At 43.9% G+C, this 69,988-nt stretch overlaps 6 protein-coding genes across 7 annotated transcripts in view; 5 read left to right on the plus strand and 1 right to left on the minus strand.

Annotated features, from left to right (window-relative positions):
- LOC113569677 (homeobox protein TGIF2) overlaps positions 1-6,753 on the plus strand; it is an 8,598-nt gene extending 1,845 nt beyond the window's left edge. Inside the window, exons 2-3 of the mRNA XM_026997642.2 lie at positions 1,548-1,810; positions 2,538-6,753. Of these exons, the coding sequence (XP_026853443.2) occupies positions 1,548-1,810; positions 2,538-3,455 (1,181 nt within the window). The 3' untranslated portion in view covers positions 3,456-6,753. The remainder of the gene's footprint in view (positions 1-1,547; positions 1,811-2,537) is intronic.
- Positions 6,754-6,837: 84 nt separating this feature from the next.
- On the minus strand, positions 6,838-11,742 carry myl9b (myosin, light chain 9b, regulatory). Its single transcript, XM_026997621.2, has 4 exons — positions 11,636-11,742; positions 8,503-8,704; positions 8,094-8,255; positions 6,838-7,845 (listed from the first exon to the last, which is right to left on the minus strand). The coding sequence occupies exons 2-4, from the start codon at positions 8,684-8,686 to the stop codon at positions 7,670-7,672; spliced, it is 522 nt and encodes a 173-aa protein (XP_026853422.1). The 5' UTR covers positions 8,687-8,704; positions 11,636-11,742; the 3' UTR covers positions 6,838-7,669.
- A 2,063-nt stretch (positions 11,743-13,805) lies between these two features.
- zgc:123305 (uncharacterized protein LOC641489 homolog) lies at positions 13,806-27,153 on the plus strand. 2 transcript variants are annotated; one of them, XM_026997615.2, is made up of 22 exons: positions 13,806-13,892; positions 14,404-14,454; positions 18,813-19,013; positions 19,148-19,243; positions 19,344-19,585; positions 19,876-19,983; positions 20,173-20,281; positions 20,373-21,180; positions 21,317-21,410; positions 21,644-21,855; positions 21,978-22,071; positions 22,209-22,278; positions 22,447-22,539; positions 22,779-22,852; positions 23,218-23,356; positions 23,522-23,670; positions 23,754-23,840; positions 24,068-24,220; positions 24,342-24,456; positions 24,599-24,702; positions 24,825-26,421; positions 26,968-27,153. In XM_026997615.2, exons 3-21 carry the CDS (start codon positions 18,822-18,824, stop codon positions 24,964-24,966), a joined length of 3,081 nt encoding a protein of 1,026 aa, XP_026853416.2. In that variant the 5' UTR covers positions 13,806-13,892; positions 14,404-14,454; positions 18,813-18,821; the 3' UTR covers positions 24,967-26,421; positions 26,968-27,153. The 2 variants fall into 2 exon arrangements, with proteins under 2 accessions (XP_026853416.2, XP_026853417.2); XM_026997616.2 differs by having other exon boundaries at positions 19,389-19,585.
- Positions 26,389-28,506, plus strand: trim107 (tripartite motif containing 107). The gene is given in 3 exon segments (XM_035524094.1): positions 26,389-26,421; positions 27,073-27,127; positions 27,130-28,506. Coding segments are annotated over 3 exon segments (1,305 nt in total). The 3' UTR covers positions 28,347-28,506.
- A 268-nt stretch (positions 28,507-28,774) lies between these two features.
- On the plus strand, positions 28,775-35,830 carry tpra1 (transmembrane protein, adipocyte asscociated 1). The gene is made up of 11 exons (XM_026997602.2): positions 28,775-29,006; positions 30,282-30,462; positions 30,887-31,019; positions 31,194-31,280; positions 32,215-32,287; positions 32,498-32,577; positions 32,709-32,819; positions 32,931-32,991; positions 33,108-33,210; positions 33,456-33,536; positions 33,835-35,830. Exons 2-11 carry the CDS (start codon positions 30,296-30,298, stop codon positions 34,070-34,072), a joined length of 1,134 nt encoding a protein of 377 aa, XP_026853403.2. The 5' UTR covers positions 28,775-29,006; positions 30,282-30,295; the 3' UTR covers positions 34,073-35,830.
- Positions 35,831-36,113: 283 nt separating this feature from the next.
- Positions 36,114-57,653, plus strand: chchd6b (coiled-coil-helix-coiled-coil-helix domain containing 6b). The gene is made up of 8 exons (XM_026997280.2): positions 36,114-36,315; positions 37,581-37,674; positions 37,912-37,960; positions 39,691-39,838; positions 43,908-43,991; positions 49,696-49,766; positions 51,632-51,767; positions 57,437-57,653. Exons 1-8 carry the CDS (start codon positions 36,232-36,234, stop codon positions 57,461-57,463), a joined length of 693 nt encoding a protein of 230 aa, XP_026853081.2. The 5' UTR covers positions 36,114-36,231; the 3' UTR covers positions 57,464-57,653.
- Positions 57,654-69,988: the final 12,335 nt, after the last annotated feature.

Consider the following 69,988-nt stretch of genomic DNA (forward strand, 5'->3'; position numbering starts at 1 on the left):
TTAAAACTTAAACGTCAAATGTGTGTGGTTTTGTTTTTGTTTTTTAAACTAGTGTTTGGTTGGTTGGTTTGTGTGTTGTTGTTGTTTTTTCTACGCAAGTGCCAAGTGTGACACAGCGCTCGATGTTTGGTAACACACGTAAACATGTAGGTAGGTTGGGTAGAAATCTAGTGTTTATTTTTCTTCTCTAATGGTGAGAATGTTGACTTTAGCCTGGGGTCCTTCCAGCTCATCTGTGCCTCTACTGTGTTCACGACAGACGACCCCCCCCCCCCCCCCCCCCCAAAGCTCATCTAAGCATCTATGCCCTCGTTACTCTTGTCACATTACTGGTGACACCCCCCCCCCCCCCAACACACACACGGTTCTCCTTTACCCTGCTCATAGTACTGGTGTACCCCCCCCCCCCCCCCAGCTTAAGCCTTTTCTATGGTTATGAGAATTGTTCCTAGAACTAAAATGCAAATGAACTTTTCTTGAGTCACAGAGCATTGGGTAGATGCAGGTGGTTTAACTTGGTTATGTTTCTTAACTTCATGCGTTGTTGTTGTGGTTGTTGTTGAATAGAGTTGTGGATTGTTTTCTTTTAGACTAGTCCTAAAGTGAAACAGTTGCTGGTTTTCACCCAAGGTTGATGTGGGGGGAGCCTTGCATAGTCTGATAGTTTTTCAGATTGGTTGAGGGGATTCAAAGATTAAGCCTAGGACATGATGGGGAGGAAATGAAAGGGTGGCTAGATGAACTCCCACCCACCTCTGAAGAGAGTTTGCCTTGACTAAGGTAATCATTATCCCAGCGCTTAAGATGCCTTCTTTGAGCCTTTGTGAGAATACTCCTTCCACCCAGTCATATTCAGTGCCAAATGTTATTTCTACTTCTAGACATTCTTACAGAATTGTTTCATCACTAATACCCCTTTTAACAGTTCTTACTCGTGGGTTTTATGGATCATAGTTGAAACTCCTCTGAAATATCCTGACCCGAAGCTGCTTTTTTTTTTCCTGAAGTTAGGGTGTTTCCATATCTGATCTGGTATTCCCTTGGACTATAATTGAAAGGGGATGACTTTGGTCTCCCAATCATTGTCATGGGCAGCTTGAAGCTATGTCTTAAGATAAAAAAAAAAATTTGATCAAGGACACAATGTCTGCCAGTATTCATTGAGCACACTCTTGTGTTGTGGAGTTTGTTAAAAGCCTTGAATACCATGATGTACTAAACTTACCATCTTTGTTGTTTTCATTGCATGACTAGATTATGGTATTTATGACTCATCCCTTAGTTGGAATATTGCCATATTCTCTGTGTAATAGAATTACTACCATCTATGGAGTCATAGCAAATATCTACCCAAAGGGAACTCGGACCATGCAAGCAGGTGTGTTTAAAATGGATGCATCCATGTTGGCATTACCCAAGATAATGGAGGAAAAGCAAATCCGCTCCCTTGTTTCCTCCAGCCAGCTTAAAGCACATGCTTCCCCCGTCCTGTCCCATGTGGTTTAATTTGAAGCTAATGAAATCCCCTGTTGCCTTGGTTCCCGCAGCCTTTGAAGAGGAGCACGGCGGTGAGCCAGAGCTATCCGCCATGTCGGACAGTGACCCGTGCGAGGACGACGGTTACCCGCTCAGCTTTTCCAACAGTGCAGCAGGAGCATGTGGCTCCGCAAAACGTCGTCGCCGCGGAAACCTGCCCAAGGAATCCGTTCAAATTCTGAGGAGTTGGCTATACGAACATCGCCTCAACGCCTACCCCTCTGAGCAGGAGAAGCTCAGCCTGTCGGGGCAGACCAACCTCTCCATTTCACAGGTGAGCATTAAAATGCCGTTATATCGGTCATCTCATCACAGAACACCCGTTGTTTGGTCACGCCTCCTCTCTCTGTGACTCGCACTGATTAGAGTTGCATCATGTTCTGTCCTTGACTGAGTATCAGGAGCTGTGTGCTGCTGTCAGTGTGTGGGAATGTAGGCAGTGAGGCCTTCACCCTGTGGCTTTCCATATTTTCCTCTATTAGAGCCAGCTGTTTGTAAGCCTGCAGTTTGCTGTGCCACCACTAGAGGGCTCTGCAGCAAGACATCATCACAAGTTCTTATTACTCCGTGATATAGCCACTTGAGTGCAGTTGTGGCTCAGAAAATAGCTGGGTAGAGGCTAGTTGCATCAATGAGTTATCATGGCATATCTGAGGCTCTGTCATGGGGGATCTTCCTGTTGCACACATCACTGCTTTTCACTCACTGCAGTGAAGGTGACTGCTAAGCCGAGCCTTCCTAAGGAAGGGATATAGTTTATAAACCCAAGAAGCACCAATATCATTGAGAATGAAAAAACATTTCACCTTGAGCACATTAATTATAATGGTCAAATTATATAAGTCCTCAGTTAATCTTATAATTGTCTCATAAAAAAAAAGCTCAATTTTATTCTTGTTCCTCGGTGATGGCATATTTCTGAGGTGCTGATCAGTCAGTATGCTGCCCACAGTTGTACTAAACAGTTTTCTGGTATGTGATTGTTGTGTTCCTCCCATCAGATCTGTAACTGGTTCATCAATGCTCGGAGACGACTGCTTCCCGACCTCCTCAGGAAGGACGGCAGAGACCCCACTCAGTTCACCATCTCCCGCCGCGCCGCCAAGTCAGACAGCCGCTCGGTTGGGTCTGCCTCCCCGGACCACACCTCCCCTCCCTCTGTCTCTACATCCCGGCCTGCCGTTATCCTGCCTGCCCCTGCTCTGGACCTAAGCCTGTTGGGAAACACGGCAACTGCCATCTTGGCCGGAGCCGGCTGTCTGATGGGACCCAGCGTGCAGGGCCATGACGGGGGCGTCCAGGCCCTCATGCAAATGGACACCCAGTGCTTCCTTAAAAGGGGAGGCCTGGCTGGCTCCCCTGACCCCAGCCTAACCGCCATCGTCGCCCCTTCCTCCGGCAGCCCGAGCCTGGGAGGGGTGAGCCCTACCGGGGTGCTGTTCAACACACCGCCGCCTACCCCCCCAGAGCTCTGCCCCCACGATTTCAGCGACCTGAAGCTACTGGTGGAGGCAGCTCTGCAGAGGGCTGCCGAGCAGGAGAGCCAGAGGCAGAAGGAGCAGGCGTCCCCAGCCACGGCACCTTCTGCTAGCTCAGGGCAGGAAGCACAGCAGGATCACCTGCAGGCGGATGGCAGAAGCACCAGCCCCGGGGTGGCTTCCCAAAGCCCAGCCTCTGGCCCGAACCTGGAGGGGAAGGCTGTTCTCCCTGTGTCCGTGCCGGTGCTGAGCACCCCGGCTCCAGTTGGAGAACCCAGCGTGAACCTGCCCGTGGTGCCGCAGAGGCTCGCGGGAGCTGTGACCTTCCAGCCCAGCGGCGTGTGGAGCGTGGTCAGAGCAGCCAGCCCGTCTCCGAGCAGTGTCTCGCACTCCTGGAGCTCACAGCATGTGCTTCATACAGTCAGGGAAACGGTGAACTGAAAGGAGACCCACTACAGGATGTGTGCGTGTGTTCATGTGTCCATTCGCAAACGTTTGCAAGAGACAAAAAGCAGCAGCTAAAAAAACGGCTTTCCCTTTTAACCATGTAATGAATGCAGCTGCTCTGCTGTGGACTGTTTAAGGTTGTCCAGATAATTTTAGATGAGGACCATCTGTTCTTTTGACAGTGATGTTGCGGTTGACTTCTTTTGCTACAGTCTATGCGCTCTACAGGTTGTTGAGCGCTCGCGGTTTCCCAGTTGGCAACTAAACTTTCTTCCCATTGTTGATGGGACACAAACACCATATAGAGCAAAGGATTAGGGTTTGTTTTGTGACCTTTTTAAAAAAAAAATAATTTTATAATTTCACTACATTAAATGTGTTTGGGGTCCTTTTATATCAGTATAACATTTGGGTCTGAAAGGGGAAGGAACCGTTGAAGACCTCGTACCAAGGCAACTTTCTCCTTGAAGGAAAACACTAGATGGGCATTTTTAGGTGGGGGAGGGTGTATGGTTGTGGGGTTTGGGTTTTTTTTGGTTTTGTTTTTTTCTTGTTCGTTTTAACCACCAGCGGTTTATCACCAATGTCCACAGATACCAGCAGAGCTAATGTAGTTTAAAACTGTGGATGCACACCTCCAGTGTTACGTAGAACTCTGTGCTCTTTGACTGGTCGGCACGATGCTTCGATCAGTATGGTTCATGTTTTGCTTTCAGGACTTGCATTGGGAGTTTATGCCAGTGGCCTTGCTCAGTATTTGCCTTAGAAATTGCTCAAAGTTCTTCTTGTACTCAAGAACCGTGCTTAGCCTGCCTTTGCCTGTCCACACCACTGTTCTGTCTTAGGTAATTAGACTATTATGTAGCATGGCTAACTAATTTTGTGAGATTCTTGAATGCTCATCAAGGACCAGCATGCTTAGTGTTGGGTCACCGGTGCATTTGTACGTCTGTGCCGAATAGAAACTCCAGGCTGGTCTCGGATTTGAATCTGCTCAGCCTAAGGCTAGGCTTAGCCTGGCTCCTGAAACCCCTCACACGGTGTAGCCTCGTACATTTAATTTTAATACCTCATTCCAGTTGCCTGAATGCACTGCAGATGAGATCACCGCTTCCAAACATTAGTTTTAATAAAACGGCATCTTCTCTTGTGTTTTGCGGATCACGTTGGACATTCTGCACTTTATTTCTTTTGTAGGTCTCATGTTGGCAGTGCTTCAAAACCTAAACACCAGCCCGCTGACCCTGCTCACTCAGCACACAGTCCTAGAGAGTTCCTTCTTCTAAATCCCTGTTGTTAATGTGTGTGTGATGCCCATATGCTGTGTGTTTGGATGCAAAAGCTGGGTGAGGGGCTACAGATAGGCCCACAGCACACGCCGCTCCTCCAGCTGCAGGCGGGGCTGCACTGGCCCCACTACCACGGAGCAGGGCGCTTGAGGGAGCGCCAGGGTTCCCTTCCCGTTGCCGCCATGCTTTTCCGGTTCATGGTTTTCCAGGGCACCAGAGTGGTAGTTTTCATGCAGGCTCCCGTGAAGTGTGCACGTGTGTGAGTGACAGAGGGAGAGGGATGGCATAAGGGAGAAGAGTGAGGTGTTTGTTACAGTGATCAATATGTGGACGGCTGAAGACGCGCCCTCATGGGTTGCTGTGAACAGGTTTTGTGTTTCAGCAGTAATCGGCTTGTACGTCCATTTAGACTCTGCTGTTGTCCTAGAGCTTGCCTTTTAAACCTGTAGTCATAGGGTGGGGGAATGCATCTGTTTTGCAAAGCACCCTTGAATGGTGCTCATTGTTTAAAAGGGGTGTTCTGCGCAAAGCCGCAATATGGCCGCTAAAGTGGACGTGATGCCGTAGCCTGCAGTCCTGAAGGACTGGGTGGAGGTGGTACTTTCAGGGCACGCCTGCACGCACGCGCAAATGTGAAAGGCTGAACTTGACAGATGAACTGCAGTCTGTGCTAGTTGGCATATTCTTGAAGTATTCCTCTGGGGATGGATGGATGGATTGATGGATGGTTGGATCGGAGTAAGGGACATGAGCACAGTTGCAGCAGTGTTTCTCCTTACAGTCCTGCTTCACAGCCTTGCTGGGTGGTGGTGGTTCTCTTCACCCCAGCTTTTTGCTGGTGCCATTTCTTTCTTTGGTCATAGTTTCCATGAAACTGTTATGTATTGTTGCAGATGTCACATTTTGGCCCTGACTTTTAAAAAAAATAAAAATAAATTTGCGTGTGGCTTTTTTTTTTTTTTTTTTTTTTTTTAAATCTTTATCATGTGCGATTGCACCAGTGCAGGCATTAGGCATATGTGTTCAATACATATTACCTATTGTGGTGCCCTTTTCTTGTAACTTTTTTTTTATGGTTTTCCAATCTAAGCTAACTTAGTGCTGAAGTCATGTAATGCTTACCTGTAATGAACTACTACTAGTTTTTTTGTTAGTTTGCTTGTTTTTTTGGGGGGTGGGGGGGTTTCCACCTCTGGCTGTCTGATTTATGGTATTGTTTCAGGAAGCAGGTCTTTTAAATCAGTACTGTTTTTTGATGTCTGTTCATATTCTGCAGTACTGAACCATTTCAGTCTGTCATCATGTTCTTGTTTGTCTCTCAGGTTGGGGTGGCGTTTTTGTTTTTGTTTTTGTTTTCCTGTCGTCTGGTGGTCCGGTTCTGAGCCGGTGGGCTGGATACTGAGAGGAGTAGGGTTGAGCTCAGTAATGTGCTAGGACGCAGCTTCCGGCCCAGTATCCCACATAAAACGGCTTTGATCTCCATTTAACTAAACGATAAAACCGGTATTTAAAACCACTACTTCTAAAAACCACTGTGAGCATTCCGTCATTTTCTGCATTACTGGAACAGTGATGAGGCTGGATGTGTATGTATATTTTTTAAAGATGCTATATTTTTCCACTTCTGTAGAACGACTGATGTTAATATTCTAGACACTGTGTCTATTTAGTTGAGAATGGATCTTGTAGATGCCGATGTAAAATGCATGTAAATATCTACTGGGTCAGGTTTGTCTTTACTTCTAGTTTTTACTAAATATATCAAATGTGTAGCGCGCTCTCTCTATATGACCAAATGCATTAAGATGGATGTAAATATCTTTTTGTTTCCTACATTTCATGTATGAGTATCAAGTAAATGAGTATGGACAATGAGCTTGGCCTTTGTGCCTTACCTGAGAACAAGGGACTCTTCCCAGCATTTTCTAGAAGACTTTGGACTAGTCTGTGCAATATCTGCCTTATGATGTGTGGTTGCCTGCACCCCACCCCCCCCCCCTTTTTTTTTTTTTCTTCTTTTTTTTTTTTTTTTTTTTACCAAACATTTCAGAGTAATAAAAGTAAATTCATACAAAATTGGACATATATGGTATCCGTTCCTTTTAAACAGGGTTATTAATTTTAATAGAAGTGAGTTTTCACAGCCAGGTCTGTAACAACGAGATATGTGCCAAATGAAATACAATGAGGCATTCATTTCCCTTCAGTTTTAAAATATGAAAAGTAACTTTTGATATCTTCCATTCAAGCATTTTGAAGTTTCACACAGGTCGACATACATGCTTATGTATTCGCAGCCTGAAGGCATCAAAGGTTTCTTATGGACTCCAAATTTATGTTTCAAAACTTTTGCTGATTTGGTAGTCTTCATTTCATGACACAGTTCTTTGCATGCGCACACTTGCCTCAGGCCACTGGAATCCTTTTAAAAAATGATTCATTCAGGCTGCAGTCACCAGGGGAGGACGGAGCTGACCTCACTGGTTTTGGTCATCACACCCAACTACAGTTTCTTCTCAACATAAAAATGAGGTTACATTTTCCTCTGAGCTGCAAAAGTACCCCAGTCAATCTCATATTTCTTATAAATGAATTCTCACTGGACAGTGTTAAATGTAACAAGGGTTTTGTATTTTGCTGACATTACTTCTTTATGATATATAAATTCTTTAATTATTTTGCAAATAACTCCATAGAAATGTAGTGTCCATACAGAAAAACAAGCCTATGGATTACAGAATTCTTTTAACAGACAAGAATATTTAGACACACACATGCCCTTGTAACAACTGAATCTAAATTAATGTCTTATTTGTACTTATTTTATCATTATCAGGGTGGATGATGACAATAATTCTTCATTTGTCCCCTTCCTGCTTATATACACACTATTCTGCAGCCAACCCTGAGACTAAGGGCTTAGATATCATCCTTGTCCTTGGCCCCGTGTTTGAGGATACGAGTGAACTCGGCGTAGTTGAAGTTCCCTTTCTTGTCGATAGGAGCCTCCCTGAAGAGCTCATCCACCTCTTCGTCAGTAAAGCGATCCCCCATAGTGGTCAGCAGCTCCCGCAGGTGATCCTCATGAATGACGCCTGCGTGGGAGGAGGGAGAGCTTTAGCCAGGCTGGGGAAGGTGCCCTGTGCACCTTCCTTCTCATCCTTCCTGTGGAAAGCACTCAGCATAATGACCCTGCTCTCTTAAATGGCAGCATGAGTAAACCCTTCTAAATAAAGGTTATGTTGGACAACACCTCTCCAAACCAGAGGCCAGATTGCCATCGTCCGTCACATCCGTGGAGGTGACGCTTTGTGCCTGAAGCTGATCGTCAGGTTTAGCTCACCGGAACCCTCCTCGTCGAAGCAGGCGAAGGCGTTCCTGATCACGTCCTCAGGGTCGGTTCCGTTCAGCCGCTCGCCGAACATGGTGAGGAACATGGTGAAGTTGATGGGACCAGGGGCCTCGCTCATCATACCCTCTAAGTAATCATCTGATGGGTTTTTACCTGCACACAGGTGAGGGCAAACACATGAGATCAAAACAGGGGTCATAAATCATTAATCGGGCAGAAACGTATGGACACGGCTTCTGGTAGCAGCTGTCCGGCTAGTCCTTTATGAGAGCAACTATCAATACAGTCAGTCTGTTAGAAGCAAGCTTGAAATGAGAGATGAGGTCAGAAAATCCCACAGGCTCTTCCATACCACATGCATCCATGTAGTACAATTCCAGGCACGACGTTACCGACTTACCCAAGGAGGCCAACATGTCATGCAGATCCTCCTTGTCAATGAATCCATCCCTATTCTGGTCGATCATGTTGAAAGCCTCCTTGAATTCCTGGATCTGTGACTGGTCGAACATGGCAAACACGTTTGAGGTGGCTCTCTGGGGCCTCTTCTTGGTGGTTTTCCCCTTGGCTCGCTTGCTGGACATGGTGACGCCTGGCTGGACCTGGGAGAGAGAAACAGGAATGCTGTAGCAGCCAACCACGTAAGGTCCAATCCCAGCGCTCCAACTGACTTTAATAAATTTGATTCCACACGTAGATACCAGCGCTTAAAAGCAAGTACAGCTTTTTGTTAGGTAACCTACTGTTGTCCACGGCACGGGCTTCAGCCTGTGACTGGTGGGATGGTGAAAGAGGAAACGGACTATGGGGCATGCCGTGGAATGCTGTCTCTGTTCCAAACCACAACACCAATCCTTCTGGGAATTTTTAGGTGATATCACCGCTACTCATGTAGCCATGACCTGAAGCCAGTGCAGTCATGTGCAGATTACAGTGGCATCAGTAAAATGCCTGTTACTGCCTCAACCATGCAGCTAGACAGCACCTGCTGTGGAAGACTGTGTGTGTGTGTGTGTGTGTGTGTGTGTGTGTGTGTGTGTGTATGTGTGTGTGTATGTGCGCGCATACAGGTAAGCAGAGAGGCACTTTGTCTCTCTTGTTTGTAAAGAAATAACATTTTTTAAAACCCTAGCTTTTTGTATGATAGATTGCAGTGGACTGTTTTGTTATTTGAAAAAAAAAAAGTATTGCCATTGGCTCTGTGTGTGTGTGTGTCCCGCTCCATTTGGGCGTTAGCTTACATATGCCCATACAGGAAGGATGCATGGTCAATAATGTGTCTGTTCACAGTTCAACACAGCCCACACCAAATGTACATTATGTACATAATGACTCATTAAGTACCCCATATCCACAGATAAACCGCTATTCTATGAACAACATTCCTTTGCATTCATTCTCTCTTTTATATTCCAGGACTTTGTTTCCTGTGTGAATTCCTGCCCAGGAGTCATGTTTCAGTCCAGTCCCAGTTCAGTTCAGTCCAGTCCCTGCCTAAAATAATCCTTTACAATGTCAATACAACAACAAAAACAAAAAAACATGCCCTGTCTGCCCACAGCTACTGTGACAATATCCACAGACAACAAGCAAGTGTCTGCAAACATGGGGATGCAACCCACTCCAAGCTTTCACTATAATACGGTTTCTCCGCTTCTCTCACACATGTGCCTATTTCAATAAAGGGAGAGAGATCCGTGCCTGACAGTGGAAACCAGCTATGACTCATAATGTATGAGAAGGCCATGTGCTGTGGATGGGAATGGGTAATGCATAATGCAGGGACTAACACACTAGCAAAGAGAAAGTGAGGTCATGTCCATCAAATGTGATGAGTGCATGTAACAACAGCTATTTGTGTCACATATTGTAACTTCAAAGGCATTTAAGGACGTCCTGTTAGCGAGCAGTATGCTTTTTATGAACCGAGACACCGGTGAAGGAGGGAGCGACGCTGACCACAAACACAAGGAACATTCATGTCCAATCTTACGCGAGCTTTTGGTACGGCCACTTCAGCAGTCAGGCAGCAATCATTCATTTTCTTTTCCAAACATCCACTAAAGACTTAATAAAGGCTTCTTATCTCAGTATCACCTGCTATATAAAATAAGCAAATGCTTAGAAAGGCCAGGTCTCCACGAACCTTATTCAGCATGAACATTTTTTTCCTTTGGTTGACTGACGTGCGCCTCTTCCAGTGGGGTAAATAAAGCAGCTACAATGATTTTCAGACCACCACTTCAGAAGGGCTGCGGTTGAAATCTTGCTCTCTGCTCTGTTAAAGATAGACTTACTCCCCACTGGGTTAGTGCCCTGCTTCACTTTCTTTGGATTATTTTCTGTCATTAATTTTGCTTGCACTGGCAACTCATTCCAGTTCACGGCATAGCACAAGGCTAAATTGCCAGCTCTCCTACAAACTCAGGTAGCTACAAACAAGGGTCTGTCTGGCTCGGTTACTATCTGGTTTAAAAGCAGACACAAACATTCAAAATAAAAATCCCTCAGCATTGCACATTCTTTTTCCAATACCGTTTCCCAGGGTTCTAATGCTACAGGAATCATGTTGGTGGGAGAAATTAATCTTACCAAGAGCTTCCACAATTGCCTTTTACTTCAGAGAACTGAACATTGCATTTGGCTCTCATGTAAAAAGGTAATAGTAATCACCTTGATTGAGGAAGCAAAGAAATAACGTAGAGGTACAGGGGGAAAGTTCTATATAGACAAAGATGATAACTTGGTTAGTCATAATTTAGTATTGTCTGTTATGATTATTTCCCTAATGACTTTTGATTTTGAGATGCGTTTCTTTTCATTAAACTATTTTTTAATAAATCAATGTTTTTGAGAAATGACTCCCATCTTCACTTCAGGCCTTTTGAACTTTGAACCCAGCTAATTCTGGGGACAACAAACATTAGGCTACACACTGGCTGAAGTCAATAACAGAAGAAAAAAACACACACTTTTCCAGAAGGAAAAAGGAATCTGTCAGATTTGTTAAAAGTCTCCTTCAGAGCAGCTTTTTGGGCCCTGCAGTTCACAGAAGTGAAAGCGCTTCTCACTTTATGCGTCATCCAGGTGAGGAGAACTGCTGCAAGCAGCGGTGAGAGACCACGAGCAAATGATGGAACATGCCCGGCCTCCACTGGCCCCACAATGCCACACACACAGGCTGGTATCGCAACTAATCCGTTATATGGACAGCATGTACTGAGGGCAGTCAGAACAGGTCAGAGAGCTGGAGAAATTCTTGCCTGTAATCTGCTCTAAGGGAGCCAAAACCATAACTGTCCATCTCTCCCACACACCCAAGTTCAGCTGTGCTCACCCTCTGCTCCGAACTCTTCTAAATGGAACTGACCATGAACTAGATTTCTCTGGAACTACATAACTGAACACACGTCAGCAAGCTTTATCCATCACAGCCAATGGCAACGACAGTGGAGTGCTTTGCATACTACAGACCATCTCTGCTAAATAACACACATGTAAATGCCATAACAAGGTAGGAAAGCACTACTCACCTTGTCTTCAGGTGATTTTCCCACTAGGCTTTGAGAGATGTCTGTGGTGCAGAGGGAGGGAAGCAGGCACGCACTCTCTACAAAAGTTTGTTTAAACCATCAGTTTAGTATTGCACCCCTCCCATTTGCCTTCGACCAATCAGGGGCCCCGGTTTTCCCAAATGGGGCTGGCCTAACATAGGGATTTAGCCATATAAGGGAAAAGAATGCGCAGGCTGTGGCTTGCGCCTCTATCTGTACACCACAGAATGGGATAAGCAGGAATGGGGCCTTATTGACAGAAACATAGATAAGGCTGGCCTTATTTAGAAAAAAAAGTCAGGCTTTTGTGTGTGTGTGTCTCTCTCTTTCTTCTATGTGTGTGGTGTGGGAGGGTGGGGACATGGGAGATGCTAAGAAGATACTAATAGTTATTAGTTAATATTACTGAAGCACACTGCTGTCCCCAAAAGTGGTTAAACACTCCTTAAATAGGCAGCAAGACAATGACCAAGTATTCTGAATGTGAATTCTCCCAATCATGATTTTACTGAACCATGTTTCAGTTATTGATCCAGTCCTCTGTTCTCTGTCCTCTGCTCCTACTTGAATACCTTGCTTGTCTTCTGAATGCACTTGTTTCACAATTGTTCCATGTTACGTTTTTTCAACTTTGTAGCTTTTACTGTAGCCAATACATTTGATACTGTGTGTGCTTATTAGGATTGTATTCAGTGAGAATATAGGAATAAGCAGAAAGAGGAGAGAGAGAGAGAGAGAGAGAGAGAGAGAGAGAGAGAGAGAGAGAGAGAGAGAGAGAGAGAGAGAGAGAGAAAGAAAGAAAGAAAGGTTTTTCTGTGACAATTTACCTGATGTTTGAATGGGTCACATTTTCTAGTTAGAGGTTTACACACATTAAATAATGTTAGGCCTATCAGATATCACTGAAAAGAGTTTGCTGTAGCCTGTTTAAAGTATTAGAAGAAGAGTGTTTACACAGCGTTTAAACAGTGGCCATGCCAGTAATAGGAAGGTCTGCTATTCCACAATAAGCACAGGACTGGGTGCTCAGCATAGCAGAACGGTATCCTACTCAGTCCCTCATTACATCAAAGAGATCAAAGATGGAGATACCAAAAAAGCCCAGTCTACATCTACAACCTGTAGCCAAATTTGTAAAAATGTTTTTTTAATGATAATAATATAAATATTGTAAAACATTTTTTAGTGAAATTGAACAGTAATTCCACAGGATATGTTGTATATTGCACAAAGGTAGCTATTGTAGAAATAATTATTGCACAGTATCTGTGTTCACTATAAGGATAAGGTGCTTTAGTACAGATCTTAGTACAGTGTGTAGAGTTCAGTGTGTAGAGTTCAGTTCTTTATGGAGTTCAGTTGTTTTTAAAATTTGGTTCTTTCAGTGCCAAGGTCAGTGTGGTGATAGCCTTTGGGTAGAAACTGTTCACTATTCGTGTAGTGCATGCTTTGATGGATCTGTAGTGCTTTCCTGAGGCCAGAGGGGCAAACAGGTGATAGGAAGGGTGAGAAGAGTCTTTTTTGATGCGAGATGCTTTTCACAGGCATTGGGTGCTGTAAAGATCATCCTGATTACTCCACCTTTGTGAAATATGACAGTGACATCTACATCTATTCCATATTTGTGGTTATGTCTCTATCGTTTTGCCAAATGATAAGAAAATGAATATCAGCCAAAAGGTGAGCTATAATTTTCTGGGTTCTGCTCCCTGCATAAGATCCTCTGTTTTTGAATAAAGTATGAGAATTCAGTTAAAACTAATGCAACAGGGCTTGGATTTAGTTAAATGAGCCTGGTGTTTACACAGCATTTAAACAGTGGCTGGAATGGTGATGGGAAGTACTGTTATTCCACAAAAAATACAGGACTGGGTGTTACACATTATTTAGCATATTAGTGTAGATATGCCTTGAAGTAGATAGCTTTAGATTGTCTTATTGTTTTACATAGGCATAAGCATTTTAACTGTATTTCACGTAGTGTAGGGACTATTGACAAATTCACTGTATGTTCTGCACTTTTGTCCAATATAACTTATTCTGATATTAAAATTCTATCGTCAGTTCTTGACTCTTAATGCCCTCCAGTGGCAGTGGTCAATATTGAACAGCACAGCCGTATGAGCGGCTGCGGAGCGGTACTGAAGGCGTGTCGTCATCAACCTTGGATATGTATTGAATGTGGCTTTGCGTCCGGAAGTTTGAGAACTTTATACAAGAACTCGCCGTAGATAAGGTAAGGGTAAGAGCGTCATCAGCTAGCTAGTTTTATATTTAAGTATTTGTACGTGTCGTTTGGGCAAATATAAGCAACAACGTTAACTAGCTAATAAATCTTCCGTATTTCGTCATTCGTATTAAATCATAGTTAGGTAGTTAATTCCCAGTAGCGAAATGCGTTGTGTAGCTTCCAGGCTGCCATTGTTGTTGTTGTTGTTGTTATTATTATTATTATTATTATTATTATTAGGTGGTGTTATGAGGTCCTGACAACACGTTAGCAGTTTCCTACCTTAACTAACCTAGCCAACTTAACCTTGTTAGCTACCAAACCCTAAAACTCATATCGTTTCGTTTGTGAGTTTGTAAATTTACTTGGCGAACTGTAATGAGCGACGTTCAGTTGTTTTTATTTGACTTATTGGATATACATGCGTATTTTCTCTTATTGAACTTTTCAGATAAATAACGCGTCTAGCTAACTATAGAGTTCGATATCTAGCTAATGGAAATGTATATTTTTCAAGCTTTTAGGCTTCTTCTAGCTAACTAGAAGTTCCAACTTCGAGGCGAACAAGGTGAGCCACAGCATGTGTTTCAGGCTTGAAACGCACTGTAACATCCAGGCTTGAAACGCACTGTAACATCCAGGCTTGAAACGCACTGTAACATCCAGGCTTGAAACGCACTGTAACATCCAGGCTTGAAACGCACTGTAACATCCAGCCTTGAAACGCACTGTAACATCCAGCCTTGAAACGCACTGTAACATCCAGCCTTGAAACGCACTGTAACATTGCTTGTTACTTGCAAATTCTCATTCAGTACTGAACAAGTCAACACGGCAGGCAAGGCAGTCACGGACACCAGGAAAACATTCACTTGTGACAAACTGTTGATTTGTCGCGAGTTTTTACTGTTTTGTACATTTACCTAGATATTTAATAGATGTAGCAACATATACTATGTAGCTAGCAAAATTACATATAAAAACACTTCATAAAGTTGGAAGGAGCCACTGTATTGCATAAAGCTATCTAGATAAGACGTTAAAGAACCAAGAAGCACAGCTAGCTAGCTAGCTAGCCCATTTAATATTTATAGTGTTATGAAGTCTCATCTCATGTTGATAGGAATGTTAAATATCATCTCCGATGTTCCCAGAATTTCTGACCTGGAAAAATGCCTTTCAATTTTTCTGTTTGTACAGGATGTCTAAAAATAATAGGAACAGGTAGCCTGCTTCAGATTTTAATCGAGCCACAGTGACTCTCCAGTGGACATTCACTAAATATGTAGGAACTGAACTGTTAGAAAACAAAGGCACTTTGGGGGAAAATAAGCAATTTAAATACCTGCAATGAATCTTTAATATAAATTTTAATATAAATCTTAATATATTTACATTTACGGCATTTAGCAGACGCTCTTATCCAGAGCGACTTACAAAAGTGCTTTGTCATTTACACATAGAATATATACTAGTACAGTACAGTAGGTTAGAATCAAACATACCAATGAACTAGAATACTGTAGAATACAGCGATGAATGCTGATAACTAGAAGTACAAAATACATAAGGTCTATCTTAAACAATGATAAGTGCTATAGACAATAAGTGCTAGAGTTTGTTAAACAACATAAGCTATACCCTACAATAAGTATTAATTTAGTCAGTCAATATGGCTGTAACCTACACACTCTGTTATACAGTTAAACCATGTAACTCATTTAGATCCACAGTAGTTATTAGACAATATATAATTGTCTACATGCAATCTATACAACCTGTATCTGTTTTTATGAGTTTCTGATGCTTAATATAATAATTAAACAAGAGTATGAAGTCACTATATTTGTCAAAACAACTGAAAAAGGTTTACAATATATCTTCAGCATCTAAGTGACAAGTTTAGAAGCCAATAATACACACTGATTACATGAACTATTTAATGAAGAATCATTAATAATCATTAGGCTAAGACATTATGAATTTGGTGTAAACTCAGTACACTGCATACACTGTGTTTCATCATCTTAGCCCGTCCTTTCCTCTGGTGTAAGTGAGATGTCCCAGCTGGCATTTAACAGCTGACCTAGTGGGCCTTAGGGCTTTGTATCAGAGCCAAACTGCTGGTGTTTGCAAATGCTTTCAATACACCGTCAGTAAACAAGAAACACCGTATGTTTCTTGTTTACTGTCGGTTTACTGAAAGCATTTGCAAATGAGCAGTTTTACCATGCTGTGGTCTGATGCACTACATTAACCACCATCGACTGTCTCATCATCCCATTGCCCATCTGTCACTGTCTCTCAGCACTGAAGTCACAGTCTTATTCTGCTTTTCACCTTTATTTGACAAAATGCCTACAGTCTGTACTCTATTATACACCTCTGGTCTCTGTCCATTTTCACACCCTCACATATTGCACACACTCAATCACCTCACATGTACACAGGTCAGGTCACAGCTTGTTAGTGAATCAGCACAGAAACAGGAGTGAAAAGAATGGCTGAGTCTGACACAAACTGCTGACCTGTCACGTGCAGCAGGTGTGTGTGTGTGTGTGTGTGTGTGTGTGTGTGTGTGTGTGTGTGTGTGTGTTTGTGTGTATGTGTGTGTGTGTGTGTGTGTGTGTGTTTGTGTTTGTGTGTGTGTGTGTGTGTGTGTGTGTTTGTGTGTGTGTGTGTGTGTGTGTGTGTGTGTGTGTGTGTGTGTGTGTGTGTGTGTGTGTGTGTGTGTTTGTGTGTGTGTGTGTTTGTGTGTGTGTGTGTTTGTGTGTGTGTGTGTGTGTGTGTGTGTGTGTGTGTGTGTGTGTGTTGTGTGTGTGTGTGTGTGTTTGTGTGTGTGTGTGTGTTTGTGTGTGTGTGTGTGTGTGTGTGTTTGTGTGTGTGTGTGTGTGTGTGTGTTTGTGTGTGTGTGTGTGTTTGTGTGTGTGTGTGTGTGTGTTTGTGTGTGTGTGTGTGTGTGTGTGTGTGTGTGTGTGTGTGTGTGTGTGTGTGTTTGTGTGTCTAGAGGCTGTATTTTGCATTTTGTCTTTGTGTTTTTATGAGGGAAAAAGAAAACGAGAGGGTGAGAGAGAGACTAGTGTGTATGTGTTTTGGAGTGGTTAATGAGAGAGAGAATATACTGGGTCTCTCTCATAGTGTTATCAGCAGCATTACTTTGTTGTCCATTCCACATAGACATAGACACTAGCACTGACAAACTAACTCAGTAAAACCACAGAAAGAGAACTGAAACGAGAGAAATTAGTCCTGTAGTTGTACTGGCTCACCCTAACATGGCGACTCCATACGCTATGAAATCTGGATGGTAGTCTTGGGAGATAGCTGCATTCAAAGAGTCCTGGGAAAGTGTCTCAGGTTTTGGGATGGAGATGGTTTTGGATCCTGACTAACGACAGGAGCGGGGCAGCTCTAACCCAAACTCTGGGTAAGAGGTCATACTTCCTCCCTGTCATTACTGGCTGATTTAGAAAGAGCCTTAAAATGCTTTTATTGTTAACTCAGTAGACTGTTGCCCAGCCTGTTTATGTTTTGGGTGTTTGGTTCATTATTTTAAATTAGTTGATTCAAACTAATTGAATAAAATCTGACTAACTGTAGATGAGTAAATCTACCTAGTTAAAACCTAAGAAAATAGCTGTAGCCAAGCTCTTTAAAGCTCATTTCTGAGGTAGTGTGCCATAGAAGCAGTCCTGCAGTTTATTAATACAAAATCTGGGATTAGGGCTGACAGCTAAGACTATGTTCGAACCATTTGGATGATTCCCTTGGTCTTTACCTGTGTACATTTTACGAGAGAGTGTGTGCAACATAGAGCTGTAAGATGATAACACATGATGATGAGGTAAGTTCCTTTTCACCTGTGAGGTCAGAGTTTGAGTGCACCTATCTTTGATGTTCATGTTGGGTCTTGTTCCTGAAGTCACACCTGCTAATTAAACACAAAACAGTCAGATCAAGTCGGAGCACTCATGAAGTTTTTCACGCATTAAGATTTCATGGAGGATTAGCCTATTACAATCTACTGATGCACTAAACATGTAATTAGCAAGGCTAGTCTCCTACAGTCTAGCTCTAGGCCTTGTTTCCTTATTAAGCTGCAGACACGTAGTAAAAGAAATGTTAACACTTAGTACCATGTCTGCATTTATAGTAGGGCTGTAGCTATCTCCAAAATTTGACAGTCAAATTGTATCTTGTTCTATATGAAGATTCAACTATTAGTTTTTCCTATGGAACGTTGGGCAATCAGAAAATCCATTGCCATGAGTTCCAGTGATGATTTCGATCATATTAACACAGTCAAATGCAACACCGTCATAAAAACATATTTTTGAGCATTTAAGACTGATAATAAAAAGGCTGGATATGCTATAAGATTTGAATTGCAGCCTGTTCGAATTGCTGTCAATTTTCAGGGGACAGCGCTATTTTTTTTTTTCAGTGAAAAGCTGGAATCATTTTTGTGTTGGCTACATGACTTTAGACACTACCATGAATCACCCATGCAGTTAGTGCAGTTACTTTTTGTGTGTCTGTGGAACACTGCATGTGCCCAAGTTAATGTGCAAATGTCTGCATACTTGACACCATAAGGTCATTAAAATAGTTATGGTTAAAAGAGGCTATTAAGTCACTATTTTGTTTGCTAGAACAGTTGACTCAGCAAAATAAACATTTGCTACGCCTTGAATATTGAGTATTATTGTTTTAAGTATTAGTGCAGCCTGTATTTTCTTTGTTTCTTTGTCATGTTTTGTGTTGGTGCTGTGAGCGTAAATGCTTTTGGAAGGGCAGTTAAGTCGTCTTGATCATATATCCATTCCCTCTATACTCTTTAATCATTAAAATTAAATCTAGTAACTTAAAGTTTATATTACCAACTCTGTCTGTTTCTTTTTTTCTCTGTTTTGTTGTCTCTCTCAGTCCCAGACCATGAACTACGTGGGTCAGTTAGCAGAGACAGTCTTTGTAACGGTCAAGGAGCTTTATCGTGGCCTGAACCCCGCCACACTCACTGGGGGCATTGACATCATCGTTGTGCGGCAGCCAGACGGCAGTCTCCAGTGCTCTCCTTTCCATGTGCGCTTTGGGAAACTAGGAGTATTGCGCTCCAAGGAGAAAGTGGTAAGACGCGGGCTGTGGCGGCTCAGGAATATGGAATATCCATCTAAGGAACAGGGGCCTTTGAACTGACTAGAAGGTTGGGTTACGGTCTGGTGTGTTTCATCCTTTGATGTCTACTACCATTGTATTTTCAGGTGGATATTGAGATCAATGGCAAGCCTGTTGACCTGCACATGAAGCTTGGGGATAATGGAGAGGCATTCTTTGTGGAAGAGAGTGAAAACTTGGAGGTATTATCACTGTCAGTGTGCTATAAGGCGGTAAAATGGTCTTCAAAAGCTGTCAGGAGGCTGTAATATATTAGAAATATTATTACTTTCTCTTTCTCAGGCTGGGCTGCCAGCTCACCTCTGCACCTCCCCTATCCCCATCGAGGTTCCACAGTTTTCCGAGGTGACGGAGTCTCCCTCCAGCACCACCTCGTCTTCCTCCACCCGGAGGAAAAAGCGAAGACGTAAGCGTGCCCGCTGCGATGCGCACCCCCGGGAAGATTGTAGCTCGTCCTCGGAGGAGAGGGAGACCCCGGAGCAGGAGCTCAATAAAGAGGAACCTGTGTCACCCATGATGGCGAGGTCCGTGTCTGTATTCAGCTTGTAAGAAGAATTATGTTGAAGCTGCTGTCATTCGGTGTTCGGTTTTAAAAAGCCAGTTTTGCTGATCAAATTAGATCTCACATCAACAGCAAATCAAATTCTGTCAATGTTTTATATCCAGTAGTGAAAACATTTATATGTAAATCAGTGGGCACTGCATTCTCTGACATCCAGGATATTTTTGTCTTTTGAATATCGGGTATATGTGTATTGTGAATGACATTAGTATGCTTGGGGTTTTTATTTTTGTTCTTAATGTGTTTCCACAGTAAGTCTGTGTACTACTCTCTTTCTGAGGAGCCAAGCGAGGATCTGACTGGAACTCAGACCAAAGACCTGCACCCCCACTCTGATGGAGAGTGCTCTCCTACTGAGAGGTAACACTCATTATCAAAGAATCTATGTTCCAGTAAAAATACCATAACACTTTACATTCCTTATTGTAATCCTGTCTCTTCTCCTAATGCAATAAATGTAACATTGTTGATGCAATAATTGCTCATTTTCCCTTCTTCTCTTTGTCCTTCAACTCTCTGCCTCTTCTCTACCTCTCTCCCACTCCACAGTGTTTTCTATAGTCGTTCTTCATCCCCTAAGAGCGACTCTGAGTTGTTGGTGAAGCCTCAGGAAACATCAGGGCCTCAAATGCAGTGGAACTGGGGTGGTTTTCCCAAGGTGTTGTACTACACCTCGGTGCAACCTTAAAGTGGCCATTATGCACTTGAGAATCAAAGTCTAATTGATGAGATGTGTGTCTGACCCTCAGGTGTGCCAGACAGAACGAACCGGAGACCTGCCCCGTGTTCCCTCCTTCCTCTTCCTCCCCTCTGACCACTCGCACTCAGTCCCCTCTGACCAATCCCACTTCCGCATCATCCAACGTCAGGCCTCAATAGACATGGAGTCCTCCACCCCCCTGGAAATGGTAACTGTGGTGAGACCGGAACCTCGGACATTTGTAACGGAGCCTCGTCTCTCAGATAACTTGCCCAGAGTTTCGCATTCCACCCCAAATGGTACACCAGAGGCTTCCCGACCCAAGCAGCGTGCCTCCCCACTCAGGCTGGACCAGGTGGAGCCTGGAGCCACGGACGACCTTCGGCACGTCTCAGGACCTCAGGGTCTAAATGGTCTGATCGATTGCACAGTTAACACAATTAGCACATGTAGCACAGACGGTAGTGCTAGAATTGCTAATCCACTTAACTCTGCTAATGGCAACATTGCTCCTGCCGTTAGTGTGATCACTGTTGTCTCAGATTCGCCTGACCACCAGAGGAACCAGACTGACGCTGTAGGCACGGGTCGGCCAGAAACATTAGCTACCTCAGTGGACTTAATCGGCAAGACAACTCCACAGAGTGCGGCAGGAAAGGCAGCTTTGACAGAGAAAGACAGTGGCATTGAAGCTTTCAGTGAAGGACTTGCTGAGGTGGAGGAATGGGCAGACACACACACCCAACAGGACAATAAGGATGCGGAGACACAACCCATGAAAGTCATGCAATTAGTGGAGTCGCCGGGCTCTTCCCAGTCCCCGTCTAAGGCAGCAGAACTCCAGGAAAGGAAAAAGGGTGGGCCTTGGTGCCATTTCATCCACACGGAGAAATTCAGCATTGTTCTGATTTAATTTAGTTGAACTTAAAACCATCACTTTTCTTAAATGTAGATGAAGTTTCCTATTTCGCTTATTTTTAATTCTGTGCACAGGCAAGCGCAGTCAGCATTTAGGGCCAGCAGACATCTATCTGGATGACTTGTCCAGTCTCAACCCTGAAGCGGTTGCATTATATTTCCCAAGAAGGTGAGGTTTTAAATTCCCCTGCATATGTCCATGCGGCTTGGCCTACAGCACACATGCTGCACTGTGCTATTCTGTAGTAAAGGCACGTGCAGAATCTTTGCATGTATGCATCAAAACTTGTTTTTTTTCTGGGTAGTCCAACTAAGAAAATACGGTAATAACCAGCCTGACCATAACTAGTCCTCCCTTTCTTCAGTCCAGTCCAGCTCTGCCCTGTTTGTTTCTTTGTTCAGTGACGGTGAATCAGCTGTTCAGTCTGGCGCTGAGCTCAGTTCCATCCAACTGCCCAGGACCTCCCCACAATCTAGCCAGATGTCTCCTCAGCCTCTGAGCACAGGAAACGTGGACAGTGGCACAGAGTACCTGTCTGACTCAACCACTGACACGCTGGACATCTCCTTGTCCCTCTGCGGGACCAAGGACCACACAAGGCAGATCAACAAAGGTAGAGAAAGGGTGCATGATGGGAGAGGAGACGGAAGGAGAGGTCAGCTGTGTCCCAGGTGTAGCTTAGAGCCAGTAATATAAGCATGGACATTTGGGATTTCCTTGTGCCCTTTGTTGCAGAGAAATTTATGGAGCATATTGTGAAGTATCAAGACCTTGTGAACAATCCTGGAATTATTGATGATCCAAACCTTGTCATCTGCATCAATTCAAAGTTAGTGAAATTTTTCCAGTTTTCCAAAACATAAAAGCAGTAGATGTTTTTCAAGAGTATGGGATTTTTAGTTCTATTTGCACAAGAGCATATTCTCCCTGGTAATTAGTGATTGATTTCTGCTGCTCACCTTTTAGTTATTACAACTGGGCAGTTGCTGCTCCAATGATTCTGTCAATGCAAGCTTTCCAGAAGAATTTGCCAAAGGTACACCTCTGATATACTTTATATAGGCTTATGCCATCATTCATGGACTTAGGAGCTGGATGGGAGAATGACCCTGGAGCATGATTCAGTATATGAATAAAAAAATGTTTTTGGGGTTTTTTTTGGGTTTGTTTTTTTTGTCTTAAAAAAATGTTTCTCTTTACTCAGAGTACAGTTGAGCAGCTGGTGACGGTGAAGATGCCTAAGAAGTCTGCCCGCTGGTGGTTTTCCTGGAGAAGGAAAGACATGGACAATAACCAGGTGCAGTTGTAAAAGGAAGAAGTCAGCACTAATGAATGAGTCTTGATTGTAGATGACAGTGTCTTGCACAACACTAGGGAGTGGCATAATGGCATCAATACTGCTGCAGTTCTGTTTCTTAATTCTCCATCACCACAACATTGAGAAGTACAGTCATGAGTCACATCAGTTGTCTCCTATCTCCTTTCTGTCTCACTCTTATTCTTTCTTTATTTCTTCTCTTTATAATTTTTTCTTAGCCAAGTTCTAAACCTGGCTCAGATGAAAATCACCTTGAGGCCTCTTCTTCCCCTCCTGTATCTCCCTCACTAAAGTAAGACCGATGTTTGTGCTTTGGGCACATTGCATTTACACCTATGGCATTTAGCTGACAGTTTTATCCAAAGCGACTTACAGTTAGGACTGCGCACACTTGGGCAGCAGTGGGGCATAAACTGGCAACCTTCTGATTACTAGTCAAGTACCTTAACCACTGAGCTACCACTACCGTTGACCTTTAACCTGTTGTCTTTTTCCTCATTGAAATATCATGAAATGATTATTACACTTGCTCCTATATCAAGAGTCTCCCGTAGCTATTGGATTTTAGATGCAGATCTCTTAACACCCATATTGTCTTTAAAAGGGTCCCATTTGTTTTCTTAGTGAAAATAGAAGCCAACATTCCTGTGTGTGTAGGGATTACTCTAGCCAGCTGTCCAGTGATGATGATGTAACTGACTCCAAGAAACAGAAGAGTGGAGCTGAAGCCATGAGCACCTCACAATGCATGAGCCAGGTGTACCGCAAATCCCTGCGCCTCACCTCCCAGCAAATAGTAAGAGCTCCACTATCCTGCTTTTGCTGTTTCAACTGTGTAGAGGCCCCATTGTCTTGTTATTTATTCATCTATCCTTATTACAGATTTCCCACTTTTCTTTAAATGTATTTTATTTTAATACATACATTCATCTGTAATGTTGCGTGTGTATGTTTGTGTTAGGAATGTCTTAATTTACGGGAGGGAGCAAATGCAATTGTGTTCAGTGTGACCACTCAGTACCAGGGAACCTGTCGCTGTGAAGCAGCCATCTATCTATGGAACTGGAATGATAAAGTCATAATCTCAGATATCGATGGCACCATCACCAAGTGCGTATATTCGTGTGTGTGTGTGTGTGTGTGTGTATACACCTCCATGTACAATTAACATTTTTTACATTTTGCAATTCCAGGTCAGATGCACTAGGTCATATTCTGCCACAGTTGGGGAAAGACTGGACCCACCAAGGCATCGCCAAGCTTTACCACAGAATACACCAGTAAGAGATACGCATGCTAGCAAACCTCTCTGCAGAAGCTCAGCCCTTCTCACTGCTCCCAAATCACCTGCAGCACATGCCAGTACTGCTTACCGAGAGCCGCATGCATATGCATTTCAAACACAACAGTCGGGGCATGGTAGCGTGGTGCTGGCACCACGAGCGAAACGATATCGGCAGTACTGATTGTGTGATCTGGTGTGTGTGCATGTGCTGCATTTCCCCAGAAATGGCTACAAGTTTCTGTACTGTTCAGCCCGTGCCATAGGCATGGCAGACATCACTAAGGGCTATCTGCAGTGGGTCAATGAAAAAGGCATTGTATTACCCAAAGGGCCTGTACTGCTCGCTCCGAGCAGCTTATTCTCAGCTCTACACAGGTACGTAAACACGCGCTCTGAAGTGGTTTGCCTTTGCTGTGGCATGGTTTTTTTTTTTAATTGTTTGTTTGTTTACAGAAAAATGTATCTACTCTAACATATTGTTCACCTCTGTTTATAGGGAGGTGATTGAGAAGAAGCCGGAGGTGTTCAAGATCACATGCCTGAACGACATTAGAGAACTCTTCAGTCCGTATCAACAACCGTTCTATGCTGCTTTCGGTAACAGGACCAATGTAAGCATGATTACTAGGTAAAAGGCAACCAGTAGGCCTGCGGTATCTCATAGAGGATAATGGTGTCTGAAGGTTTGGTTTTTATCTCAAAGAGTAACATGTTTCTGTGTGTGTCTTGGCGGTGGGGCTGGTATGGGTGTAGGATGTGTTTGCATATAAGAAAGTAAGAGTACCAGAGACACGTATCTTCACTGTGAATCCGAAAGGAGAGCTCATACAGGAGAAAAGTAAAAGCTACAAGTCCTCGTAAGGAAACGCGAACACGCATGCACGGTCACATTAGAACCAAGAACACGGACAATAAAAAGATTATTATAACATGTATTATAATAGGTGTTAAACTTGTATATTTTGCATGTGTTTCCCAGATACAACCACCTGAGTGAGATGGTGGAACACATCTTTCCTCTGCTCTCTAAAGGCCAGACTACGGCTTTTGATCATCCAGAATTTAGCCACTTCTCCTATTGGCGAGAGCCCCTCTCTCCACTGGATCTCTCCTTACTCTAGACTTCCACAGCTATCTTCGCCTGCTCCCAATTTATGCTTCATACTACTCAGGCTTCTCTCATATTGTCTCACCTTACCATGGATAGAACACTATACAGATGAGTGTATCCTGTGACCCACAGTACGATGGTGCCTTTTATGCAATAGCATACACATGTATACACTACAGGATGTACTAAAATTTAGTGACTGTATCTGTACATAGCCTCAATGAATTCAACTCTTCTTTCTTTGCTAAATATACATGTATGGAAGAAATGTAGAGTAAGCTAATCTAATGGGGGAAAGTGGTATCTCTTGTATTTTAAAATTCACGCATGCACACACAAAAACCACGTCCTTGGGTCTTTGTCTAATCGTGTCAAACCATTTACATTCTTGAAATATGCCTTTGATTGTCAGGGTTTGGATAATATGCCAAACTAGAGTTACAGAGCTGTAACCACAATGCACGTCTCCTCTGAGCGAAATGATGCAGCAGTTTTGTCAGAATAGCTAAAGATGATCGCATGGTGTTTTAAGGTAATTCACTTATGCTACCGTAGTGTGATTTCAGACGAGCGTGTGCAATTAAGTTATCTTACATGTTAATGTTAGTGTCAAAGGTATAAACATTAAATATTGGTGTTATTCAACAGAAATGAGAAAAGAGTTATGTTTCACACGCTGTTTCTGAATAGATAGCAGCGCTTCTCTGTAGGCTTAGTATTTAGGAAGTATTTTATATCGACCCATTTATTCATATCTTACTATTTTATACCTGAGTAATTGCGTTCATACATTTTGACATGATTTACTTGAACGAATCACAAACGCCAGTAAGCACTGAGGAATACTTCTCTTCAGTAGGTAACAGCACAAACTTGAAGTAATTTGCTGTAAAATGTTTTTTGTTGTGGCACTAGTACTGATGCATTTGACCGCTCAAGTTTGATAGAAAAAGATTTTCCACCTCGGGAAACGACGTGAAACCGGGCGATTGTCGTGCCGAACAATGATTACATTCAAAACCTTTTTTTTTTTTTTGTATGATCGTTTTTTTACTCCTCGTATTTTACTTCATGACTAAAAGCTTGCTTAGTTACAAATATACCGTTTTGCTTGTATATTTGATCTCACATTTAATATTATTTAAATGGAGGGATGTAAGGGTGAACAGCGTAATAACAGACTATGTTCTGCGTAATATGAAATTGGGGGACTCTTATTCTGTTATAATGTTGGTTGTGTTTGTAATAAAAAGGTTAACGTTTTGTTTAAAAAAAAAAAAAATCTTCCCACATGGAACTGGGCGTTTCTTGGTGAAAGACACACGACCGGAGGTCGCGTCACGACGTTAACTGTTAGTAGTATGCTAGCGTATTTATTTTTCCGTAACTGTTAAGCAATGTTCCTTAGGGAGCCACCCTAACCAAATCGCCAATGATCCGCCATGCGGATGTCCAACGTGGACAGGTGTGTAATCTAGCTACTTACCACAGAATGTTAAAGGATTTAATATTAGTTATGTAGACTATTCATAACGACGAAAGAGTCAAATATTTAAGATTGACTAAATGTGATCTTAAGGTTCGTTTTCTACTATGGCTGTAGTCTATTGGTGGCTTTGGTTATTATAGTCTACAGAAAACGAAACTAAGTTTATAATAAACTGATTTTTAAGTATATAGTAATTAAACGTGGCTCTATCGCGGTTTTAGTCTATTTGATAAACTCTTCGTTGCATAGCATAACTGAACCATTAAACAGATTTTTAAAGCCCTGGTTCTATCTTGGGGAGAAAATGTAATCTAACTAATTAACCTAGCTTTAACAAATGTTATACGTTGTGAAATATAGAGGAGAAAAGCTCGACTATTCAGCGAATGTGTCACATAAACTTTAACACGATTAGCTGTGTTATCTTCGACTGCTCTCTGTATTTGTAAATGTAAATGTATTTGTGCAGATGGCAAAACGCATATTTAGCTGGAGACTTACCAGTATTCCACTGTCTTTCAGAGTTCCGAGAGACGTATGCCATGGCTTTAGGTTTTTCTCATAGTGCTTTGAACCTGGAACTCAGCTGTTTCTGTCTGTTTTCCCCCTCCTGAAGCTTAAATTCAGCATCACTGCAGAGTGAAGTACCAGAATACAAAATTCCCACAGAGGAATCTTTAACTATGCAAGCAGCCAGAGGGGCACTCCAGAAAGAAGTGGATATAGAGATGGAGCGCTGTCATGAGCACCGTTCCTCTAGCCAGGAGAAAGATGAATTTAATAGAGTGGGTGACTTAGCAGAAGGGGTATCCACAGGGAACACAGCATTTGATGAGTCAAGCAAGAACAAGTTAAGGTTAACTCCAGTGATGGCACACCTCCAAGAGAAGATTACACTTGTGGATGATCTGCTGGCCAAGGTAAAGGAAAGAGAAGTTGCAGTCACGGCATCACATGCTGCCCTTAGAGCTGAGGTGAAGGCACTACTGGAAGAGATGATGGAGCTTCTGAGGAGCTACAGCACAGCAGGGATGAAACTACTAGAGGCTGAGCTGAAGTCTAGAGCGGAGGCTGAGGAGAGCAGGGTCCAAAAGGTGTTAGATCTCCATAGGCAGCTGAAGAAGGCAGAGCTCCAGGCTAACACCCTGTTGGATGAGCAAGACAAAGTCAGATTCAGTGAAGGGATTCTGGACATTGAGATGCGTGCTGCCAGCCTGATGTTAAATCCTCTGGAAATCGAACAGATTGATGCAGAGGCTGCAAGCACCAACATGGCTGGCATGTATGTGGAAATGGAATGCCACAACTACCAACTCCGTCTCAATCTTGGGGCTGCCCAACGTCGTTTACGAGCTATTCTTAACCCTTCAGAAGTGACCTTTGATGCAGAGACACTGCATCCTAATTTGGTCCTATCTGAAGATCTCAAAACAGTGTCTTTTACTGCTTCCAAACAGCCTTATCCAGCTGGACCGAACCGGTTCACCAGCTTCCTTCAGGCTCTGAGCTCTCAAAGCTTCTCCAAAGGAGAGCACTGTTGGAGTGTGGTGGCTGAAGGCTGCTCCTGGGTGCTAGGGGTGTGCTATAGAGGGCTGCCTTGCTCTGGTAGTGGAAGTGGTCTGGAGAGCAGCACTGGAGCTTGGTGTCTGATGTGGTGTAATAACCTTCTCAGGGCATATGAGGGAGGACAGGACATTCCACTTATGCGCACCACGTCTCTGCGGAAGGTGGAGATCCGTCTGAGCTTCAGCAACAAGAGTGTGGCATTTTACAGCATTAGCTGCATTAATGGAGCCAAAACTCACCTGCATACATTCAGTGTGAGCTTCACAAAGCCTATCTGTTTAGCTGTGAGGATGATGTCTGGTCAGCCTAATGCTCGAATAACGCTGTGTGAGTAACATACTGCTGTTTGTAAAGGTAGTTATTAAGGTTTTGTTAGGCAAACAAAGTATTTGTTATTCTCACATTCTTTGTCAAGTTCCCCCTGGCAATAAAGCAAGCAAGCAACCTCTCTCTCTCTCTCTCTCTCTCTCTCTCTCTCTCTCTCTCTCTCTCTCTCTCTCTCTCTCTCTCTTCTCAATGACTAAATGAAAAATATGCAAATGTGTGTAATTGTTCCATGTAAAAAAATAAAGTTATTTTTCCCCTTTATTTACAAAGTGTAAAAAACTCTTTAAATGTTTTAATTATTGTTGTAGTATTAGTTGTAGTAATAGTAGTAGTAATAATGTTTAGCGTTGTAATGACTTTCTTTCTTTGGAATTTCTGGCGTGTGATGGTGTTACCTTTATTTTGAAACTTCTTAAACTTGTATTCTGAAGCTGTTCTTTAATCACATGCATCGACGATGAATTGAAGCTACAGCGGAGATCCCTCTCGTTACTTTTATGTCATAGCTAACTAGGTTACTTGGCTGTTCTTTGGATCAGTTGTAAACGGCGAAAGACGGTTGATCGAGATCAATAGAGCTAGCTAACTAGCTATGTTGTTTACTTACTGCTTTACTGACTGTATTACGGAACACGTCTGCTCTTGATTTGACATAACTCCAAGTAAAGGTAAGCAGCTAGTTAGCCAGACAATATTTTATTTATGTTGTTGTTAGCTTAGCTATTAGAGTCCCAGCGAGGAATTTACCTGAATAACCAGCAGGCCATTCACAGATACCGATGACACGCCGTCACAACGTTAGCTTGATAGCTACTGACAATACACAACTGTTGGAAAATAACTTGCTACTGGGATTAATTGTTCAACCCAGCTAGCTAGCTACGTAAACATTGAGCTGCTATTAACAACTCGAAAGTTTGTTAGCAACTGAGCGAGCTAGGTTAGCTAAGTTATGTCCTGTCACACCAACACGTAAGCCGGTTGTGCCCTGTAGCTATGCTAACGTTAGGTTAGCTGGCTAGGACCGCTGTGCAATTATGCAGTTTAAACGTCTTCGCACGCTTTTTTGTTTCGAATAAATCCACATTTATAGTACAGCTTTACCGTTGTATAAACCACATGTATGGTGCAGAAACTTTTTATTGAACGCTAGCTAGCTATGTTGGCCCTGCTGGGCCAAAATAGCTAGATAGCTAACTAGCTGGGCAGCTAATTCGTGTAGTGCGTAATGGAAGGCGTTTGATCTGACAGCGTTAGTTAGCAAACGTAGTCTTAGATGTAAATGTCATGTATGCAGTTACAGCATGGCTGTTCTCTGAAGGTCTTCATAACTAAGCCACTATTGGCCATTTACTACATCAAGTAGTACTGCTGCGAGTAAACATCTGGATAGCTAGCAAGCTAAACATGTTAGCCAAACAGCTACGATGGCTAGCTATACGTTAGTTACACAAGGAACCCAATAATTTTTATCTTCGTGGACTATGACCTAAAGGCGTCGCAGGCATTTTTTTACTTACGAAATAATTACAAATAGACAATTACAAAAACTAGCTTGATTTGCGGCTAGCTAATTTAGTCTGCTATTCTCGCTAGCTAACGTGAAGTGACTAAGAGTAGGATAATGTTTTTCTGTTTACATTTTAGATTGATAACCTTTAGGTTAACATATCCAGGTAGATGCGTTATTACGGTTGCAAAGCATCAACGACTATTTTATCATCTAACCTGGTAACCAACTTGATTGTATTGCGCTACCGTTTTTCGGGCAACTGCTCCTCTGCGTGTCCGGGCAAACTATTAGATAGCTAGCGTTAATAGCTAATGCACGTTTCTTTCTCGCTCGGAGGTTCGTATTTGTTCTTGTTAGCTCATGAACTGTAGCTTGCAGTTGCATTAATATTGAAGGAGTTGGGGGGTAAATGTGGTGTGTTGTCCTTTAGAATTTGAATGCAGCATGCTGGACACGGTGACATCGGCGGTAAGGTTTGCACAGTACGGCAATGGTACTTCATTTCCAACCGTCGAGAACACGTCAGTCATGCCTACAGGGCCTTCGGAAGCTAACATCACCCAGCCACACAGGTGTCTTCAGATCCTTTACGAGGACATTGGCAAATCCAGGTATGCATGCATATTAGGTCAAATGGGGACCCTTATCTGGCCCAGAGCTCAGGTCTGTGATTGGCATTTGCTCTTCTCGCTTAAAGTAACAAACCGTTGAAGGCAGTGTTTGTGATTTACAATGTTAGCAGTCAGTTCCTCTTTTCTACTCTCTCTTGGTGGCAAGTCCACTTTGCAGTATTTAATTGTAACTGTCTGTTATCTAGGGAAATTCCAACTGTTTATAAAAGTAGCTTTCAGTTTTGAATGTGGTGTGGCAGAGGCTACTTGTCTTGTGACATGGCTGATATGAAATAAGTCTTTTGCTTGTTGTCAGAAAATGGAGATGCATTTTAAACTTTTCTCCTACCCAGCCATGCTGCAATAATACTAAAATGATGCTCTAACAACTGTAACTAATCCCAGTGTCTGGCCCTTGCATTAGGGTGCGTTTCTGGGACCTGATCTTGCTGGTGCCTAATGTGGCCTTCCTCATATTCCTGATATGGAAGCTTCCATCTGCGCGTGCCAAGATCCGTCTCACCTCCAGCCCCATCTTCATTACTTTCTACATCCTGGTGAGCTGCTTCCACTGCCTGCTGCTCCACTCATCTGGGCAAAGTTTTGAATGGCAGGTTTATAGATGGGACAAGCACATACTGCTAAAGTCAACAGCCAAAGCCTTCTTTTGTGTACTGAAGTGTGTGTGTGTGTGTGTGTGTGTGTGTGTGCGTGTGTTTCTCCTGGTGAAGGTGTTTGTAGTAGCAGTCGTAGGAATCACGCGTGCTATTGTCTCCATGACTGTGAGCGTGTCAAGTGCTGCCATCATAATAGATAAGGTAAATTCACACCGCATCTCAGATATAATTCAGCAGGTGCTTTCCTCCTCTCCTATGATTGGTTTCCATTTTAGCGGTAGCTTCATCCGTGTAGCTTCAAATTGGTGTTTCATGACATCAGTCCATATCCTTCGTTGAAAATTGTTCATTGTGTTCTAATTGGCAAATCATAAAACAGCTCATATGTTAATTCCTGCTATGCTTGACCTCCACCCTTCTGCAAGGTTTAGCTTGGGACATTATGTAAAGCTTACAACTTTAATATACTTATGGTTTCTTTCTAAAACCCTTGATTGGATCAGGTGTGATACATTAGGGTTAGTCTAATGTAACCTTGTTATATAAAGTAAATATCCAAAGCAGGAGGTTACAGCAGTAAAATATGGCCAGGAGAGCAACAGTCATGCTGCTTTGTGCTTTTTATCTTTTTCTTCCTTCTCCTGGGCAGCTGTGAAGTTTGCAACTATCTAGGTTTTTGTCTTAGTTTTAGAAGTTCTCCTTTTGCAATCAGAAGCTTATTGTTAAGCAGCACCACCTTTCATTAGAAATGTTCTGCATTTCCTCAGAGACAGCAAGCAACAAGCAGAGAGGAAGCTCATTAACATGTCATGGGTGTACCTCATGGCACGGACATTTCATGCTGTAGTTTTACCTAATGTGGAAAACAAAGTGCTGTTGGTGTGTAGCCAGCTTTAGCCTGGGGATCTGTGAGTAACTTGTAAGAACAGCAACAACAAAAAACCCCAAGCTTGAGGGTGGCAGAAGGGAGGACCGATCTCTGAACTGGTAGAGCCACTGTCAAATCGTTTAGCAGCTAAGAGTCTTTTTTCAGAATGGTTCAAAGGGGCAAAGGACAACCGCATCTGGGTGTGGATACTCTCCATGGCTGTTTGTACAGTAATAAATGCTGATAAGGGCTGTGTGATGCTTCCAGGTCCTGTGGGAGATCACGCGCTTCTTCCTGCTCACCATCGAACTCAGCGTCATCATACTGGGACTGGCCTTCGGTAGGCAATCTGGGGAGTTCTGCTAGCTAAATTCGACACTGCTGCATCAAAAGCATTGCATCTTTCCAGTAACTCATGCTCACTTAGCCATGGGGCCTGCATTAAGTAGGCTTTGACCTATTTGAAATGAAAACATGCAGAAAACTGTGGTGTTAAGTGAGATTAATCGCTTAGTCATCTAATACCTTGGGTTATGTTTTGTGGTGTTAGGGCATTTGGAGAGTAAGTCGAGTATCAAACGTGTGTTGGCCATAACTGCAGTGTTAGCACTGGCTTACTCCATTACACAGGTATGGTTCAGGACTTTATAAACAGTTATTTACAGTTATTATAAGTGTATATGTGGTGGTGTGACAAGATGTGCTCTTTTTTTTTTTCTTTTCTTTTTTTTTTCCTTCTTCTTTTCTCCCCCCTGTCACAGGGTACACTAGAGATTCTGTACCCTGATCAGCATCTCTCAGCTGATGATTTCAATATCTATGGTCATGGAGGTCGACACTTCTGGTTGGCCAGCTCCTGCTTCTTTTTTCTGGTAACTTCTTTCTGGATGGAGAGCATGTGTTTTAAGTTAAACTTGATGGTATTTTACCATTTAAAATGGTTTTGCTGAACTAACTAGGGGACTCTCTTGTTTTCCCTATAGGTTTATACTCTTATAGTTGTCCTACCCAAAACCCCGGTCAGAGAAAGAATATCATTACCATGTGAGTGACATCTTAACTGATCATAATTCCCCAGTGCTACCATTATTTTTTAAAGCCCAAAGTCCAAGTTTGAAAGGGTTTGTTGTTAACCTTGCTTTCTCATTCTCTCTCTGCAGCTAAAAGGAGTTTCTATGTATATGCTGCTATCCTGTCTGTGCTGAATATGGTGCAGGGTGTGGGCAGTGCTCTGCTGTGTGCTGGCATCATAGAAGGCTTGTGGTATGACCTCTCTCTCTCTTTGCTTTTTTTGGGGGGCTACAACTGTTATCTACTATGCAAATTCCTTCATATCTTATTCCTGCATTTTTTTTTTTTCCACATTGTAAAACTAACTGTCATAGAGTGCAGTATTATTATTAGATGGAAAACTATTGGTAGATGATCTGTTTTTCACATTATTCAACAATAAATGAGATGTGACTTGGCTTGTAATGGATTCTGACTGTGTGTGTGCTTGTGCACAGTTGTGTTGACGTGACCACATTCCTCTACTTCTCCGTCTTTGCTCCCCTCATCTATGTAACGTTCCTCAAAGGATTCTTTGGGTATGTAGACTTATGAAACACAAAGGCTTGTGCTATCAATTAGCCTTGTGGCATTAGATCAGGTCTTAAAGCACCATAATCTGTGACTTATTGTTTTGGCTTTTGTTTTTTTTTTATTGTACTCAGTCATCAGTGTATTCATTTGTAAACAACATGTAGGCATTTACTGCATTAGAAATGACTGATTATAATATAACAACACCGGATTGAGATCCCTGTCGATCCTCTGCCTCCTCCTCCTCGCTCTCTCCTCTGCCTGTCCCCTCCTCGTCCTCTTTACTTTCTCTGCCGGCGTCAGGTCGGAGCCGAAGATCCTCTTCTCCTACAAATCTCAGATAGATGAGCCGGATGAGCCCGATGTCCACCTGCCCCACACGTCCACAGCCAGCCTGGGTGGGCGCAGGGAGCTAGACCACAGCTCCTACTCCAGCACGCAAATAGACACGTCAGGGGCCTACCTGGACGATGTGGTGTCTGGCCCCTATGGGGCAAGCCACAGCATTGACAGCGACCGCTGGAGGGCCATCAACACCTAAAGGGAACAGAAACAGGGATGGAGGAAAGGAGAAAGGAATGGGTAGAAAAGACTGGCTGCAGATAAACTCGGGATGGGAGCTGGAAGCCCCTCCATCTTTCCCACACTGAACAGCATTCCCATTGAAGACATCAAACAGCTTTTGTGTGAGGGTTTGGTTCATGAAGGCCTTGCATTGCAACTCAGTATTTGGTAGTCCATTTGTACTCAGCTGAGATTGTTTTGGTTCTTTTTAGTTCCCCTTATGAAATAACGCCCTTTTTATGCAAACTCCTGTACAAGTTTATTTATACTATCAGTGTTTTACAAAGGCCTGTGCAGTACTTTGATACTTTGTGGAACAGTACTTACACTATAAACCGGAGTATTATGACCAGAAGAGTAATAGATATGAGTTGGCTTGGTTACAAATGAGCTTAGGCTGACATAGCTGATTTCTGAGCAGTTCTTACTGTAGAACGGGTATTGCAACATTGAGTCTCGCTGTGTGCTGAGTTTCATGTTTTTATGACTTGGAAAAGAGGTTGAATATAGTATGCTGACCTGAGCCTAAGTTTGCCCCCACTGCTTCGACAGACCCTTGTATTTTAATTTATTTTATTGATTATACTACATTTTAGCCCTTTACACCAACCATCAGCATTCCATTCAACAGACAGGGAACAAGCAGATCGCAGCCCATCACTAAAACAGTGGAAAAAGACTCACCTGCTGACTCAAGTATAAAACCAATAATGCAACTAGTGGTTAATGCATTAGCAATCCATTGTGAATTCCTCCTCCAGGTTTTTGGTAGACCATTGTTCTATGCCATTTCTACTCCATACTGAATGACGGGTGTTTTAATGACCAAAAATGTGTGTAGATATCTGTTGAGTATGAGTTTTAAAAGTTTCAGTGTTCCTTGTCATTTTTGTATTTAAAGGTGGAACCATGCACTGAATCATTGCTGAACTATAATAACATGCCCAAGATCTACTTTGTAAAATGAATTTTTATGTGTAAAATGGATACTTGGTGTGAGGGCAATACTACATCGTTTGTGTTCATAGCCATAGGTGTGACTTGCAGGTTTAGAGCACCCACCTGTTTGAGCTGGAGGTCCTGCTACTGTTTTTTTGTGATGTAATGTTACCTTATGGATGCACAGGGCCTGCTTTCATTAAAGTGTTGGAGGGCAAGGTCAAGCAACGATAGCAAATTGGACATTTCAGCACACACTCTCACAACTTAAGATGGTGTTAAAACTACAAAGCTTTTTTGGAAACAGGCCCTGCAATTATGAAAACATCTTTTTAATTTCATATAAACATCCTTAAAAGGTAGATCAGAGTAGTAAAATATTTCATCAATTACATTTGCTAAACAGGATTGTCTCAGTGCACTATAAAAGACTGTTATACAGTATGTAAATGAAAAATGTTTATTTTTCCATGAATGTGCATTGTTATAATAGCCGAAGTAAGTCTTACTGCCGCAGTTGTTACTGCAGTCAAGTGTTGTAGCCTGTTTATTGTCCCAGTGCATGTTGCTCCTCTACGCATCCCACACTGAAACATTTATTTTGGTAGTGACGTTGCTGAAATAACTGTATTTGTGACTTGTGAACATGTGATAAATCATCGATCTGAGACATCGTGTGAGGGAACAAACTGATTTTACGATCGTTATACGTCCTAATGAAGTATGACGATGTTAAGTGCTTAAAGATTCTTTTATTTTTAAGTTTCTCCAGGAGATTAAAAAGCTTATGCAATGAGTTTGAGTTTGGATACTTTTCACTTGGACTACGTTACCCTCTCAATCGTACTGCAAAGCTCGCTCCCAAAAAAACAAACAAACAAAAAAAACTTAATCGTATGCCTCTAACAACAAGTACCGAGCTATTGTACGCTTCATTTTGTTTTACTATAAACAAACGTGATGCTATTTTGCGCAGTGACGGTTTTGAGCGAGGGCATGTTGCTCAACTACATTTCCCAAAAATCCATTGAAGATCGTGTGACTCCGGATAAAAATGCTATTGGATCTTCATGACTGAATCTACCTACACGAATCGAAAATGCTGCCCCGGCTTGGAAAGTGACCTGTACCTTAGAAGTAGAGAGACGAAGCAATTACTTAGCTACAATAACTCATTTGTTGCGCGAATCAAAGGACATGGGAAGCAAAGAAAGCACGACAAGAAAAGTCTCTTATGGTGTGGACGAGGAGGAGAATGTTACCGTTTTGCAAGGAATTAAGGTGAACGAAGAAATGCTAACGCTAGCTAGCTGTTGCGCTGCTTTTGGTTTGTCCAAGTTCATCGTGACATTTAGCAAGCTAGATAGAGAGAGCGCTACTGTTACTGTAATTATCTGGTTGCTCACTAGCTAAGAGTGCTGACTATCAACCTTTTCCTCTACCTTTGTATCCTCTCAACTGTGGTCGTTTTTACATGCGTAAAGTCAACAGAAAAGCTAGCTAGCCATATACATTTTAGATAGATGTCTAGGTAGCTTATATTTGCGTATCAGAAGAGAACTGAATTTCCATTCAGCATTCGCAAGGTTATCACTGCGAGACCAAAAGAGAAAGTGAAATCGCTCGCTTTCATAGGTACCTGGATTATCTTAATCGAGCCTATTGTAATAACAGCAATCTTCACATGCTGGAATTTGCTCATTTGTGCGATCCGTACGCAGTTTCACTTTTAGTCGATGTTTGGTTAGTCACCCCCCCCCCATGATAAACAACACTGGAAAATCCTGCGGTCTTGAAAGGTCAGATGAGAGCTGGAAGTGAGGTGGTACGTCTGTACTCAGACATCATTTCTACTTCTGTGTGAACGGATGTTGCCATCGATTCAGTCTATTTTGACCCTGCGCACTGCGCTCACCAGCGACCACCAGTGTGCGTTCAGTGGCCATTTGGTGAGGTGCTTCAGCTTGTAGGTGAAGTTTTATAAATGTGTAGTAACCGATGGTAGCTTGACATGCAAAAGTCGATAGTCATCTTCCACTGACTGATTCGTTTCTGATAATAGGATCACTGCTCATCACATATTACACTGCTCATCACATATTATTTAGGTGTACCATTCTCAACGCGGAATTGCATCACTGGCAGCAGTGATACGGTTTTGTGTGTTAAGCCAGTACAAGTTTAACAGAAGTATTGCTTGTTTTTTTGTTTTGTTTTTCATTTTTCCTGTTTTTCTGTGTCACTGCTGTGTGTAATAAAAGTGGCTCCTGTAATAAAGTGGTATCTGCATAAAGTGCAGATGCAGCTAATGATGTCATTCATAGCCATCTTGGAAGATTTTACTGTCTGTCAGTGTGCATGTGGCATAAGGTGTGTAAAAAACTGCAATGTGCATTAATCTCCATTAATGAAGTAGAATCTGTCAGGTGCCTTTCGGATTCCTGTGTCACAATCTATATGTGAGAGCTATGAAGCATATCTGAAAGTCCGTTAACCAAACAGGGAGGGATTTTAGCAGGATTCTGATTCAGTATTCATGTTCCCAGCTGTCTGATGATGTTCTTCAAAGGATGCGGGAGCCAAGTCAGACCTCAGAAAGAACACCGTCCCCGAAACCTGACCGCCAGAAGCCTGATCCAAGTACTTCCCAGCAACTCTCACTACAGCTCTTGCTCACTTAGATTTGGTTCACAAGACTCCTTTGTCCTCTTGCATTCAAATGCTCATAATCCACTTTGTAGTTTTAATGTACTGTTTCATTTGCCTATAGAGAATATTTTTGTCTCCAATTAATGTATTTTTTGTGCCACTTACTGATAATGTGGCAGTGCTGTGATGTGTGGTTGCTGGAATAAGCCCTTATGGTGTGTTCTACAGGCCCAGTGCCACCTTCCATGGCTGAGATGCAGGAGGAGTTAAGGAAACGGTCAGTGTGGCCATTGGCCGTTTTGGCTGTTTTTGTGGTGCTTGTGGTAGGGGTGGGTGACGTATGTTGTCATTATTACGATAAATTCCTTTACAATACTTTTTTTTTCTGACCATGTGGGTGTCATCCATATTTCTACAATATTCACCAGCTGTATGTTTCCATTTAAAAACATTTAGACTAAATATAAAGTGCCAGTAAGCAGCAGCTAGTGGATTTTATATATATATATATATATATATATATATATATATATATATATATATATATATATATATATATATATATATAAAATTGAGTGTAGTGTTTGTGTGTAGTAGTCTGGTGCGATCTGTTTAAGGCAGGGTGTCTAGGTGTTTGTGCTATGTTTGTGGAGCACACACTGCCCGCAGCTGAGATCCACGTTCAGAAGGTCCTCTCTCGTTCTCAGCAGGCAGAATGGCAGGACGACACATTGCTGCTGGCTGATGCCTTAAAGCCTGTGTAGCTGTGGGCTGTTGTGATGTGGCGTGCTCCTCAGCGCCTTTGCTGGGGAAGGGTTGTCGTTCCATTCCTAGTCGGAGCATCGGGTGGCAGAGAGAAGTGGCATGGAGCCTGTGCCAGTTTGATGTGCTCTGGATCCACGCTGCATTGCTCCAGTGCGAAAGGCAGTCTATATGAGAGCGAGAGAGAGAGCGAGAGAGAGCGAGAGAGAGCGAGAGAGAGCGAGAGAGAGAGAGAGAGAGAGAGAGAGAGAGAGAGAGAGAGAGAGGCCAGCAAGACTGCAGCCACATCAACTCCCGCACACCCACCACGACAAGCCGCGGCTGTTGTTCAGGCGTTCCATTCGCTGCAGACGGCCTCAGCGGCTGTAAGATGCACGGTGACATCTGGACCCAGTGTAATGTCAGTGGGGAATGCTTGTGCCACGCCCGCAAGGCAATAAATAATTTTTCTGCGAAGATTGACAGACTTTGACACAGGTCCCCTCGCCCTAAACTTCGCTGCAATGTCGCAGTGTGTTCACGCGTTATAGTCACATGGAAATGGAATGAGAGGGAACTCGTTCCATGTAGTTTTTGTTGTATAATCAAAGGATGGCCATAGGCACTGGACGCCAGCGTTGCCATGACGATGTCGTTGACATTCCCTAGATACTGTTTACTAATGCAGCCCAGTGAAGGCTGCAGGGAGTGGCCCATCAGAGCTGTGTCAGGAGGCAAGCAGGGTCAGAGCCAAAACCTCCTCCAAAACAAGTAGCTTTTTTCAGCGTACTCTTACCTGCTAGGTTTAGTGTGCTCCCGCCACCCCAAAGCATCCAGTCAGTGGTAGCCCTCTGGTTAGAAACTGACCACTGTTGATGGGCTAAAAGAAGTCTGACCAAACTCGTGCATGACAGCAGTTCGGCTATGGACCCCGAACCGCACATGTACAAGCTGCTTCGAGTTAAGTGAAAACAGAAAGCCTAGCTAAGTGGCTGGTCCGATGGCCAAAGGCGAATGACCACAATTCTCCTGCTAAACGCCGCAGCCTGAAGCTCTCATAGAAAAAAAGAAGAAAAAAAAAAAAAAAACATCATACAATATCAAAAGTTTGTATCTGGGTAGCCATTCAGTGGCTTTGAAGCCTGCATGTGCGAGTAGCGAAAAGGGCCGGGAGGTCCGCGGCCACAGGTGGGGGGGGGCCGGGTGGGGAAGGCGCGTGTGCTTGAGTCTGCAGCTGAAGGGCTCTGTGGGGAGAGGGGGTTGCAGGTATGAGCAGGAGCAGGCTGCGCTCAGGGGCGAGCTGGCACGCATCACCCGCAAGGAGGGAGAGGCCGCCGGAGACGACCTGACCCCCACCGTGCTCCACCCAGAGAGGGCCAGGACCAGTGAGGAGCTGGAGAAAGCGCAGAACCTGGTGAGAGGTGCACGCACGCACACACACACAAGCACACATAAAACGAACCTGCTTTGAACTCAGCTAAATACACGTGAAAGCATCCTCCAGTGGTCAGTCTCTCTCCCCCCCCACACACGAGCTTTTCCCTTTTTCTCTCTGCCTCATTCTGTCGCTTTGTTTCTCTGTCTTTGTTTCTCCATCTCTGTTTCCCTGCCCTCTTAATTGATTTGCTCCATGTCGTTCTTCTCTGCCTGGTGTTAAGTGAGCGTAATGATTATCGAGTGCCGGACACTTCCTCTCCCGAGCTTGTCTGCCGGAGCCATAATGGCGCGGGATTGTAATGAGGCTATTCACCGTGGCTGATTACATTACGCCTCTCCTCCACAGACAGGTGTGTCAACACCAGTTAATGTTCAGATTCGTACAAGAGCGGTCACTCACAGGGCCATATTATCCACTGGTGAGACTCCCCGACGGGCTGTAATTGGAGGTTAGATTATGAGCTCACTGCCTGATCAGATCAGCTTCGTACATGTGTCATAGCCACCATCAAAGGCTTGGGCGTGTCAAATAAATTCTCAGTCACCACTAGATGGCAGCAAAAGCATTAGGGTTTCATTTTATTTATTTATTTATTTATTTATTGCCATTTGCACTTCGGAGTGCTGGAATGTAAGGAGTGGTTCTTTATGGTGAAACTTAATGGAGATGGTGCTTGTGGAGTTTTTTCTAGGTTTTGTCTTCTTTATTTCCCTGCCATGCACAGACACCTTCACTTGCTCACTCCTCTCTGATATCCTTCCAGCTAAACCTTCCCGTCTGTATTTTGCCCCTGTGAAAAAAGAGAAAAGCTTTCATCCACCTGCCACTCTGCCCCTTTGTTGATTACCATTTGCAGAATAAATGAGCATGTCTGCTCTTGCCTTTAAACATATTTGCCCAGCGGAGCTCCCGAGCTACGCGCAGGTCTGCCGGGTCGTCAAGGGAGGTGCGAACAGAAGCTTTGCTCAGTAGAAGCGACACAAAGGCGAAGGGAGCGCAGCACGCCAAGGACACAAGCCCAGAGAGCAGGCTAGGAGGTGAGGAAGAGGAGGCAGAAGCCGGCAGGCTCCGGGATGGAGAACGGAGAAATAACGTCGGAGCGGCAGCCCCACGGAAAGGGCGGATGTGGCGCTGATGAGATTTAAATGCATGCAGAGAGAAGGAGTTTGCCATGCTTGGCGTAGCGTCGCTTGTTAGCTGTGAGCGAGGGAAAGAGAGTGAGAGAGTGCGATCACTCTGGGGAGAGACAGAGAGAATGGAGAACGTGCTGTCTGTCAACTATAGGAATTCGAGAGGGAGAGAGAGAGAGAAATTATTGGTGAAGGATTTCATTTTGCAGAATTTTCACAATTGTATTAAAATTTGGTTAAAATGCACTGCGTGGAAGTTGGAGTTGTCAAATGTGGTCAGACTGGCAGCGTCTCTGTGCCCCCTGCTTCAGTTTCTCTCTTTCTCTCGCACTCTTTTCCTCTCTCCATCCCCAACACACACACACACACACTCAAGTAGCTTTCCACAAAATTTCTCTGAGCATTTTGTACTATTATGGAAGCACTTATAATCATGATTACAAGTGCAAGTGAAAAGAGTCTGTTTCCTGTGGTCGAGGTATTCATGCTGAATCATGTTTGAAAAAAAAAAAACCTCACTCACTCACTTTCTCTCACACATACACACACACACACACACACACACACATATATGTATATAAATGCACTTTTTCAACTGCTGTGTGTAGCGCTTCAGTAGAGTCTGAAACAATACAGTAGTACATCAGAAGCTGGCTGGTGATATGTGTGTGGTAATATGTGCTAAGGCGATGTGGTTGCCTGATGGTTAGCACAGCTGCAGTTGCCAGGGTTTAACTCCTAAATGTACAGGTTCCCTTCCAGGCACAGCGTTTCCTCCCACAAAGGTGTGGGTGTTACCACAAATGGTGTCTCTAAGTTGGCCTGGTTTGTGCACGCATTTGTCTTGCAGTGGACTGGTTCCTGCTTGGTCTGCCCTCTCTGAGGTTGGTTCTGAACCCAGTGCTGCTGGGATAGACTCTTCCCCACCCCCACACACCCCCCGACCCTGAACTGGGTCAAGTAGGTTTTGAATGTATAATATTTAGTAGTAAATGTACTAGTAAAGCACGTTTGCCCGTCTGTCATCTGAAATATTTCATTTATTTGAGGTCTTTCATCAGCTGTGCTAGCAAAGTGCTTATATACACACACATGTATGTCACAGTGGCCCGGACAGGGTCTGGAGAAGAATCTCGCGTGTGCGTGTCACATGAGGCCGGGCTATTTATTTGAGCAGGGTGGCCTGTTATCTAGGCTTTAATCATGCACGGATACTTTACCTTCATTTCATCAGCGCTGACTCTCGCGTAGCCCATTGGCTTTGTTGGCACAGTGACGCCACCTAGCTCAACTCAACATCCCCTCCGCCCCCCCCAATCCTTTCGTTCTCTGTTTGTACCCTCCTTTTCCGAGGCTCGTTCCCCGTTCCCCTGCGTTCCGCGCCTCATCCTGGGGGTCTCCTCGCACCGTAACGTCTCTCCTTTTTCTCTGTCTCATTTCCTCCCACACGCCCTCCCTCACCGCTCTCAGGAGCAGCCGGCTGAGCTGAACGCTTGGCTAAGCAGAAGCTGCTCCCTATTAATCTTACTCTTCTCTCTCTTTATTCAAATGGCATGTTTTCATTGTGCATTATAACAGAATGGAAGTGCGAGGGTGTATATATACACACACACACACACACACACACACACACACACACACATGCGCGTGCGCGCACACGCATGCATGCTTGCACACGTACACAGATGATACCTCCATCACAACACTTTTGGAGCTATTCAGCTAGAAAATTGCACATCATCTGCATAGTGAAGTGAATGGAACCTTCCTGCCAGCAAACACTAACTGAATGAAGAAAAATGAGCAGTGTGATTACACTGTATGTAATTGTGCTTGTGTGTGTGTGTGTGGTTAGGCCATTGTGTAGTGTTTCATTTAAGCGTCACCCAAGCAGTAGATGTCTGTTCCAAAGGTGGTGTCCCAGTGAAGAAAGGTAATGGCTACACACACATTTGCAGGGCTGCAATAATGGGCCAACAGCAGGTAAATGGATCAGGAACAGAGCTGAAATGAAGTGCAGTACGGGGATGAGGCGTAACGATGCAGCCCTGTCATTGTTCCAAGCTCTCATCTCATCTGTTTGAAGTAATAGTGTCATTTCAGTAAACATTTGACCTCAGTCATTGTAATTCTGTTGCGTTTAGCTGCTTTGTCTGCCAGTGATCAGTTCTGTTGCTTAAGTTTTGAAAGGGCTGCTCTTTTTCTTTTTCTGTCTCTCTGTACAGTTGTCTGTTTATGTTTCTTTATCTATTTTAATAATTTCTCTTTTCTTCTGTTCTCGCATGCTGCGAAGCTTATGATGTCCTGACTGGCTTTGTAAGGCAGCCTGAGAGTGTGTGTCTGTGTGTGTGTGTGTGTTTGTGTCTGGGTGTGGGTCTCAGGTACATCTCACTTCATACTTCAACCACTCACCATGTGGCTGGGAAGGCACTTTCATGCCAACATGTAGCTGGTGTCCAATTATTTCTGCTTCTTGTGCTGATCTAAGATCAGCTCTGTCTGGCTTTGCTAAACCATGAATCCCTCCAAAAGAGCGTGAGAACTGGTCTTCAGTTGTCCTCTGTGACCGTTACGCACCTGACAACATTCCACTCGTCACGTTCAGTGACATGTGGACTTCAGACTTCTTCCGTATGACATGGGCGTTGCCCAGGGAAATGTCCAAACACCGGCGCGGCTTTTGCACTGACTGAAACTGCTGCAGTGAGATGGGCAGAGTGAAAGGTGTTTTGTGGGAGTTTGGGTAGTTGTGTGAAGCGGTGCGCGAGACCACATTGTAATTCTAGGAAACTACATGGAATGCAGCTCTGCTTAAATGGGAAATGTCAGAACCGAGATTGAATACCTATAAATGTTTTTGTCTATGGCTTATTCTCTCTCTCTCTCTCTTTCTGTCTCTCTCTATCCCCCTCAAGGCAAGACAGCTTGCGAGGAAAGATGCTGAGCTGAGGCATCTGGCAGCATTCTACAAAGAACAACTACAGCTGATGGAGAAGAAGGTACCCCCCCCCCCCCCACCCCCCCCCACGCACACACAGAGTCCAACTCGGAGATAAAACAAATTAGAACAAAGAGCAGCTCCTAATCACAGCTCCCTTAACTGGGTGAGACTGTGTGTTCAGGACGCTGTTGTCCAACCCTTGCCCTGCTCGTGTGGTGTGGAAGGCGTCCGGCTGGGCGGACCACCGATATGCTGCCCTTCTGGTCACATTTTCCATTCTAGAAGCTTTTGCAAATGGAAAATGTTGGTAAAACATTACAAATTGGTTGATTATAAACATGTTTTTAAGCGCTAAAGTAATTTTCTCTTAAAAATCACTTTGATGGGAACATGACAGTTGTTGTACCTGTTGGGAGCCTCGTCAGTATGACCCAGGAAGTGCTTTTGGGCCTAGCCAACCCTCCCGCCTTTCCTTTTGCTCGATTGGGTGTGCGTGTTCGGCCGTGAAGGCCCAGCAGCGACTGCGGTCCGGTTTTGGTCCAGTCAGCTCGCACCGTGCCACGTCCGTGAGCCATGCTTTTTTGCCATCACAGGAAGGCGCCCAGGAGAACTTGTATTAGCAGCAGGGAGGGAGATGTATTATAAGTTAAGGTCAAATGAATGTGTTGAATGTACCAGAGGAGTGCTTCCTGTCTGGAGGTCACCACGGTGATGCTCGTGATGGAGGAAGCATTGTGCCATCGGTCACCGCATGGGGATGTTCCCGCAGGAGGGAGCGCTCTCCGTAACAGCCTCGAGCGCGGGGCGGACGCGGATGTCATCAGCACGCCCGTCCTTCGGGGGATAAAGGGAAGTAGCGGAAGGAAACGCAGGCAGAAGAGAGAGAGCGGAGAGCGAGTAATAAGGTTAGGAAGTTCGGAAGTCCAGATGGAGGTGTTGCAGACAGAAATGCAGGCGAAGAGGGTATGTAACGTGATGGTGTTACCAGTACCGCTTAATGGTGCAAAAGCGAGAGAAGCAAAAGACTCTGACAGGAAGGACTATGACCTCCTGCCTTGTGGGCATGCCCTGCTGGGAGCGCAGGAGAGAGGTGAAGCGCGGTCGTGTTCTCGTCTGCCTCGCGGGCACGTCCTGCGGGGTCGCTTTCTCCTGCCCGTAAAGCGACCTTTGAAGATGGCAACGTCGAGTGCTTGGTGTTTTTTCCTGCGAACATGTTCACGCACCTCCGTAGTTCTGTGAAGACTGGTATTCAAACTGACACAGTGACAGGCTGATGCTGGCCTGCTGGGCTGAGATGAAAAAGGGAGCCAAGAACAAATGGCAGCAACTGGACTGGCAGTACATTTTAAAATGTTTAAAGAAAAATGTTGGTTATACCATGGAAATGATATGTTTATTGTTTATTTGGGTTGAGCTTTATGTAATGTATGAAACATCTAATATTAAACATAAGGGGGCACTGGCATTAGTGTGTAATTTTGTGCAATAGTTTTGATATGTTTTCTTTCGGGAGGTAAAGAAAGCTGCTTCAGGCCAGATTTCCTCAAGAAAAACTTGACAAACCCATAAATAATGGAACTACTTCTGTTCTGTTCCAGTTTGCGAAGCCGTGCATATTATGCCTTGTGACTTCTTTCAGTTTAGCAGCTCTTTATTGACTCACCGTTAGCTTTCTGTTTCCTCATCTCCGCGAGAGCGAGCTTCGAGTCGTAACATCCCTCTATTACAAGCGTGATTTAGTCAGATACATCTGACGAGGGAGAACACGGGCCTCGAGCTTTGCTTACACTATTAGCAAAGATAATTCCACCATTGTTCGGCGCGAAGGCGGCGACGGCGAGCGAGAGAGCTGAGTGTGGACGAGAGAGAGCGCGAGCGTGCGCACTTGTCTCGCAGCGTGTTTGTTTGGCGCCACTGCAGTGAAATGGAGCAGAGATATTGGCTGCTGAGCCTCACCAGGGCTGCGGCTCTGTTTGAACAGGGAACGAAGCTCCGAGCCGAATTGTTTCGCTCTCTTTTCTTTTCTTCTCCCTCCTCTTTATTCTTGCACACCTTCATAAGCACAGTGCCTGTGTTCCCTTATCGTCCCGTAGCATTCTGGGTATTTAACGTTTGAGTAAACTGTTTAAACGCTACAGTTAGCACTGCAGAGAGACAGAGAGATGAGATAAAGGAGGAGAAACGGACAACAGAGACCGTTTTCTCTTTCAGAGGGCAGTACGGTGTCCTCTTTCTTGTCTTTTCGATGCTTTTTGTGGTTAAGTAAGCAAAGTTTATCTGTGAATTGACATGAGAAGCGTGATTTGTAGATGCAGATTAAAGTGCCGTTACGGTACACGACTAACTCTAATCTGGGTGTGAATCACTGTTAATTCTAGATTAAAGTGCCGTTACGGTACACGACTAACTCTAATCTGGGTGTGAATCACGGTTAATTCTAGATTAAAGTGCCGTTACGGTACACGACTAACTCTAATCTGGGTGTGAATCACGGTTAATTCTAGATTAAAGTGCCGTTACGGTACAACGACTAACTCTAATCTGGGTGTGAATCACGGTTAATTCTAGATTAAAGTGCCGTTACGGTACACGACTAACTCTAATCTGGGTGTGAATCACGGTTAATTCTAGATTAAAGTGCCGTTACGGTACACGACTAACTCTAATCTGGGTGTGAATCACGGTTAATTCTAGATTAAAGTGCCGTTACGGTACACGACTAACCCTAATCTGGGTGTGAATCACTGTTAATTCTAGATTAAAGTGCCGTTACGGTACACGACTAACCCTAATCTGGGTGTGAATCACTGTTAATTCTAGATTAAAGTGCCGTTACGGTACACGACTAACCCTAATCTGGGTGTGAATCACTGTTAATTCTAGATTAAAGTGCCGTTACGGTACACGACTAACTCTAATCTGGGTGTGAATCACTGTTAATTCTAGATTAAAGTGCCGTTACGGTACACAACTAACCCTAATCTGGGTGTGAATCACTGTTAATTCTAGATTAAAGTGCCGTTACGGTACACGACTAACCCTAATCTGGGTGTGAATCACTGTTAATTCTAGATTAAAGTGCCATTTTGGTACGCGACTAACTCTAATCTGGGTGTGAATCAGTTAATGTCTGCTGCAGTATACACTGCACATAAGACTATTTGTCCCTTTATATGACGGTTCTTCATTATTGTATTACAGCCAAAAGAAAGAATTGTATGTTTCTGTTCTTCTCTCTCTCTCTCTCTCACTCATTCACTCATTCACTCACTCACTCACTTTGCTGCTCTGTGATGTTACAGAACAAACATTTTCACAGCAGCTTTGCTCTGACTTTGAACCCAATTAGGGCAAGACAGACACCCTATAGTCTATTTACCTCAGCACAGAAATTTTACACTTGCACACACTTAGACACACAAGCACAGAGTGCGTCTGCACACTGGCCACCAAAGACGCTTCCTTTTTTTAAAGCTGCTTCCTTCATTTTCTTTTTCCATCCCTCGCTCTATTGAGTCGAGCCCTTTAATCTCTCTTCCGTTGACATGTATGCGTCACCCTGCAAGGGAGAGGGGTGTGTATGCACGTTCAGAAAGTTTTGATCGACAGCTCAAACACACTGTGAGATTCAGCATACAAACACACTAATCCAGCATGCCCTTTGTTAAATTCAGTAATCCCGAGCGTGCCGCAGGTACGCGCACGCTCTCACACACGCGCATACACCTAATCCTGGGGGGTCATCTCTCTGCCATCATTCCGTTTCCTGTCCAAATTTACGTTGCTTTCGTATAACCTCATGTGTGTGTGTGTGTGTGTGTGTGTGTGTGTGTGTGTGTGTGTGCACGCTTATGTGCATCTGCATCTACCCCTGTGTTTTGTCGCCACTTTTTAAATTGCTCTCTTAAGCGCAGATGCTTTTTAACTGAGGATAATAACATCAGACCCAACAGCTTATCTCTCATGGATGAGCTCTTTGGAGAAGGGGCTGTCGCAGTGACGCGCACCCCAGCGAGATAGTACTTTAAGTGGGCCGCAGCAGTGACGGGCTCCCCCTCTCAACCTCCATCTCCATCCGCACCCCCAGCTTACGCTTCAAATCCACGGCACTGCACTCCATCTCGTATTCATTTCTTTTCATGCCTCGGGAAGAGATAGCGGTGCATTCTCATTCCACGTTCCACCTTGCTGAATAGGTCTGTGCCTTTTTCATTTCATCTGACGTAAACATTGCGCAAGGCTCGGTGGAAGGTAACGTAAACCTGCCTTGCCGCCTCAACTGCGGTGGCGCACCGTTTTAATTAAAGAGCGGCGCCACCCCAAGTCACCCACAGCGGCGCCACCCCAAATCTGCCCCTTCTGCCTGATTCTGCTCCGGGCTGCATGTTGCTACCTTCGTGGATTAGATTACGGCTAATCCACTTTAGTCTGGAGATTGCAGAATCCCCCCAAGAATCTCTTCCGGCGGCTGGGCGCGGGCGTCGGCGGCCTTGTAGGTGTAGGTTTTAAACGGGTTTCGGTGGAATGAACGCACAGCGGGGGGGGGGGGAGTGGGGGGCAGAGAGTCAGATGAAACTGAGAAGCAGAGAGTCTCCCATACGGAGCAGCTGGAATGAACCCTCCTCATATTTCCACCCTCAGAGACTTAAACGGTGAGAGAGGAGGATCATGGGAGGATCATAACTGTGAAATGTTAAAATGAACTTCCTCCCTCCACAAGTCCTGGGAATTTAATGGCAAGATATTGCACGATGGCTCCAGATTGCAGCACTTTTCCTGCTCTTGTTCCACAGTTATTCTGCTTTCTCCATTGCCCACTTGGTATTCCAGATGGGAATGGTGGGAGTAATTATCCGAGTGAATGAGCTAAGCCCGACCGTTTGCACCGTGCGTTTGGGATTAGGACTGAGATTGGGGTTTTAGCGCTGCTCTGCTAACTGCCTCGTGGCACTCTGCCTTTTAATTGTTTTATGTGACACAAGATACTTAATATGGCAAAAGATTTACGTCTCTTGGAATTATCACTTAAATGACTTCTAATTCTCGCAGAGTCGAAGATTAAAATGTATTAATTTAAACACAGCGGTCACTCAGCAACATGTTGACAGTGCATCACTATTTGGTCAAACTGTTGTCCAAGATGTGAAACAAAGTGCATTCTTTTTAGAATGAAGAAGGAGGCTTTCTTTCTTTCTTTCTCGCTGTGGTTAACTGTAATGGTGCTGCTGTTCCAGCTCTGTAATGTGTTTTATGATGTGTTGTGGTGAGTAGATAAAGTCAAATGGAGGCGGAATAACCTGCCGCACACTTTAGTCCCAGTGCTGCTTTCTCTCCCTTTCTCCCTCTGCTCTCTAATGCTCTCTTCTTTTCTCTCGCTCCCTCTCTCTCTCACTCCCTCTCCCTGAGCAGTAATTGCAGTTTGAATGCCACTGCTTGTCTCACTGAATAAAACTTTACTGCGCTTCTCAAGCCTGCTCTGACGCACCGATGAGCTGCTGGAGGTGCAGGTGTTCTTTATTGCCTTAGTTTAACAGGGCTGTGGCCATGGTCACCGCCCCGCTCCTCCCCAACACCTCCGCCCCGCTCCTCCCCAACACCTCCGCTACACTGCACTCCTGCCTTTTCCCAGGAGTATTTCACAAAGTTCTTCAGACAAACACGCCTCTTCACACTCCAGGTTCGCATTGCAAACAGCGCAAACCCGCGAAGCAACAGGACATCTGAAAGCTCCGTGTCTGTGTTTGTCTCCTTGTCTCTAATAGAACATGGACTACTACCAGCAGACGTCACAGATGTACAGCAAGGAGGCGGCTAAGGCCGAGGCCAGCGTGGAGTAAGTGGAGCAGCAACTATCACCCTTTCCCCATCCTCCGCACAATGCCGAGCTCAGCCAGCAGGGGGCAGCATGGAGAACGGTGGGAATGGTAATCGACAGTGACGGATGGCTGCTGAGCGGTTTTCCTCTGAGAATCCCTCTCTCTCTCTCTCTCCTCTCTCTCTCTCTCTCCTCTCTCTCCCTTCTCCCTCTCCATCTCTCTCTCTCTCTCTCTCTCTCTCCCTCTCCTGTCTCTCTCCTCTTTTGCCTTGACTGATTCTTTCCCCCCCTCTTTCCTCCCGCGCTCACACACCCGTTGCATTTGACTGAAATGAAGTTTGAGGTGTTGATCAGCCAAACTGAGAACTGGCTGGAATGAGCGTTTTGAAGTGCTGGTTGTCATGGCATTCCTTGGAGATTCTCTGTATCTCTAACAGTGTTTTAAAGCATGAGTCACCAAGCTATCTGTGAACAGCATCAATAACAGATTCGACTCTGTGTGTGCGTGCGTGTGTGTGCCTAAGAGGGAGAGCAGGGTAGTTGTAATCTGTAGTGTAGCGGTTTCCTGGTCAGTAGAGGGAGGGACAAGTGAAGCCAATTAAGCTGCACATACTCTGCTCTTTCTCTGCACAAACACATTCATTACATCAGACAGGGGGTCAATTTCAGCACGTGTGTGTGTGTGTGTGTGTGTGTGTGTGTGTGTGCACGCGTGCGCACAGAGAGAGAGAGAGAGAGAGACAGAGAAGCATGAAGAAGTATTTCTCACCGTGTCTCGATTCTTCGGCTCCTCACAGTGGTCCATTTGTCCGTTCTGCCTGTCCCCTCCTGCCAGCGCTCTGGTTCATTCCTTCACATCCTTCTCTTCATGCTCCGCCTCCCACCCCCGCTCTCTCTGACCTGAGCCGAGGTGGAGTGTGCGAATATGTGAGCGGACGCGTCCCTTCATCAGTGGAGGACGGCAGCTCTCCGGTGACGGGCCTGCGCCGGCTTCGGCGACTCCTCTAATTCAGCATCGCCGAGCCCATGGCAAATGAGTGGAGCGTTTCGCAAATGCAGGAGACAGCCGCTAACCCCCACCACCACCCCCACCCCGACCCCCACCCCACCCCTCTCCTCTGGGCACCTGAAGTGGCTGGACTGGCCCCTCTCACATGAGCAGCATGTCGAGATGCGTGGAGGTGTGAGAATGCAAAAACAGAATGGAGATCTGGTGTGAAGTGTGAAGGGTCTGTATAAAGGGCACGGTGCACGTGAGCTAAGATGTGCTGATTTGTTCCCACTTCAGGCCTGTAGAAATATTAGTAACAGAAACATACGTGTGTTCAGTAAGCATTTACAAGACCGTGCACACATTGTATTTTCATTAAACTGCTATTTTACACACTTGTATTAAACAGCCTCTAGGGCTTCTCCATCTGATGTCCTTTTTATCTTAAATTGATAGACTGGAGAGAGAGTGAGTGTGGGAGTGAGTGTGTGGGTGTGTATGTGCATGCATTGAGAGTTATTTATCGATCAGTGTATTATGAGTTTGATATTGGGATTTGATTAATATTCAGTGCTGGCCTATTCATCAGCTAGACCATGTACAGGATGAGCAGAGACACTGGACGTGGTACCATAACATCATTTTAGCAAAGGCCCCAAACACAGTTTCCACAATTATATAACAAAACTAAAACACCATGGTAGCAGGAGATGTAGATAAATGTTGTCTATTTGCATCAATCCAAAGGTCTCCTCAACCCCTCCCTGTGGTGCCACGTCATACCAATAAATGAATCTGCTTGGACACTCTTAACTTTCTTCATTACTTCTGTTTCCATATTTGTAGTTCATTGGTTGCAGTTTTACAATGCTTTTCTGTCTTTTCCATTCAGGCCCAAGCTTACAGTTCCCATCTGTCCTGGGTTGCAGTCTCAATTGCTGAGCTGCTATAAAGAGAACAGACACCAGACTCTGCACTGCTCTGCACTGGCAAAGGAGTACATTAACTGCATCAACTCTGCCAAGAAGGTGTGTACATGTCTGTTTGTGGGTGTGTGTAGCAGGGGTGTAGCTCAGTGTTTAAGGTACTTTGCTAGTAATCAGAAGGTTGCCAGTTCAAGCCCCAACACCATCAGGTTGCCACTGTTGGGCCCCCGAGCAAGGCCCTTAACCCTCAATTGCTCAAGTTGTGTTCAGTCATAATAAGTCGCTTTGGATAAAAACGTCAGCTAAATGCTGAAAGTGTGTGTGTGTGTGTGTGGGTGTTTGTGTTTTTGTGTGCATATTTGAGTATATTTATGTAGATTTTATATGCATTTGTACTTTGTTCTTATGCTCCTCTTGAATAACAACAATGATAATAATAATATTTTTTGTTTTATTATATATAATAAATACTTTTATTTATTTACAAGTATACTAAAGGACACAGTACATGAACATTTAACAACAAAAAAATCTATTAAAAAATGACAAGATGAAATGAAGAGAAAGGAGCTATAGTTTTAAGTAAGAGATAATTAAATTAGTAGATCTAGAGAAAATTGCATATGTTTAGTCACAAGATATTTAGTCAGGGAATAAGTCTGAGGAAAAGCATTAAATGGCATTTTCCCCTGTTGAAGCTCAAATCGTAAAGTGTGTATTTTCTGTGCTTATGTGTGAGAGAATGTTTGTGCATAATGAAACATGTTTTGATCATTTTCTCTGGAGATATTGTAATGCTGTGTTATCTCTGTGTGTGTGTGTGTGTGTGTGTGTGTGTGTGTGTGTGTGTGTGTGTGTGTGCGCACGCTTTCAGTGCATAAAACCTTTTATCTCTGTGTACAACACGAGGCTCTTTTTAATATGGGCTCACTCATGCATTTTACAGCGGGAGCGAGCACAACAGCTTTCATTAAAGACAGGGTGCGTGCGTGCGTGCGTGCGTGCGTGCGTGCGTGCGTGGGAGACAGGGGGCGGGTAGCGGTAGCTTGCTTATAGCACGTCTCAAAGAGTGCGCGGGTGAACGGTCAGAGCCCCTGAGCTCTGAGTCTGGCGTGTGGCGTGGCACGATGCCAGGCAGAGCGGGTGGGCTGGCAGCAGGAAGGCTCCAGCGCTACAGCACCCTAGTGCTCCTAATGAGAGCAGAACATCAGAGTCTAGCAGTAAAGAGAGAGACCAGATCACGAAGAAGGAAGAAAAAAAAAAAAAAAAAAGCATCTTCACAACCTAGTGCTAATGAGAGCACTGCATTAGAGTCTAATGTTAAAGACAAATCGTAACATCATAAGTATTTAGTGCTAAAGACAAATCAGAATATCCTCAGAGTGCAAAGAGGAGATGATTCATCAGAGCACATCATCACAACCTGCCACTAACCCAGGTTAGGATGTCATGAGTTTTAGTCGTCAAGAGATACCAGGATTTCCTTAAAGTGGTGCTAAAGAGTAATCCTAAAGTCAACAGAGTCTGCCGTTAAAGAGACACCAGAACCTCCGTGGTGTGTAGCGCTAAAAAGAGCTCCGACATCAGAGCGCCACCCCAGAACATGGTGCTAAAGAGAGATCAGTAGAGCCTACTGTTGTCTACTGTACTGCTAAAGCAAGACCGAGAGAATGTCGCAGGCTGCTGAGGAAATGCACCACAGGGAGCAGCGCACATTCCGCCGAGCACGGCCCGGAAAGAGCCCGACGCCGACACGGCGTGATGAAGGCGCACGACCGCTCGCTCTCGTGCTAAAGAAAAGTCATTTAATCCAGCGTTCAGGCTGGAGCGAAAAACACATGCCAAAAAAAGAGACAGAAAGGCTTTGCCATTACTGCCACAGGCAGCACGGCGTCTCCGAGAAGCAGAGAGGAAACGCCATTAAGAGACGGAGTAAACAGAATAATAAGAGAAGCAGGGCAAAGAATAAACATTAAAATGCAGTGCATCTGTGACATTTCCCTCAGCACATTGGGCATGTAATCTAGGCCTTAGGTGAGCCTGTCTGTCGATCTCATTCCTGTATTTGTTGGGATTGATGGGCTTTGTTTGGACCATTGTCTTCCTCACTCATGGGTATATTACGGCTTTCCATGAGGGCTACACAGTCGGTGACATTATCTCCGCTTGGATGCCATCCGTTCCTATGCCGTTCCTTGTTTTAAAGCTCAGTGTTACCCGCTCTACCCTCTGAAAGCTGCTAGAGACCTGGCAGCTGCAAATTCGCTGACTAGTAATTTGGGCACCGGGACCAAAAAGAGAATTGCAGAGCCAATGAAGGGACTTATTGTGCATTTGCTTTTTTTTTTTTTTTTTGTTCTGACTGAGTCTTTCTCTTAACCTCTCTCTCCACCTGTCAAGTCAGTTTAATTCAAGGTAGCTTTATTGGCATGACTGTGTCAGGAACAATTTTGCCAGAGCATATGGGATTTAAAGATGGCTGAACATGCTCTGTCTTTTTCTGTCTCTTTCTCTCTCTCTCTCTCTCTCTCTCTCTCCATTTCCATCAGTTGGTTGTTAACTGGACATCTTCATGCAGTCCCCATAAAACGAGGGGATTCTTTCATCCGGCAGTTTCTTCAAAAGGGTGGCTTTAATGGCTGTGGCTAGTGCATAAACACCACACACCACCTCACAAACTGGTGATAAGACCCAGGCGCTGAACGTTTCTATGGGGGGATGACGACAGCATATGAAAGAAAGAGGCAATTTTCTGTTGTTCTGTTGTTTGTGAGAGTGCACATACAAACTCATTAGAGTTGTGTCTGCCCGATACCACGTATTAGAATCAGGTTGATATCAGCAAAAAAAAATGCTGGATCTGATATTGGGTGAGAATTTTTTATTTTTAGACAGCCATTCCCATACAGTCACAAATCCAGCCTGAAAATAGTACAGCAGTGCATGCAGCGCAGCGTCGCGGGTCACGTGATAACAGCCGGTTGATTTGAACAGTTCTCTACGCCTCTGTAGAGTCTAACTATAGCGTTTTATTAACAGTTAAAGCTATTATGTTCAAATCCAAATATCATGAAGCTAATGACTCTGTGGCTTCAGTACATTCAGACTACATCAAGAAGCTGAGAAGCTGCAGAGCATGATGTTAGAGTTTTAAGGTGGACTGGAAAATTTGAATAAGAAACTGGAGAATAAGCTACCTTCTGCTAATTCTGGCCATAGATTTTATTTTTCCAGCTAGAAAGAATAACCATCTTGGAATCGTTATTAGATTACATTTCTATTGGTTTGAAGGAGGGGAAAAAAAGCACAGATGAACTATGGTGTAAATGTCAGGAATCAGTGTGTGAGTGAGCACGGGAATAAGATATAAATAAATAAATAGATAGATAAATAAATAAATAAATAGATAAATAAATATCTCACTAGGAATTACACTCTATGGCAATGGAAGGAAAAATACTTTAGTCTTGTAAACCATTTTTTAAAAATAATGTTATTTATATCATAGCCATGGTATGTGTAAAAATATAGCATATATAATGTATCGCACACAAAAACATTTTCCCAAACTGAATGACAGTTCCACACTGGTTTGTTTGTGTCGATATCAAGCAACATTCAAATTTAAGATACCTGTATCGGATCAGTACAGAAACATTCCTATTGTGCCATCCTTAGTTCTAACAGAACAATGTGCATCTGTGAATAGAACTGCTGTAACTATATAATAAAACTACGATCATAAAAATGCTTAAATGTGGCACATATAAGTATTAGCGCTGTCAAAATTAGCCAAAAATGACGTTTAATCATTCCTTCAAAAAAACAAACAAACCAACAAATACCCATTATAGATTCTGTTTTTCTGCAATACGTCCATAAGAGTGCAGACCAATACAGCGAGAGACATAACTACTGGTATAGATATATTTATTTCAACATAAACACATCTTTTTAACTTTTTGTTGACATGAAATTGTGGTAATTATGTTGCGAAACCTGAGAGCTTGTAGGACCTGATCTGAAAACTTAATAAAATCTATATTTGGATTTGTAATGTGAGAACTTGAAAACTAAAATTTGTATTTTTATATATTTTGACATTAGAACTTGAAGCATTATGAACTTGAAGCAAATGAACATTAAAAATTCACACTTGCAGCAAATATTCTCACAACTGAATCTTTTTTTTTTTTTTTTTTAATTAAAGGAATGTCGAGAGAAATACAGTTCCTTCGCACGCGAATTCATTTTCGGCCCCAACGCCACACAATTCGCGCTCGCGACTTCAGAGCAGGCGGCCTTGACTTCTGGAACGAGCTCTCCGCTGATGTGTCGCGTGGCCGATCTGTGCACGTGTACGGCTGCAGCGAGGGCTCGCAAACGCGGCGGGTGCAGAGGGGGAGGACGAGACGCGAATACCGTCACGGCGAAGGATCAAGTCGCTGGGAGTTCAACGTGCTTGAAGCGGCTGGCCGGCCTTCGATATCTAGTCGGCACGGTAGCCTACGCGTTTGTAGCTTTGGTTTGAAGAAACGGAATGTGCGCGGTGCTCGGCTCTCTGCCATCGTTGTCGCACAGCCATTGCTGAATCATTCGCGCGAGGCGGCATAACCTACGTTGCATTTTCAGTCCACGAACGTGACATTTGTTATGCAGCGCTTTACACGTGGCGAGCAAGGCCCACGGGAGAACGCGCGAGGCGAGACCGCCACAGTAGCGCTGCTAGTCGCAATCGAAATCTGGGTTTTTAAAACAGTTCGATTAAATAATCGAATTAAAGTATCGAACATAGGATTTACGTGGAGAGCAATACTGAGTTCGCTCGTTCCTGCGTGCTAAAGCTTTTTACGGGGCCGTGTCTGTGCTCGAGTGAGGCCGGTCGGTTGGGAGACTTCTTTGTAGGGTTTCAGTGCGAAAACGCAGAAAGATGTGGCGAGCCATTAAAGTAGACCCCTCCAGATATCACCTGCACAAATGTGGCAGTGACTGACGGAGACGATACACACACACGCATACGTGCTTTGTGTCCCATTCCGAATGTGCCTACACGCATCCATTCAATAGCTACGTTTCCTTTCGACTGAGTTTTCACGAAAATTGCTTTAAAATGTTGCGCTTAACAGTGTCTGTCAATATAGGCAGTGGAAATGGAACTTAATGGTAAAATTCTATCTTAAAACGTTACAAGCGTAGCTTATGTTGGCATTTTAAGCATTATAGCAATATTCATTAAAAAAAAAACAAAAACACTTGCATGGAAACATGAGCAACGCGTCCTTCTTTAGGCCCGCACGCACGCCATCGCAGTGCTTAATCTGTGTCACTATAACGCAGCATCGGTGCCCCGCCCACCAGATGTAGGAAATGCCATCACAGCTCTGCTTACTGATATTGCGCCTTGAACATTAGTGTAGATATTGCAGAGAGCAACTAGACAGGTAATATGTAATACAGACACACACATACACACACACACACACAGACTCCTTTCTGTAGGATCAGATGAAGTCACTGATCTATCTATCATAGAGGTCACGGCATGGTCAGACTAAAGATGACAAAGCGATGAGTTCTTTTATTACTGCGGTAATAAAGAGGCCGTCTCCCTGTTCCCTCACTCTCTCAGTCACACGGTCTCTCTCTCTGTGCTCCACTCTGGCGTTCTCCCTTGCCCCTGCTCTTCTAACTTGTCTTAATTAATATGCTTTAGTGGATGAAAAAAATGTGTGATGACTGACTGTAAATGGGTTTGTTTCTCTCCTGTGCAGAACCTAAAGGTGAACCATGGATCATGACCGTGATGAAGAGGAAGGCGAGTGATGTGAAGAGCAGTGGCATTTAAACCCAGCATGGATTTCACAGAACCACTTTTAATCTGATTCTGTGAGCGAGGCCTTGTCTATGAGTCCAGGCACACCTGTCCTTGATTTTATTTATATGTATGTGTGTGTGTCTGTGTCTGTGTGTGTGTGTGTGTGTGTGTGTGTGTGTATATATATCTATATATATTTATTTATATATATATATATATATATATATATATATATATATATATATATATATATATTAGAATACATCCTTTATTTATATATATATATAAAATAAAAGGATGTATTCCTGTTTGTGAAAGAATGCAGCAGTCTCTGGTCTTTGGTGCATTATTTGACTGTGGTCTGTGTGTGTGCGCATGTGTTTGTGCATGTGTGTGGGTGGTAGGGGTGGCTGCAGATAATGTCGGTATGCTGTGATATAGCTGGCTTGACAGTAGCACATCTTTCACAATAAAATGCCTGTACTAGCACTCAGTTCAGGGTGAGTACTCAACCTTTGTCCTATAGCGCAAGGTTGCTGTTTTAATGATTCTCTCTGTCTGTGTGCCTCTCTCTTTTTTCCCCAACACGCTCACACAGCACATTAGCATATGCCTAATGACTGTTTTATCACACGTATGATGTGTGAGAATGCTATTACTTCTCTCAAATAAGAGTGCTAACATAAATGCACACACACATATACATACACCTACTCTCTGTCCCACCCTGACGTGTGTACTATTCCCCTCTGAGCTGCTCCTCACTGTAGAGGACCTCTCTCTTTGGAGCTCATCTCCAAAGCCAATTATCTCCTGGAATCCTTAATGAACATGCAAAAGTCTGTTCGGCAGTAACCCTGAACGCTATCAACTTGCACCCCCCCCCCCCCCATTTGTGAGTTCTGTTATTCCGCTCAGCCTCTGTGTAGGAACATCCAGGTAGCTCTTACAAGTCTTGACATCCCTTGTCATTGTTCAGCTAATGTTGCCATAGTAACAGCCGTGTGCCCAAGCGTGTGTGTGTGTGGTCAGTAGACGGGTTCAGAGTAAGTGAGATAACCTTTAGCCCCCAAAGTGCAGTGTTCTCCCCATCACCGATTGCTTTTATTAAATGCCTCTCTCTCCTTACTCTCTTCCTCCCTTTCCACAGCTTTTCTTCCCTTTGTTCGGGTGTGCATCGGGGAGAGTTTCTCTGAGCTGTTTTTGACCCCAATAAGCAGTGCTTTTGGCACTGAGGATTGAATCTCCCTCTGGCGTAAATGGGAGGAATTGGCCCTCGAGACCTCCATGTGCCACCTCTCCCTGTTGATGTGTAACCAGGGGCGCCATGGGACCCTTGCAGCCTTCTGAGCCCTGAGCAGAGAAATACAACTAAAGTCGAAACCAAGGACTGAAAGTTAGCTGGAGCCTTGAAATTCATTTGTTTTGTAAGCATATGGCCAGAAGGCCATACATCTTGCGTTTCCATGGAAAACGCTGAAGTCATGCGTTGCCTTAAGCGCCTTTTACATTTTCGCTTGTTATTGGTTTTACAGTTCCTTCAGTACTGTGTTCTGTGAACTTCTTCCTTCCTGAATCTTATGTTGATTATGATAATACAAACCAACTTGCTGCATGTGTTTGTCACCACATCTACTTTCCTTCCAGTTGGTCTGGGTGAGCTTGCTATTTTCACAAAACTCATACTTTGCAAAATCAGCTTGACAACAGAGATGGCAAGGACTCTGAAAATCCAGTTTGAATCTACAGTACAGCCTGTGCATTGTTGGGCAATTTTTTAAAGCTGTGTTGAGGCACGGTGTATTTGAAATAAATCAGGAAAGTGAACATAATCTTAAGGAAAATTGTTGTGTAGTACCAGGCTGCAAATCCTTTGCAGTCTATTACCAAGTCTGGGAGCCGGTCATAACAGACCGTGGATAAGCCACCTCCCCTGGAGATGCTCAGCCAGGCCTGCCTGCCAGCCATCTTCCCTTCCTCCTTGTCAGACATTTCTTCTCGTCTTGTCTCGTTCCCTCTAACTGAAATGCGTCCTGGAAACCTTCAGGTCAAGGGACTGCATGGCCAGTGAAAAGCAGCCCGAATCTTGTCTCCAAGGTCCGAGCGTCTGAGAGCCCATGTGTTTGGGTCACTGTCCTACCAATACCGGCAGCGGAGAGTCTTGACTTGAGCACTCCTGCTACAGCTGGAAGACTCTGCAGAACAGCTGCAGGCTGCAGTCACACTTGCAGTGAAGTGGTTCCACTGGCAGGCACTCGCCTACCCTGCCGCCTTCTTCCACAGAGGAAATGGTGGTTTCGCTTAAGTAAAGAAGTTGCAACCTTGTCTTTGTGCTACCAGAAGATACATCATGTGGTAACCCTACTGAAGTCATACTGGTCTCTTCCTGCTTTTGTTGGCAATATTTTGACTGTCCCTGTATCTTGAAGTGTCCTTGATCAAAGGTTTCTTCATAATGAACCTTATATTTTAGCCACCCCCCTACTATGGTGGTCTTTGTCTTTGTCTTTTTCTATGGCTGAGTTTTGAGCATTATCTTTTAACATTGAAGATACCAGCTGATTTTAACACACCTAATATTTTGACTGTGTCTCTGATTCATTTCAGTTTTTTGTTGATTCATGCTGGCATGCTTTGCTGGTATTTACACTTCTTTGCCCCTGATGTTTTGAGAATAGCAACACAGTCCAATTGCAACTGCTACATCTACAGTCAATTCTAAATCTTTGATTAGCGCTCTAATTATTCAGTGACGTGACTGGCCAAAAGCCAGCTGACCAGCCGCATGTACAATTACTTGCGCTCCTGAAATGGGGGATACTGTATACGAGCGCTGTGATTCTTATATGGTTGTAAATACCAGCATGGATGTAGCTACTTTTGGATAGTAATGGCTTCCTTTCACATTCTGTGACAGTACAGAGCCGGAACACCAAAACCTGTGTCACCTGTCCAATTAATTGTGAACTGCAACGTGACTAAATGGGCTATGGAGACCCACACTGCTGGTGCTCATTAATGTTTGTAAGTGATTTATGAAGATCTCATTCATTGACATGCATGTAAGGCCTTACATGTAGAAAGCATATGCCACATGCTTTTGAAGCATCATGCTTACAATCGTAATTATGACTCTTGCCTTTTCTATTCAGTCTGTCTTCAATACAAACCCAAGCTCATACTTTTTTTTCCCTTTTTTAAAAAGAACATCCAAATACAAAGAGGTAGCCTCTGTGTGGCTGTTGTCATGGTAACAGTGTTGCATCTGATTGGCGGATTGGTGAAGACAGCTGGAAGGTAACGGGTCAAAAAATGGGATCTCGCTTGTTTCAATGTGCTTTATTGATCTCCCATTGCGGAAAATTGCTGCAGCTGTGTGTGTGTGTGTGTGTGAGAGAGAGAGAGAGAGAATGAGACATTGGGAAAGGGTGTTGATTTAAAAGTGCTGCGGAAATGCATTTCACATGTGCTGACGCCTGCAGTCTCCCTGTGTTGTTGGTTTAAGAGTCGTGACTATTCAGTTCCTCTCTAAATAAATGCAGCCCTGTCATGCAACACGCCTCAAAGGATTCCAGTGAGGAGAAGGAACATGGAAACCAATTTATTAGTACCAGCTGTGGCGGAGCTAGAAGCGTTCGCCACTGCTGTTAACATGGGAGGCTAACATGGAGGAAATTGAGACAACCTTCTTGGAGATCCAACCACCCTCCGGCGCAGTTCACTTCCAAACTCAGCAATAACATACCTGCTCCAACTAGTCTGTGTCCAAGCCTGAGTCACTTCTACTGGCCAGATATAGAAATTTGTCTCAGCACATTCAGTTACTGCCCAACAGACTTTCACTTTAACAGGCAGGCAAGGTGCACCGACATTCCTGCTGAAAACTATGCGGTGAATATAAACAGAAGATTTATTATATCCTATATTCTATATGCTGTTTATAGTATACCGTAGAGTGTGTAGTATACATTCTAATTTGGAAGAATACGCCGCAGAAAGTAAAGCGCAATGTGAAAACATGCTAGTTCTTCAGTTCTCCAGTGCAACAGGTAGCCTATGAAACGCAAAGCCACCCGGACCATGTTTTTCAGTCAGAATGTGGTGTGGCTGGCGGAAAAGGCTGATTAAGCGGAGATATAGGCGCGGATTAAGAAGCGGTGCAGGTGCCTGCCGGCCTAGTTTAGGCTTCCTCAAAGCGGATGGAAGCGTGTGAAATAATGGACGTTAGCAGGGGGAAAGAGCTACATCAATATCGGAGGCCCGATTCGCGCAGTTCGATGAAGGACAGAAGGCTACATCCGATAGCTTTCTCGGCGCACCTGATCATGGCCTTTCTGGCCTGTTTTTTTTTTTTTTTAAAGAGTTTGTTTTTTTGGACTAGCGGAACCGAGCCAGACGACAACAGAAGAGCCGTCATCTGCTCGCGGTTCACCTCGCGCGCGGGCGGTTCTGTGAAACGGTACGAAGACTGCTGTCGCTATGCTGAGCTTCTGGAAGCTGTCTCGAAGAAAAAAACAAGCGCACGGAATTCGTTCAAAAAAAGAGAGAGAAAAGAAAATACTCGCAGCGCTTTCTTTGTCATAGAGGTGATGTTTCCGTCGCAGCCGAGAGTGTAGGCTGTGACGACACTGGGGCGGCAGGTGGCGGTCCGCTTCCTTCCCGCGGCCGCTGCATCATGTCTGCGATCTACTCGTTTAAACATCGTGCAGTAATTGGTGTAGAGAGGAGATTACACGCAGCCCCCTGGTGCACTTTGTGATGGTTTGATAGAGAGATGAGCATAGCTCAAACAAACAGGTCTAAGTCGGGGAATCGTAGATGCCTTTGCCCGATGGCCTGCTTTAGTTCGTTTGTAAATGTTTGGTTTATAGTGAATTAGAAATTTAGTGCGTTGAGCACCAGGTCTACAACAGCACTCTGGCATGTGTGTCTGTCTAAGTTCCAGATGATGCAGGGGGGAAAAAGGAGATGTATAGATCTAAATTCACAGCCTCATCCAGTGACGCTTCATGCATACTGTAGGGAATCAAGATGAGGAGCTCTGGCAGATAGCTAAATATTTACCAGATGTAAATGTTTTCATTGCTTATGATGAAAGTATAATGGCAGTGTTTTTGTAGTCATTGAGGTGGATTATATTGTAATTGAAATGTAAATCACACAAACATAAGGATGGACTAGTGATACTGGTCCATGAATTGTGGCGGTAGAGTGAGCTGCATCCCAGGGAACTGGCCTTGATGAAAAGGGCATCTTCCTTGCACTCTCTCTCTCTCTGTCTCTAGGCTACAGATAACACTCTCTGCCTGAGGGAAAGCGAAGCTCTGAAGTGGAGGACTTATCATCGCATCCCTCCATCAGATAAGACTAGGGAGAGGGGGAGAAAGCCAAGAGAATTGTGTGTAGAGAGAGAGAGTGAAAGAGGCCAAGAAACAGGGATGAGATAAAAGAGGGGAGCGGGTTGAGAGATTGAAAAGGAGGGTGGTAAATAAACACCTTTGGTAGCTACAGGTAAGCGCCTGCTGCATCCCAACAGTCCTGGTCACTGCAGCTATTAACTGGTGTGGAATCAGGTCACTCACTTCTCTTAGCCACACAAAACAGCACAGCCAATAGCACGTGCCGCTTACCTGAAGCATGCCGTTTCTGTAGCTGTGTTTTCCACGGACGGTGCATATTGCCAGCCGCATATGCGCTGATGCAGAGAGACAGGCCGAGGACAGCTGACCCTGCCACACTGCTTAGTTCTGGGAGGCATGTGCCCAGAGGCGGGGTGACTACATGTCAATCACCGGGTCGCCCGTCTGGGTGCGCGCAAACTTGCACACATACATGCACAGGGTGCATCAGCATTTCAGGGGCACTTCAGCGGGAAGCGTGGATGTCAGAGTGGCATTATGCAGGTCTCGTTAGCCTTGATTTCACAGTGATTGCATGGACACCCTGCACAGCTGAGCTACCATTAGCCTGCAAGTACACTGCTCTGATGAGGGAAAGTTTTTTTGTTTTTTTTATAAACATATCTGCAAGCTATGTGTACAATCTGAAAGGAAAACCTATTAGTACTTTTAACACTTCAGTTTTTATGCAAATAATAAAAAATAAATGAGCGTTTTTTAAAAGTATTTTTTTCAGCATCCCACGACATCATAGCCCAACACCAATTTAGTTGCAAAGAAAACAGCATGACAACATTAAGGAACACATAATGTACATTAAGTATGTAACAGTAAAACTATACTGAGGGTAAGTTTCTTAGGCCCAGATTAAGCCTAGTCCTGGACTAACAAGAATTTCCAAACATGACCCACGATTGAACAGCGATTTGGTTTATGACTAGGGTTAACCCATGTCTGAGAAATCCACCCCAAACATTAAGACACAACACACAAGTCATTCATTGTAATGCGTCAGGATGAGCCAGACGCGTGCGGGTCGGTCAACATTTTATTAGTAGAGGAACAATCTAAAATTACAGTCAAAAATCAGTTGAAAAAAACAGCCAGAGAGAAATAGTTAAGAAGGCAACCAAATACAAAAGGGGAGATCCAAATACAAAGTCGAGTAACAGCAAACCGGTAAAAACACAATGAATATCGCTCAGTATGCTCAAGGGAACCGCGAACACACAGGACTTAAATTGGGGTAGAAACAGGTGCTTCACATTGGTATTCCAGGGACGATGCCCTCCCCTGGGGATTCTGTGGAATGTAGTGAAGAGCCCTAGTATTAGCTTCGTTGGTTAGGGCTGGTGTCTGGAGGGTTGCGTGACAGTCATTAAAAACAAAATATCCAAAAGTATAGAATTGGAAATTGCTTAGAAGGAAAGTGCTCCAGGTCACATGTTGTTAGCATGAGGAAACATATGTGAAGATCTACAAATATCTACAAATGCATGTGCAGAATTTCCATCATGTAGCGTGTAATAATAGTAATTGTAATATACTATATTTGTATAGTACCTTCTTAAGCAGTTTACAAAGTGCTTTACGCACAAAAAAGAATGCACAGAAGAATAAAGCTTTTTACATCCTGAGATCTAACAGGATCTATGCAATCGTTAAGAAGGCCTTTGTTAGTAATTTGTTTCTGATTTGCAAGTTGCCACCTTAATAAGGAAATTGTGTTTAAGATAAGAATTGGCCCCTATAGTGATGACTTGCCTAGCAGATTATTCTAAAAACACTATGTAAACACTATGTAAAATGTAAAACACTTGTTAGCTAGCTCTGAGTGCAGAGGCTAACACATGGACACCACAGTGGCACGTAGCACTATTGCTGTTCTGTTCTTGTGGGCCACTGTAGTTGTTTTTTGTTGCACTCTTCACTCCTCTTGAATCCACTGTGAAGCCAAAGCAGATGTACATGTGTAAAGCACAGTACGGCTATAAACACAGTACACCTGTAAACACAGTACAGCTCTTAACACAGTACAGCTCTAAACTCAGTACATCTTAACACAGTACAGCTATAAACACAGTACAGCTATAAGCTCAGTATATCTTAATACAGTACAGCTATAAACACAGTACAGCTCAACACAGTACAGCTCTAAACTCAGTACATCTTAATACAGTACAGCTATAAACACAGTACAGCTCTTAACACAGTACAGATCAAACTCAGTACAGCTGTAAACACAGTACATCTTAACACAGTACAGCTATAAACACAGTACAGCTCTAAACTCAGTACAGCTGTAAACACAGAACATCTTAACACAGTACAGCTCTAAACTCAGTATAGCTGTAAACACAGTACATCTTAACACAGTACAGCTATAAACACAGTACAGCTATAAACTCAGTACATCTTAATACAGTACAGCTATAAACAGTACAGCTCAACACAGTACAGCTCTAAACTCAGTACATCTTAATATAGTACAGCTCTAAACTCAGTATAGCTGTAAACACAGTACAGCTCTAAACTCAGTACATCTTAATACAGTACAGCTATAAACACAGTACAGCTCTTAACACAGTACAGATCTAAACTCAGTACAGCTGTAAACACAGTACAGCTTAACACAGTACAGCTTAACACAGTACACCTATAAACACAGTACAGCTCTTAACACAGTACAGCTCTAAACTCAGTACAGCTGTAAACACAGAACATCTTAACACAGTACAGCTATAAACACAGTACAGCTCTAAACTCAGTACATCTTAACACAGTACAGCTATAAACACAGTACAGCCCTAAACTAAGTACATCTTAACACAGTACAGCTATAAACACAGTACAGCTTAACACAGTACAGCTATAAACACAGTACAGCTCTTAACACAGTACAGCTCTAAACTCAGTACAGCTGTAAACACAGAACATCGTAACACAGTACAGCTCTAAACTCAGTACATCTTAACACAGTACAGCTATAAACACAGTACAGCTCTAAACTCAGTACATCTTAATACAGTACAGCTATAAACACAGTACAGCTCAACACAGTACAGCTCTAAACTCAGTACATCTTAATATAGTACAGCTCTAAACTCAGTATAGCTGTAAACACAGTACATCTTAACACAGTACAGCTCTAAACACAGTACAGCTCTAAACTCAGTACATCTTAATATAGTACAGCTCTAAACTCAGTACAGCTGTAAACACAGTACAGCTCTTAACACAGTACAGATCTAAACTCAGTACAGCTGTAAACACAGTACAGCTATAAACAGTACAGCTGTAAACACAGTACAGCTTAACACAGTACACCTATAAACACAGTACAGCTCTAAACTCAGTACAGCTGTAAACAGAGAACATCTTGACACAGTACAGCTATAAACACAGTACAGCTCTAAACTCAGTACATCTTAACACAGTACAGCTATAAACACAGTACAGCTATAAACTCAGTACATCTTAATACAGTACAGCTATAAACACAGTACAGCTCTAAACTCAGTACATCTTAATATAGTACAGCTCTAAACTCAGTACAGCTGTAAACACAGTACATCTTAACACAGTACAGCTCTAAACTCAGTACATCTTAATACAGTACAGCTATAAACAGTACAGCTCTAAACTCAGTACAGCTGTAAACACAGTACATCTTAACACAGTACAGCTATAAACACAGTACAGCTCTAAACTCAGTACATCTTAATACAGTACAGCTATAAACAGTACAGCTCTAAACTCAGTACAGCTGTAAACACAGTACAGCTTAACACAGTACAGCTATAAACACAGTACAGCTCTAAACTCAGTAGAGCTGTAAACACAGTACAGCTTAATACAGTACAGCTATAAACACAGTGCAGCTCGACACAGTACATCTAGACACAATACATGTCTAAATACAGTGCAGCTATAAACCCAGCACAGCTATAAACATTGTGTAGCAATAAACATGTTACAGCTATAATTAGAGTACAGCTATAAACACAGTTCAGCTATAAATACATTAGTGCTAATAATTGCAGTATAGCTATAAACATTGTGTAGCTATAAACACAGCTCAGGGATTCACTCCACTCTGAAGGTTTTCTTACCCGGCCTACTAACTTTTTGATTTCAACTTTTGTCCTTTTTCTTTCTCTCACACTGTGTGTGTGTGCATGAGAGAGAGGGAGAGAGAGAGAGTGAGTGTGTGAGTGTGTGTGTGTGTGTGTGTGTGTAAACATGTCTGTCCTATCTGAGAGGATGAGAATGCAGTTTATGAGTCAGACACAGAATGCTCAACTCTAGGAATATATGTGTGTGTGTGTGTGTGTGTGTGTGTGTGTGTGTCTGTGTCATCAATTGCTAAATGCAGTGGCACAGCCGAGCACTCGTCAGAACTGAGTGAAAGCTTATAGAGGCTTAGAAATCAGACATGGAATGCCGTAATCCATTTGACGAAATATCACATAATCAAATCTAATCTGATTTAATCAAAAAGCAGTTATCTCTTTAATCTACTGCATAATCAGATGGCAGTCAATTAGATTACATTTGATTAGATAAAAATCCTATTTTTAAGCTAAAATTCACTCTGCAGGTGTCTGAACATGATTTCATTGGCGTTGCATGTACTTGCGTAAGAACTTCATCACTTCCTAACACCTCCGCAAAAACATGACAGACTAATCTTTACAGCTTTAGCGTGCGCTGTGATGGCGGAATAAGAGCGATCGGCGCGCTTGCCAGAATACCGAGAAGCGCGGAGAGGTTCACTTTCTGGCTGAGTAAAGAATTCGGTTTGGGCTGACGGGAGTGTCTTGCTGGGCTGACACCTTGGCTGACACGTACACGCTGGCATGACTGAGGGGCCCGGTAACCGTGGTATCGACAGCTAACCACAAACACATCCGGTGCCAACATGAGCTCTGGAGACGAGGAAGAGCAGCTGGGCGCCTGTGAGGACGTCTGATCAGCACGTGCACGCTAGCACCTGCATATGCATGCGCATGTGTGCAGAAGCCACCTGCCGTGCACCGAGACACCCCATAACCAATCACGCCCTCCGTTCTCTGAAGTTTTGTAAAGATGATTAAACTTCTTCGACTTCCTCGTTTTCGCGTTGCCCGTTTTCCTGAAGCCCTTCATGATGGCATCAAACACTCTTATGCTGAAATACCACATAACTCAGATACGACTGCCAAAGTTTGCAGATGTATATTAAAAGAATACAATCTAATTGAGGGAAATGGATTCTTCACTCTGTCTATTTGAATGAATATCAATTTATTCCATTAAAAGTGAATAGGCATTCTTTCCCACTCTCTCTCTCTCTCTCTCTCTCTCTCTCTCTCTCTCTCTCTCAGCAAGACTGGGGTCAACAGTAGGAATGAGTCTGGAATTGGCACACTAGGTGGTTTAGCACTAGCTTAGCACCAGTGTGCCATTTGGTAATAGTGTTATGGAGGCCTGAGGGGTGACATCTCCTAAGGAGCTGAGGGGTAGCAGAAGATTGAGCCCAGCCATATGAGGAAAAGAATGAAAAAGACGTTAACTCCTGGCCCCCAGCTCAGCTGGGGGACCCGCATACGTGCATGATCACCTGTCACTTTTCATGAGAGTGTGTGTGTGTGTGTGTGTGTGTGTGAGAGAGAGTTGGTCCTCTGCATACCTCTTTAGTTGTTATGCCTACACAGCCCAGGGACTGTAGGCACATTCAGGTCAGATTTTGCGCCATCCTCACACAGTAGAGCAACTCAAGCCACCTCTTCTCGGATCATTTTAGGAAGTTATTATGAGATTAAGTCATTCTCCCTGTGCCAGTGCGCCACACCTCTTCCAGGTAAGAAGGGGCTCTCTGAGCGTCTGAGCGTTCCACACCCCAGGCAGGCCTCACCTTTCATGGGTAAGCCGCTCCAGCACCCCCCCCCCCGCTCTTCGGTTCTGGAGCTGGGACGGCCCAGGGGAAATCATGCTCGTTTTCCCTGACTTCATCCCAAAATTAATCCTCCCAAATAGGGCAGATTATTAAAGGTGTAGAGACCTTGACTGATTGTCGTTTTTGAGTGTGTGTGTGTGCTGGTGCGTCTTCATTGCTACTTCTCTGAAGAAAGATTTACAGTTAATAGATAGATGACACTCCTACTAAACTACTCTTGCACCCGAGGGATGTGTGTGTGTGAGAGAGAGAGAGAGAGAGAGAGATAGAGTGCAGATTGGTGCAGTGTCTTGCCTCATTGGGAATGTGATGTGTTGGCAAGCAGATGAGTATTAATGGTGAGTATTAATAGTGTGTGTGTGTGTGTGTGTGTGTGTGTGTGTGTGTGTGTGCGTGTGTGCGTGTGCGCTCACGCATGCACGCTGCATGAGCATCAGTATGGCTGTCTTTTAGATCTGATCAGATCAAAGGCATGGATACTTTGATCATTACCCCAGCTCTCATGCCACTGTCAAATACACCTCACTTTAGCACAACATGTAGGATCCACACACACACATACACACACAGGTTTTGGTTTCCCTTTTGGAGTCTCTAGTCTTCATGTTTTGGGGTTGATATAAGTGATCTAATATAACAGTAGGCTTCAACAAGACACACCAAGGTGTGCTCTCTCTCTCTCTTTTATATATATATATATATATATATATATATATAAATTTTCACATTTTATCCTGAACATGCTGCTTTTAAGGTTTTTTAAGGTCCATTTTACTAGTTAATTTGATCACATAACTGCCCTGATTATTTTTAATGAACAGTTCCACATAAGTTATGCATTAACCATTCCTCAAAAGACAAAAAATGTTCCAGTTCTCTTCTGTTTGTCTCCCTCCCTTCATTGCTGGTGGGTCTTTTGCTCTTTCTTTCACCCACTAATCCGGGGGGATTCTGATCTTGGGTTCCCGGATTCCAGTCCCCTCGTCGTGTGTTCTCGTGTGGCGCACTCGGTGTATTTCACACTGTGCCATCAGGGCCCGACAAATCCCGAGAGCTCCCCCCAGCCTATAACAGTTCTGTCTCAGCCTTGGTGTCACGTTGGCATGGTTACTGCTAAAAGTCTACGGTGACGCAGCAGCATCACAATTCGGTTCGGAGTGTCCTAGTGAAG

Source organism: Electrophorus electricus, chromosome 3 (genome assembly GCF_013358815.1).
Source record: "Electrophorus electricus isolate fEleEle1 chromosome 3, fEleEle1.pri, whole genome shotgun sequence".
Classification (NCBI taxonomy): domain Eukaryota; kingdom Metazoa; phylum Chordata; class Actinopteri; order Gymnotiformes; family Gymnotidae; genus Electrophorus; species Electrophorus electricus.

Coding starts and splice junctions, on each gene's coding strand:
- myl9b (XM_026997621.2), bottom strand. CDS start 8,686: ATGTCCAGCAAGCGAGCCAAGGGGAAAACCACCAAGAAGAGGCCCCAG. Junction 8,256..8,502: donor TGACATGTTGGCCTCCTTGG/GTAAGTCGGTAA, acceptor ACCTGTGTGCAG/GTAAAAACCCATCAGATGAT. Junction 7,846..8,093: donor CTTCGACGAGGAGGGTTCCG/GTGAGCTAAACC, acceptor CCTCCCACGCAG/GCGTCATTCATGAGGATCAC.
- zgc:123305 (XM_026997615.2), top strand. CDS start 18,822: ATGAACTACGTGGGTCAGTTAGCAGAGACAGTCTTTGTAACGGTCAAG. Junction 22,072..22,208: donor GTCATCTGCATCAATTCAAA/GTTAGTGAAATT, acceptor CTCACCTTTTAG/TTATTACAACTGGGCAGTTG. Junction 24,457..24,598: donor CTTTCGGTAACAGGACCAAT/GTAAGCATGATT, acceptor GTATGGGTGTAG/GATGTGTTTGCATATAAGAA.
- tpra1 (XM_026997602.2), top strand. CDS start 30,296: ATGCTGGACACGGTGACATCGGCGGTAAGGTTTGCACAGTACGGCAAT. Junction 30,463..30,886: donor GAGGACATTGGCAAATCCAG/GTATGCATGCAT, acceptor CCCTTGCATTAG/GGTGCGTTTCTGGGACCTGA. Junction 31,020..31,193: donor TCATTACTTTCTACATCCTG/GTGAGCTGCTTC, acceptor CTCCTGGTGAAG/GTGTTTGTAGTAGCAGTCGT.
- chchd6b (XM_026997280.2), top strand. CDS start 36,232: ATGGGAAGCAAAGAAAGCACGACAAGAAAAGTCTCTTATGGTGTGGAC. Junction 37,961..39,690: donor CAGGAGGAGTTAAGGAAACG/GTCAGTGTGGCC, acceptor AGGGGGTTGCAG/GTATGAGCAGGAGCAGGCTG. Junction 43,992..49,695: donor TACAGCTGATGGAGAAGAAG/GTACCCCCCCCC, acceptor TGTCTCTAATAG/AACATGGACTACTACCAGCA.